General features: G+C 41.2%; 2 protein-coding genes, 1 long non-coding RNA gene and 4 other non-coding genes across 9 annotated transcripts; 3 read left to right on the plus strand and 4 right to left on the minus strand.

The window, feature by feature from the left end:
- The first annotated feature begins 14,682 nt into the window (after positions 1-14,682).
- Positions 14,683-14,764, plus strand: trnas-aga (transfer RNA serine (anticodon AGA)). Its single transcript has one exon. It is a non-coding gene; the product is annotated as a tRNA-Ser (tRNA).
- A 1,930-nt stretch (positions 14,765-16,694) lies between these two features.
- trnag-ucc (transfer RNA glycine (anticodon UCC)) lies at positions 16,695-16,766 on the minus strand. Its single transcript has one exon. It is a non-coding gene; the product is annotated as a tRNA-Gly (tRNA).
- Positions 16,767-18,136: 1,370 nt separating this feature from the next.
- trnag-ucc (transfer RNA glycine (anticodon UCC)) lies at positions 18,137-18,208 on the minus strand. Its single transcript has one exon. It is a non-coding gene; the product is annotated as a tRNA-Gly (tRNA).
- Positions 18,209-19,406: 1,198 nt separating this feature from the next.
- trnaa-ugc (transfer RNA alanine (anticodon UGC)) lies at positions 19,407-19,478 on the plus strand. The gene has a single exon. It is a non-coding gene; the product is annotated as a tRNA-Ala (tRNA).
- A 4,746-nt stretch (positions 19,479-24,224) lies between these two features.
- map3k8 (mitogen-activated protein kinase kinase kinase 8) lies at positions 24,225-31,442 on the minus strand. Of its 2 annotated transcripts, none has more exons than XM_085418125.1 (8): positions 31,260-31,442; positions 30,290-30,652; positions 29,998-30,168; positions 28,358-28,619; positions 27,510-27,616; positions 26,464-26,616; positions 25,083-25,329; positions 24,225-24,991 (listed from the first exon to the last, which is right to left on the minus strand). In XM_085418125.1, exons 2-8 carry the CDS (start codon positions 30,650-30,652, stop codon positions 24,867-24,869), a joined length of 1,428 nt encoding a protein of 475 aa, XP_085274251.1. In that variant the 5' UTR covers positions 31,260-31,442; the 3' UTR covers positions 24,225-24,866. The 2 variants fall into 2 exon arrangements, with proteins under 2 accessions (XP_085274251.1, XP_085274250.1); XM_085418124.1 differs by having other exon boundaries at positions 31,264-31,440.
- A 337-nt stretch (positions 31,443-31,779) lies between these two features.
- On the plus strand, positions 31,780-45,481 carry mtpap (mitochondrial poly(A) polymerase). 2 transcript variants are annotated; one of them, XR_014913237.1, is made up of 10 exons: positions 31,788-31,960; positions 32,641-32,807; positions 32,904-33,137; positions 33,234-33,458; positions 35,085-35,296; positions 36,397-36,623; positions 39,075-39,167; positions 39,265-39,338; positions 40,682-40,860; positions 42,464-42,601. XR_014913237.1 is itself a non-coding variant. In XM_085418126.1 (9 exons), the coding sequence occupies exons 1-9, from the start codon at positions 31,780-31,782 to the stop codon at positions 42,806-42,808; spliced, it is 1,758 nt and encodes a 585-aa protein (XP_085274252.1). In that variant the 3' UTR covers positions 42,809-45,481. The 2 variants fall into 2 exon arrangements, 1 of the variants encoding a protein (XP_085274252.1); XM_085418126.1 differs by lacking the exon at positions 40,682-40,860 and having other exon boundaries at positions 31,780-31,960; positions 42,464-45,481.
- LOC146661622 (uncharacterized) lies at positions 36,516-39,182 on the minus strand. Its single transcript, XR_014913238.1, has 3 exons — positions 39,047-39,182; positions 37,117-37,246; positions 36,516-36,652 (listed from the first exon to the last, which is right to left on the minus strand). It is a non-coding gene; the product is annotated as an uncharacterized LOC146661622 (long non-coding RNA).
- Positions 45,482-71,626: the final 26,145 nt, after the last annotated feature.

The raw sequence follows: 71,626 nt of genomic DNA on the forward strand, positions 1-71,626 counted from the left end.
GGGTCCATTTTTGTCTGTAAGAGGACCACCAACCATCACGGGAATTCTTTCTCCCCCTTCCCCAGCTCCCCAGGTTTACACCAGGGTTGAAGCTGTTTTCACAAAACATTATCACAGTACATCTAGGTTACAGTAATGCTTCCCCCCTTTTTCCCTTTTGCCATATTGCATTTCAAGCGAGCACCTTTGTGTGCATGTGTGTGCACTCTACCAGCACTGTTTCTTGGAAAAAGATGAAGGCCAGTAATACTAATTTTACCTTTTTTAATGGTGGGAAAGCATATCACGAGATCCATATTGTTGTTCTAACTGTAACCCTTTAGTCTGACAGAAATACAGAGTGTTATGGTCTATAAGCAAAACCAGGTTCTCCAGCACTTCAGGACTGGTTTGATGGCAATTCCATTTGGCACTCACTCCACAAGATCCACATGTGGCTCCAGCTGACCTTTGAGGCTGTCATGTTGCACACATGATTCTGACATCTGTTGAACAGCCTGAGTAACCTCGATGTTCTCAGCCTTTACATAAAACAGAGACATGCTGAGTAGAAGCCATCTGAAAAACATCATCATCTTGTACATCTTGTCAAAATCTTGTCAAAGCAAAAGAATTAAGAAACAATTTATGATTTAAAAAAAATTACCTCCAAAGAAGTTTTCTATGATTTTATAAAGATCAGACAAACCAAACGGACATGATGTTAGTTAAGTAAACTTAAGTAAAATTAAAAGTCAAAAGCACCTCTAGTGGTCCCTGCAGGCTGTTATTTCTTTACATCCTGAAATTTGTCATGCGTTGGATGAACGGATGCAGAGAACAATGATCTTTTTCTGTCCATTCTTAGAGTGTTACAAGCAACGGAGTTAAAAATACGTCTTTCCTGAGAGTGTCACTGAAGGAAATACCTTCAGTCGAAAAGATTGATATGCTTAAGAAGTTCACAAATTCACAGGAAACTTTCAGAGCTTTTCAAGTTGGACACAATATGGATTAATCCTGGAAAATGTAATCCTCTGAAAATACAACTGTGACCATTTCCCGGGAAATGCAATGTCAGGAAATGGTACAAAAATTTGCTTAGATGCAATATCATAAAAAAACGCTGTATAACTGCACTTGTACAGAAACATCTGATCTGTTGCAGGTGGCTTACACTGTCTCAGATGCTGCAGGTACCTCAAGGCTATTCTCGCTAACTCCAAGTTGCTAATGGAGGCTATAACCTATTTCTGTGTTATTACAGTAGGCAAGGCAGGGCCATAATGCTTTTATGGCATATACACTTTGTGCAAAATTATTAAGTGAGTATTTTGACCTCGTCTTTATTTCTATGCATATTTTTTCACTCCAAGCTACATAAACCGCAATACTTGTTGGATTTAAACATTCTCTGGTGATATTTATTTGTGTAATGTGGCCCAGAATGCTGAACATCTTATATCAAAGTGTGCACTGTTATTAGGCAGCTTCTTTACTTCAGGCAAAATGGGTCAAAAAGGGGACATAATGGACACAGATAGCTCAAAAATTGTAACAGTCTTTTGAAGTAGCTAATAGCTTCCAGAAGCAAAGATGCTCAGTACCCAGGGACATGGCCGAAGTAAGGAAGGCTGAAACACAAGCACCACTGAACAAGATGCAACACTTTTATTTTTGGATTTAAGGAAAAAATAGATTTTTTTGAACAACAGGGTATTTTCTTGCTTTTTGGGCAGAGGCAGGGTTCCACTAGCAGGCTTCTGCATCTTCATGGTTCAAAGCAGGCTTGGGTGCATGGTTGAAGCCCTCCAGACCATTGGTTCAAAGAAGTGAAAAAAGCAAAAACACAAAAACAGTTTTGCACCTAATGTAATACCAGAAAGGATAAGTCCAATTCAAAAAGGCCCACCATGGGCTACGATGGAAAAAATGATAAGACTGGGCTCTTGGAATGTATGTCAGGACATCCAACCAAACTGGGAAGGCTTCAAAGAGTAGAGTAATGCGAGGTTTTCAAATGTGACTCCAGAGACACAGTTAGGAGATCTCTTTCCCATCATGTTGATGATAACATGTGGTTACAGACTTAATGCACCAACACTGTGCATTTTTCCACCAGTAAAAACTCTGTGATGAGTTAAACAGCCACTTTATAGTTTGAAAGTTTATCTGAACAAGTCACCTGAAATACAAAGACTGTATTTGCTCTTATGTTCATAGCCTTGCATGTTATTCAGTAATGTTTCAGGCCCTTGCTGTATATAGTCATGTTTGGGAGGTTTCAGAGCAATGGTCGAGCTGGGTTTGCGTGGGTCTGTCTCATTGCTGCATTGTAAATGAGTATGCATTCTTGGGCATTTAACTGTGCCGCTATGCCCCTCATCAACCCCGTGACTAGTAAGCCCCCAGTAATGAGGTCAAAGTAGCAATGTACTCTGGCAGCTTCAGAAACACTAACAAGACCTCTTTTATTCCCTTTTGTTGTATCTTTGGATGGACTAGACTCAGTGTTGTTTACCTTATAGCCATGTTTTTTCAAAGGCCTTTACCCTTTATTGCTTTTAATTTCCACCGAAAATATCGATTGAGAGCAGAAGCTTTTGTGCCTATTGTGGAGAAAAATGCAGCATTTAGGACTCATAATGGTTATCACAGAGAAATTATATAAGGAATAGATTTCAAGAAAACTTTCTTCATCATCAGTATGCCTGATGATGGACCTCCATCGGCATGAGAGCAGGCAATGGCCTAACGAGAGAAAAAACCCCACCATTAGGTACAACATTTTGCCTTTTTCAAGCTAAACAAATTCACCCAGTGCAATCTATATTCTGCATTTAAATTATAGTGGATGCCTAAGTTGGCCTGAATGAGATGTTATTCAAGGCCGATGATGTACTCTAATGAGTGTCATCTTGGACTTTAGTGGAGCTTTGTTTGCACACCACATTGTGTAGCTCAGAACTTTGTCTTCCAGTTGACCTTCTTTATGTTTTAGAAGAAGAACAACACATTTTCACAGTTTAGTTTTGCGCAGCAATAATATATCAAGCTCTCAGCCACAGCCTGTATGCAGTATAGTGTAACTCTGAACAAACACACTGAGCAAGCTGAACTTAGCCTAACTTTGATACGTGCCTAAAAAATCATCAAAAGGTTTGAATCTGCCACAGTTAAGATGTTTATTGTGTTTTAAAACATAAAAATAAGCAAAAGGTTTTGTATGTAACTTGTTTGCCCTGAGCTTGCAAAAGGCACCACATTGCTTTGGAAGCTCTGCAAGTCACAAAATCAGTGGCAAAAGTTCTTATTGAGCTTATTTGGTTCATATACCAAAAAATCATTACATCTATGTGCCTTAAGACTTTAGCAGTACTATAAATCTTCCTATATATGAAATTCCTATGGTGAAAATGGAAGTCTTTTTTTTAATGGATGGACTTTTAGCTCCCAATGGCTAACCCACTAGCAAGTAACCTGGCTCTAACATTATAGCAAGTTTACATTCTAACTGGTTCACACAATTTATTCAAGTGATGTACTTATTTATATATTTATAACATACAGATAAGCTAACACACGGCCATCTAGGTTGCAGCTAGCTTGATAGCTTGGTTGCTAATATGACGATAAGTTCTCACATAAATGATGCGCTTGTTAAATGGACTCCAGCCAAAATGCTGTCAGCAAACCATTTCCATTTTTGGAGTTTAGACCTTCAAATGTACAACAGCAACAAAACTAACAATCTCTGGCCCTGTGATGAAGAGAGATTATTATTATTATTATTATTATTATTAATATTAATATTTTGGTCAGCAGTGTAAAGTTGTGTATGGCATAATGTTTAAATTTGTGTGAATTTATAATTTATTCATAAAGATACTTTATGTGTTTAGCAATTCCATGAGAACTTGCTTTAAAACTATGACCTTACAATGTCATGACCCTATCATGATGTTGACCCAGATCTTGTAAACAGTGATTATAGTGATTAGAGAACTCACTATGTTCTCTGAACTATGCAGAATAATTGGGACAGAAAGAGAGTTTAACATAAAGCTCTAATCTAATCTCATTAATCAAATCAAAGCCAATAACCTGCATATCTGACATTATTTAAGCCTGAAAATACTTACAGTTTTGGAATACATGCGGATGTTGTTAGATTCCTTAACTGTTTCCATGAAGGTTCTGAATGTACCCACTTTATATCACTGACTGGAGGATAAAGGCAGGGGGTGGAAGTGACCTATTGTAAGTCACTGGCTGTTAGGATTTAATTCCAGACTGACCCCATAAATTTGTTCCACTTATTAAGCCCTACAAATTACATCTGCATGCTTTCAATGGCCTTTGGTAACAGTACTGGTTCGAGGTGATGGTGCAGGAAAAAAAAATCCAATTCAACTTGTCACTTTCAGAATTGTTTTAATGGAAAATTAGGTAAATAATGTGGTACTGAAACATAAAAGTGCATCAAACTGACCCAATACTATAACATAAATGCTTTATTTCCCAACATGTTTTCATAACTGTTTAACATATATATTGAAAGAGATGGTTCAGTTGATCGGGTATTAATCTGACTGAGAGAGCATTCGTTACTTTGGTGTAAGCAGGAGGCCCTTACACCAAAGTAACTTTTACTAAATATTTTTAACATCTATCATTTTGATTTTCTGGGCCTTTAACTTTTAGTCTTTAAATGACTTTCCTGTAGAGAATTTTAATAGGAGCTCACAAACTTTCTTATATAGTATCTGTGCTTTTAATGTGAAGCTGGAGATATCACAGGGCTATATTAGCATAGCCTTGGGGAAAAAGGAGATAGCAACCAGCCGGCTGAAGAAAGAGTCATGCGTCTTTGACAGATTAAGGCAAAGTGTTTAACTTTGGGCAGCATGGCAGAGTGGTGGTTAGCACTAATGCCTCATATCAAGGTCTTGGGTTTGAATCCAGGTGGCTGTGGTGTTTCTGTGTGATGTTCTTCTTCCTGTGCCTGTGAAGGCTCTCTCAAGGCCTAAATCTGTCTAACTCTAAATCTATGCATGAAAACTTTTCTTTTTCTCAATTAGTCCTGTGATTGACTGGTAAAGATGCAGTGTCCAGGCTGTGCCCTTCATCTCAGCCTATGATATACTGGGTAGGCTCCAGACTATACATGACTCTGACTCGATATGCAGAAAAAGTTGTTGGATAGCTAAACCTGCTTGATCTTTAGGCTAGGTAGCCTAGTCTTTAATCAATCAGTTTGTCACTGTTACAGGCTGATGGTGAAAAAATAATGTATCAATCCTTGTTAGCTATTCCTGTAGCACATTTCTCCTTATTAAATTAGGCTCAGAAATTATGAAAGCATGTGACGCAATCAAGAGGCCAGTCAGCCAAGAGGATAAAGTACTATAGGCTAACTAGCTGCTAGCTGCATAAGTATGTGCAGTATCTGCTAAAAATGTTTTGTTTTCTCAGAAATACATGAAAAGACCACACTTCCATGCCTGCGCTGTGGAAATCAGTTCACTCACATGACCACACTTTAATGGTTCTGTTTCCCAAACCTCTACAAACCCAACAGTAAAAACTGCTTCCACCTAATTATTACGTCCCCAGAAGGGATTTTGACCCAGTTCTCCAAGGTGTGAGTCGTGCATTTGCATGCTGCACCTCTTACTGACAACTGTTTTTTATTATGTTGCATCACCACCAGGGAATTCATGCATCCACCACAACAATGCTGTGAACTGACTGCCTTTTATTCTGTGGTGTACCAACATAATTGTAAAACAATACATGCCACCAGCACATAACGCGTTTGAAAGAGGTTGCGGTCATTTCACGTTAATCTGTGAGATCAAAAGTTTGAGTGGCATTAAAATAGTCCTATTTGAACTAATTGTGTGTGGAATATTTGACTCAAACAGGAAAGAATTTGATACGATAGCATTTGTTGGATTACATTTTGTACGCATTACGTGAAGACCAAGACTTAAACAGAACGGATACATAACTGTGTTTTTTCATGTGTGCATTAATAATAAACTGATTCAGCTTTGAATGCTGCTCTAGTACTGTGATTTTCACAATTATTTAGTTGGCTAATAACAGACCCTGTACTATGTTAAACATGATTGTTAGCCCTTTGATGTATTGCGTCAGAGTTAGCATGACGAATCATAGTGCATATGTCATCCTTTAGTGTGGGTAGAAATGAAAAACAGGTGTAAAAACTGTGAGTCCTACGTGCTAGCGAATTAAGGAAACTGTATGTCATAGGGCTTTTCTTAAGGTTGTGTTTTTCTAAGATTACAACCCTGCGATGAGGCCAGGCCATGAGAATTTCACATCTGCAGCTGATTATTGTGAAGTAACAACAAACTATGTGAGATGGCTGGGATGTGGGCTGGAAGGAGCGGATGATATAATGTGCAGTCACTTTAAGTAAGGTCGTGGTTCACGGATAATCACAGACTTTTGAGAGGTGATTGCGGCAGAAGACCTTGTTTAACCAATACACGGTTAAAACTACTATATTAGGCCTATTCTCAAATAGAGCACAATCGATTTCATAAGCACAGAAGTTATGAGAAAGTGTGTTTGTTTTTACCTTTAAAGTAAATTTTTGGAGACTAACGAGTAGCAGCTGGATACACTCTCAGCCTGATCTATGCAAATGGGTGGATGGCATTAATTAGCTGTCCCGTTGCTACATTGTACACAACCTTTTCAGCCTTTGTAACTCTCCATGCCACAGTCAATCAGTATCTGTGTAACCACGCCTGGTATTCTTCTCTTGCCAGAGTCACATGGAAAAATGAACAATATTTGAGAAAAGCGTGTGCCTCTGGGGCTCAAAGGGAGAATAATGACAAACATATAAATAATGCAACAGCTCAGCGGGCTGTGCAGATTAAAGAGGGAACAGAAAACAATTTTCCTGTTGCTTACAAGTGAGACTTGTGTTGATGCAAATCTTTGCACGCAAGAGACAGAGGACAACAGAAAACATGACGGAATGGAGAGGATAACAAGATGAGAACAGGAAAACGGGGAGGAAACACAAGTGAAAGACAGCTGCATGAGCTGATTATCAAAACAACGTGTTTGCATGTGTGTAATCCAGTATTTCTATGGTTGTGAAGACCAAGCCTGTGAAATGAGAGGCTTTGTTTTCTCTTTTGCGGGCCTAAAGGTAAGGCAGGTGTTAAGTCAGAAAATGACCAGAAATTAAGAAGAAACATCAAATGTTCCTAGTAAATAAACTGTAACATCAGTCTTGCAGAATTCGCAGCAAACTCCAAGACAAGATAACATACAGTATCGCAACATGGAGCTAATAACATGAGTGCAGTTCCTCAAATGACCACTTGAGGCAGGCTTTTTGTTTGCTTTGTTGAAACCCATTTTATTATACTTCATTTTTTCATTCATGTGGATACTGTACATGTTTAGCATTCATTTCATTGTTTAGCATAATTCATTTAAATGTTTAGTAATAAATAATAAATGAAAAAGGTTTTTGATCACAAGTTTGTTTTTTTTCATAAATAAATATTCAGAAACACATTTTACTGTATGGTTTTGAAGTATCACTGTAACGCACATAAACTCATACAAATGAGAAAAGTATCCAAGGCCAGCATGTTCTTGTCAGTGTGAAAACTTATTGTCATTTTATTATTGTCATAAAGCGCTTTGAGGCGACTGTTGTTGTGATTTGGCGCTATATAAATAAAATTGAATTGAAATAGATTTTTAAATAGCTCTTTCTAGCATTATTAGTACTTTGACCTCCAATCTAGACCCTGAAGGAAAGGTCAGAGGTCAAGTGTGACATGATATTTAAATACTTATAGTATTTTAAATATGTTGACAATACACACCAACACTTTTAGAGTTTCAGAGTTCCCAAGTTATCACACTTTTCTTTTCAGTTTTTGAGGACCTTGGTGTATATAAGGCAAAATTGTTAATGTGACCCCGACTCTACACCCCCACAAAATTTTATCAGAATTTATTCATAACTTTATTGTGTTTACAGACAGAAAGAATAACACGCCTGCACACAAATGCTAGCAAAAACACAACCTCCTTGGCGGAGGTAATAGACATGTCAGCAGCCTGGCACAAAAATGCTTTTGGTTTCATGACTGATTTCCTTCTTCATGATTACTTCACTGAAAATTCCAAAATGCTTTAAATGTTTCTGTGTAATTTTAAACCCCAGGCAACATATCATCACTTCAATCTACACCTCTCCTCAAGTTAAAATAATTATGAAAAATCCTGAGTTCGTAATGTGTTTATAAAATACTTTTTAGAGCTTGTGATGTCTGAAATAGTCAAATATGGCACAAGTGTAAAGGATTGTACCCAAAATAAACAGTTACAAATCTGGCATAACTGATTAAACTGTACAAGTGCTGCATTATTCCTGAATGAGACAAACTAACAGACCAAATGTTTGGGAACATGCTACTAAAGGTGGAAGGTATGTAGACTGTTTAGCCTGTATCTAACTGAGAATTAAGAAGTACCATGTCTGTACTTGTGACACCTTGTGGAGAAACATAAATCTCAGTTACCTCCTTACAGTGAAATATCATCTGCTGCTTCCCAAGCCCCGATTGGCTCTTGTGTTTTTTCGTATAAATGAAAGAGTCATAGACATAGTGTATAGTTGCACTAATCTATTTGCCTGGAGCTATTTTGTGCCTTTGTTTGTGTCTTATTTTGCCTGTTTGTGTGACCTAGTTTATGTCTCCCCGGCTTCTATGCGCGTGAGTGTTTGTCTCAACAGAAACCCAACCTCTGTGGCACCACAGCTGCTCGGTCACTGTCAGATTCTGTCAGCGACACAGCAGTAGCCCGGCCTCTCGGTCACTGACTCTGTCTGTTGGGTTGCCAGATCCAGGGTGGTCTCTACAACCGCAGTCATCCAACTCATCCGCCCCTGTTGTCAGCGTGATTATGTTGATTTACTAGTACTACCTCACTCCTTCCCACCTCTCAGTACATCCATCCTCTCCTCTTCTCAACCCCACTGCTGCCATACATTTATAACAAAGCTTCTCTGGTCATGACACACAGCAGTGTCCACACTGTAAGAATAATAAGTCTTTAGAAACATTTTCATAGACTTGTAGTAGACTTTGAGTGGTGCAACTGATCACAACCTATTTATAGTCAATGTAAATATACCAGAGTACTTATTTTGCATGTGTATCAAAGCTAACAGACAGCCAAGTGTTCTTTGGAAGTGTTTTTTTTTTTCAAACCAAATGTGAATCATGAATTGATGCACACTGGGACATGTAAAAAGAGGCAAATAAACGTCTGCACAAGTGGAAAGGTTTTTAACTTAAGTGTAAAATCTGCCTGATGCTGGAAGCTGCTGAAGCCATAATTCATAGAGTTATTGTCTCCAATTTTTTTTGAAAGGAGACCAGATTGTTGAGTTGTTGGTAGCTTTATGTGTTCTTTTATAGTGCTTTTCTACTCTGAGTAGAAAAGCACTTTACTTAGCTTACCTCATTTTGCAATGCCTTAGTGGTTTCTATCTAACATTTACACACAGGTGGATGCATGCTTCTGATTAGCAGACAACATGCTCTACCTTCTGAGCTACAGCCACTCTCGAACTCTGAAAATCTTATTGTAACTTGATTCCAGGTATTGCTTTTACGCATTGTCCTAGTTCAGTGGTCAGCAACCTGCCATGGGTTAGAACTAGGGTAATACATACTATATGTCCCCTGTCACCTGCGTGTGCTGCTCTTTTTCTCCCGTTGTTTGGTAGGAGGAACTAAAGTGGCTCTTTTGATGTTGAAGGATGCAGACGCCTGTTGTTGCTGGACTGAATATTTATCTCCATCAACTGTAACACAAGGCAGGCTTTGCTTGGCATTTGGTTTTCAAGAAGTTTATCGTTTATCTTCTGTACAATTGGAATTTCTAATGCCGACGTGCTGTCGTGTGTCACAGTTGTCCTTGTTCAACAAATGGAAAATTTTTCCCTGATGTGAAAAAATGATGCGTAAAGCTACCCAGCGCGTTTACACGAGAAGCCAAGTCATTAGATTGGAGTGCGATAATCTGGTGAGTTATGGCACAGATGTCAAAACAGATACATGTAGATACAAATACATGCCTCAGAAACAGCAGAGATACAGCCAGAACAGCAGTATTTGACACCCTGGGAATGTGAGCTGGCTGGAATGGGAACACAAATTATTTTAAGTAAATGAAAGGTTTGGCTTTGGGGGAAAGATTACAAACTTGTGGTTTCTCTGTTCCCTGGGCAAAGAGGATACTGGGGGAGGTCGCAGTTGTCATGGCAACTTAATTAAACTAACTTTGTGGTCAGCACAGACAACCTTTCAGTCCTCTGCAGGCCGGCTAGAAAGCTTTCAGATAAATTCTTTGCCTGCTCTGATCTTCATGTCCCCATAAAAGTTCTTTTCTAAAGTCAGCATTTTCAGTTTCATACGCACGACCCTCGTAGATTCAGAGGAACAGGACTTCTGGAGTGCAGCAGGCAGACTCAGGACATGCGATGAACCTGCTGATGACTGTAATCGGCTAGTTATGTGGAAAAGAAGACCAGGTTTAATCACCACATGGCAACAACTTGAAGGATTTGCTTGTGGTCAGTCGAGCTCAGTTTCCAGTGCGTTCAGCCCACACGAACACATGATACACATCAACAGTAGCTTACTGTGCACACTGGACATACTGTACGTGCAAAAATGTGGACACTGTCAAGATGAATTCATTTGAATGAATTCAGTAGCCGCGCAGCAGGCCTGGATGAATTCTTTAACCTTTTACCTCAAAGCTTATTCATTAACAATAACTGAGGAATTGTCATGGTCCTGTGTCTTGGACTCAGGGTTTTGAGTTTTGTATTCTCAGTTTAGTTGTTTGGATTTTTAGCCTTTAGCTTTGGATCCTTTTCTTCTCTTGGTTCTGTTCACATTTGGAGTACTGGTTTGTATTTATTTCTCTTCCCCAGTGGTCTCTAGTATTTGCATCCTGTTTGTTGCTTCCTATTTATTTTTATATTCTGGTAGCAACAAAAGGCCTGGAGCCATAATCAGCCCTGCAAAGACTCCAGTCCAGCCCACTGGATGGCTTTGGAAAATGTAAGGGAGACATAAATTGTGGACTTTTAGCTGTATTTTCACGTTTTCCAGCTTTTCCTATAGATACAGCGCTCCCCTGTGGTCATCCACAACAATCAAAAAGTAATCTAATGATAGATTTCTGTCATTTTGCACATTTACATACAAGTTAAGCCCAGTCAGCTGTGCTGACAGCTTTCTTTCATTTACTACACTACCATTTCTTTATCATGCAGAAAAACTGAGACATACTATTGATGTTGCAATTCTTTGTCTTATATTAAAATTTTGCAGAGATTAAATGTGTATTTAAACTTTACCCTGACAGAAATTGGAGTCTGCCCCACATGTGGCCCACGATGTAAAATTAGTTTTACATCCCTTCTCTATTATTTTTTGTGCAAATTCCACTTTCCTCTTTGTCGCTGTGGCAGTCCAGCACCGAAGCCTCGTCTGAGCAGCAGTAACTCAGTACCAAACCTTGCAGCTGCCTGGCCTGACAGAAATGATGCTGCCTGGAAACAGGGCCAGCCCCAGAGGTCTTTGCCCTCCAGAGAGGTCTGTTTGCTATGCTCAGCCTGTGGGTTGCTGCCTGAAGGGTTTTTCAACCTAGCTCATCCTCTGGGTCAAACTTCTGAACTGGTCTTCAGTGCTCCCTGGCTCAGGCTGACCCACAGAAATGCTCCTGTGCATTGCCCCATGACCAGATCGACTCACTGAACACTCATCAGCTTTGTCTGGACTTGTTTGCTTTATACACCTGTGGCCACAGAAGTGACTGGAACACCTGAATTCAAAGATTCGGATGGATGAGTCAATACTTTTGGCAATATATTGTATGTGCCACTGTGGATTTTGCAACTTTTATTCATTCATTTTCAACCCTAATTACATGTTAGTTTTCATTTACTTTGTTTTTGTCTGTGAGTCCTGTGTTTGGGTCCTTTTTGCCACCTCTGTCACAGGAATAGACAAATCTTCCTCACTTCAAAGGTTACACTGAGTCGCTGCACCATCATGGTATATATCTGTATAACGACAAAAGTAAAACTCAGCCCAGTTAAACTTAGGCTGATATCTTTTCAACATAATACATGGGCCTTTACATGTATATATATATATAACAGGTTTATCTGTTGTTTTGACAGGATAAACCTTCAGCACTCCGTCTCCTCAAAGCAGCTCTGGTGCCACTCAGGTCTCTAACCTTCATCCATAATTGATGGTTAGGCCTTGTAATGTTTATGGCCAACTGTTATCCAGGCTGAATAATTAAAAGCAGTTTTCCTTTCCACTGCCATACAGTATATACTTTGGTAATTTACATAATTGGTCAGATGCAAAAGGAGGCTTCCTACTAAATAATGGCCTGTTATGCAGGACTTATGAATGCAGCAGCTGGTGATGGTACAAAGCACAAAGTCTCTCAGCTGGCCAAGCATTCATGATGCTCATCTGGGCGTACCTTCCCCAAAGTGAAGTCATGTTTTTCACTGTGTGCTCCCAAAACTCTCAAATAATTTTGCAATGTCATTTCAAGTGAGGCTGTTCTGGAAATTTTCATTCCAGAAAATCCACACAGAGCCTTTCTTCAGTTTCTTCGCTTGATCTGTGCCAGATGTTCCTCTCACTCTTGATTTTCTACTCTTTCAGTCCGGCAAATAAAAAAATACTGCTTGCCACAGCGACAGTCTTAGCGTTGCAATGCTTACTTTTTTTCTCTGATTTTTGGTCACAATGGAGAGACAGAGGGTGTAGAGGAGGAGGAGGATGTTAGTTAGAGCAGTGGATCTTTGAGCTTTCTTACTGAGACGCTGGAAACATTCAGTAAAATTCCTCTGTGGATAGACCGCAGCGGTTTAACAACAGCTGGATCTTTTTGGTTAAGTGACGCACACTGGAGCTGAAATGCTGTGCAGACAGACACATATTGTGTAAAAACCAAAGAGACACTTAGCTCATTAAAGCTGGATAAAAACTATCATCCTTTTGTCAACAGGAATACAGATTTCCTGTGGTAGCCTCCACATCACCGCTCCCCCCGGTAAAAACAGAGCTTGCAGCCAGCTGTTTGCTGTCCACGTGGTTTGGAGGAAAATGGTGTATCCTCACATCTCGCCATGGCTAATTTTCACAACCCTCCCAGGCGCTGTATTTACATCTGGAATAACATCCCCACAAATGTCAGTGTAGTTAGAAGGGTGGAGGCTATCATTCTACACCTATTGGAGACTGAATGAAGCTTGATTGCACTATTAGAGGGTAAGATCATTTCCACCTCAGTGTTTCGAGTTCTTAAAAGTGGATCATAAATTAAAATTATTGGGAAGAATTCTTGCTAAATTGTGGTAATTACTGAACCATGTGAAACAGCAATCCGAGCTCAGCTTTACCTGCAGGCTCACACATCTCTGTTCTGAAACCTTTTACTGAGGTTTAAGTTGGGGATACATTTTTGCAATCTATCCCCAACTGAAACAGCCCACATATGCCCTCTCATCTCGTAATCCTATGACATTTACTCAACACCGATATCCAGGACTAGGACTCAAATCTGACACTGCCAATCTCAGCTCTGAGCAGCCAGCCAGCATTATTATTAATCACTTTACCATCTACTCTACATATCTCAAGGTCTTACTCTTATCTAATGTGGAATTCAGTTGCGAGTGAGGGCACGAGGACAGAACAAACGACACCCTGTGGAAGACAGCCAGAAATGAATAAAAAGTAATGATTAAATGCAGAGTGTTGTATAAACACATAAGAACCGAATGAAAACCAGAATCCTGTCTGTGTACACATGCAAGGAACTGGGATTGTTCTCAGTGTACTTATTAAAACAGGCAACATAGACAAAAGCAACACGTAAGAAGAAGCGCAACCTGTGTAAAATAATCAGCATTATATAATGACGGTTTAGATACCAAAATCAAGGTTGTGAAGCCTTTGAACTTCTATATGTGACACTGGACTATACAAATTCTGCAAGTTCTTCCTGGAGAACTTGAAACATCCGTTTAAAGAACTAACAGGTAAGTGATCTCAGAGTTAACTGACACACTTTTGGACAGTGACTGTAGACTTGATGTGTAGTATTTATGAGAGAGATGTTCACACTGTAAAGCTCTCCGGTTTACATTTCTGGAAGACTTGTAAATACTTGATCTGACGTTCTGTGTGTACTTCAAAGGAACCTTTTAAGAAATGTGAATTACTGCCATCTTGTGGTATTGGAAGTCAAAGGAATCTGCGCTTTCTTTATTTCGTATTTATCTACATACATAGTCGACAATGTTGTCAAATAAATCGAAATATCGGCATTAAAAATACTTTTAACAAAATGTTAAAACCCCGCATCCATCAGGTTTTACCTTTGGAGCAAAAAGAAAACAAATATAGACTTTTGTTAGTAACTCTGGAGTTAATCTTCCATTATCATTTCATTATATGTTTGTTTATGATGTTCATCTAAAAAAGTATTAGACGTTCAATAAATATACAGAGGATATACGGAGGCTTAGCAACTAATGCTCGGTTGAGCTAACAAGCGATGCACGACGGTGACGTAGTATAAGTTGTCGTGGCCGAGTGGTTAAGGCGATGGACTAGAAATCCATTGGGGTCTCCCCGCGCAGGTTCGAATCCTGCCGACAACGTGACTCTGTTTTTGTCCGATCTTTATCGAGACTGAATCTACATAAACTACGTTATGGTGGCGGCCATGTCTGTTGCAAAAGGCTACATTCAGAACTTTCCCTGTGCTACTGTGCTAAATATCTTGAATGTTGCTGCACAGTATTATGCTTACATCAGGTATGTTCCTGAATGGCAGCCACAAGATTAGGTAGAGCTGCAAATCATTCCAGCTGGATTCATTTTGTGTAGATTCCCACATATCTAAAAACATTTATTGTCCACAGCCCTGAGGAGAAGGAGTCTTTTAGTGAAATTATTTTTCTTTGAAGGAGAACATTAGAAAACAGCAAGGGCATTAGGGCAGCACTGCTGAAACATTAAATGAACACTCATTCGTAAATTTGGGCTACATGGTGGCATGTGTCATCTATTTAGAAGGTCTAGGCTAGCTTTCTTCTTAATGGCACACCCTGTTCTTTAAATCATATTTCAGGTTGTTGTGTCAGTACATAGTAGGTGTAAAGTATTTATTTACTATTTGAAATCATGACACTAAAATTCCTATTTACAAAGGAGCAGAATTCTGAAATGTTAAATTATTTAGCAGATCTCAGGGACACATGGGTCATCCATGTGTCCCTGAGATCTGCTGAATACAGTCGAGGCTATCCTTTCTCAGAGGGATCTGCTGATAAAGTGCTCAAGTTTTCTCATGACAGCAGTGTGCTGGATTCAGAGTTTCTTCCTGTTATGAGAGCTAACACAATGCATTTCTTATGCCTCAAATGAGAAATGTAATCATGTCACTTGCTGTTTCCCTCTCATCTTTTATTGTATTGCACTAGATACTCTCCTTATGTTCATGGGTCAAAGGAACCCAACATATAAGCTGCCACATCATTTCTGCAGTTTAAGATGCACAACAAATAAGAGAGATGGGATCACTGACCTATGTGGATCCGACTTGTTTGTCCAGCACATCCCACAGATGCTCAATTGGATTTCAACTGTGGAGAATTTGGAGGCTAAGTCAACACCTCAAACTCATTGTGGTGCTCCTCAAACCACAGCCATCAGGGAATACTGTGTCCATGGCAAGGTGCTCTGCAACAATGGTTTGGTAGGTGTCAAAGTAAAATCCATATGGTTGACAGGACCCAAGGCTGGCCTCCTGATGGCTGGCCTCCTTTAGTGCATCTTGGTGCCAGGGGTTCCCCAGGTAAGCAATGCAACCATCCAGGTTGATGTAAAAAAGAAAGTGATTCTTTAGACCAGGCCACCTGGTCCATCATTTCTCTGTGGTCCAGTTCTCATATTCACGTGCCCATTTTTGGCGCTACTGTTGGTGGACATGAGTCACCATGGGAACCCTGACTGCTGTGCAGCTATGCAGCCCCATACTAACAAACTGTGATGCACTGTGTATTCTGACTCTTTTCTATCAGAATTACCATGACACTTTTCTGCAATTTGACCTTTAGCAGCTTGTTTGTTGGATCACAGCACAGAGGCCAGCCTTGGGTCCCCATGAGCATCAGTAAGCTTTGTCCACCCATGACCCTGTTGCTGGTTCACCACTGTTTCTTCCTTGGACCACTTTTCGTAGATTGTGACCACTGCAGACTGACATGTGACTTAATGTTTTGCATAAGAGTAACTGTTCTGCTCTCTCTGGCATTATATATATGCAGCTCTAAAGCTTCATACAGGTGAGTTACATTCAGACTGCCATAGCTTTAACTTGTTTGAGGGGCTGGGACATATAAGCATGCTTGAGTGATCAGAATAAAAGCATTTCTGAAGTAATAAAGGTCTGTAATGACGCACTGTAGTAATGATGGGAGAAGATTATGAAATTAGATCTAAGGAATATCCCCTTATTACACATATTGTCTTATCTTTGATATAAAATGACTTTCTTCCATTATTGTTCTGTGACAAAAAGAGAGCTGCGATGGCCGGGAATCGAACCCGGGTCAACTGCTTGGAAGGCAGCTATGCTTACCACTATACCACCATCGCCTGATACACATCTGGAATCAGGCTGCTGTTAAGGCAGCATTTCAGCCGGGGCTTTACACGGCTGAGAGAGGAGGGGAGTGGAAACAAGGAGGAACAAAGCAAGAGAAGAGAAGTGAAGTGTTGAGTGATGCTTGCTTCAGTTAGAAACCAAAATCTTCTCTCACATCCTACTAATCCTGAAGTGCTCACTCACCAAAGTAGCTGCCTAGGTGGAAAAAGTAGTCTTTCTTTACTTAGGAGAAGTAAAGTAACCTGTATTAAAACACTCTGCTAAAAGTTGAAGTATCTATTGAACTTCTTTACTCAAGTAAAAGTGAAAATGTACCACCTCTGAAATGTACTCAAAGTAAAAAGTAAAAATATGTCTTGACTGATTTCTGTTCTGCACACTGACAGTACACTGATTATGCTGTCTTTATACTTTGCTTGTGATGTCTGTGGACGTTCCAGATATTTAATTCCTAGTGGGGCGCTTTGCCCTTTGGAGATGGTCTTGAGTTGTTACATGAGCCAAGGTGTGAAAAAGAGAGCTGCGATGGCTGGGAATCGAACCCCGGTCAACTGCTTGGAAGGAAGCTATGCTTACCACTATACCACCATCGCCTGATGCGCATCTGGAATCAGGCTTCTCTTCAGCCAGCGTTTCAGCCAGGTCTTTAAACAGCTGAGACAGGAGGAGACTGGAAAATAGGAGGAGCAAAGTAGCCAACGAGGCAAGAGAAGAGAAGTGTTGAGTGATGTTTACATCATGGAAAAGAAAAGATGAAAACTAGTTGTATTAAAATCCACTAGATTGTGCATCTTACCACACACCCCCTTAATGATTTTGGTGTGCTCTCTCCAAAGCTCTCTCCTTGGCTGGGAAACAAACCCACATCACACACTGGGAAGGCAGCTATGCTCGCCACTATACAGGCACCGCTTTGAATACATCTAAAACTTGCCTGCTGACTCAGCAGTGTGGCCTCCACGTGTGACTACATCTGGGCAGAGAGGAGAGTTTAAAAGAAGGTAGGAGAAGGAGAAGAGTGCATCAGTTAATACGTGTTTCTTTCTCTCCGTTGTGATGACAACTGAGCCCCCTTTTCCAAACATTTAATCCACTATTAATATTATTATAATCTGAAAATACCTGCTTCCAAAGCTGTAGTCCACTCTTTCAACAGTCAATTTGCAGCGTGTTTAGTTTTGCCTACAGAAAGGGAGTTGTTTGTAAAGGGTAACTTTGAGTGCACATGTAAGCAAAAGAAACATAACATGAGAACTTTAGTAAGAGATCTAAGTAACAGCCACTTACTCCACACTATATATTGTCTTATCTCTGATATAAATTGCCTTTCCTCCATTATTGTTCTTTGGAAAAAGGAAACTGCGATGGCCGGGAATCGAACCCGGGTCAACTGCTTGGAAGGCAGCTATGCTTACCACTATACCACCATCGCTTGATGCACATCTGGAATCACATGATCCATGACCATGAACACCACAGCTGCTGTGCACCAGTTCAACACAGTGCTTTACTTTAAATCCATCACAGTACAGTAAGCTAACCTGTTTATCCTGCACTAACCCTCAGAGGATCTTCAGGCAACATTTCAACAACAAAGCATACCCCACTTTCCTTTGATCAAATCCCACTGAACATCCTTACCTTAAATCTAACCTCTCTTCTTCCTCTCCTGTCTTTCTTATCTTTCTCCATGCAGCACATTCATGGACAGAGCCTGGTCAGTCCTCTGTGTACGGCTTGTTTAGTGACTCCCAAATACACAACAGTGGCAGTATAGGTTAAAATTTTACAGTTTTATTGTTGTTTACTATTGCTGGGGGTTGCTGACAGCTTTCTGAGTGGGAAATCTGAGTTGAAGGGACATTCCAGAATCAAATTCTGACTGGGAACTCCTGACTTATTCAGGAACGCATCATAAAAGCCATTTAGAGCCACTAGAGGCTAAATGTTGTCAGCATTAACTGAAACAAGTAACATTACTGCTTAAGTTAAAAACAAAACAAACAAAACATGGACATGTTATCAAAAATATATGTGGACACTTTTGACAAATACAAAAAAATGAAATGTCATTTTAAATGATATATTTGATTGGGAATGGAGGCCGTACTGCTTTTTAAATCGTTTAAATGTCTTAGCCAATTACGGTAGAGCATGACAAACCTAAAGTGTTCTGACTGCCGTGGAGCCCCGTAACACTCGTTGCACTGCCTCATCTTACTAACAGATGTCACCGTCGAGTCATTTCAAGCAGTTATTCGATAATTTATTCTTAAAACTATTTTTTCTTTATAAATATATTTTCATATTTAAGTGCCCGTTACTGTGCTTATATTATTACGACCCCTCGTTGTCACTGGTAAAACTGACAAGGCAGCAGCCACTGATTGAGAGTGATTCACGTTCTGTGACTAAAATATGTAAAATATGTTTATGTTAGTATTCAAAAGAGCAAGGCACAAAACAGGACGTTGAAAAGAAGAGCGCTGTGGCAGATTACAGTCGGTTACAGCATATTACATGAAGTTAAATATCTGCTGGTGTAAAACACACTTTAAGTATACTTTAATGATTATTTCTTTAATACACAGGATGCGTTCAACAGCTGGCCTCACGGTCATTTTGCAATAGGGGATGTAGCTCAGTGGTAGAGCGCATGCTTTGCATGTATGAGGCCCCGGGTTCAATCCCCGGCATCTCCAGACTTTTGAAGTGCTGAATCAGCCTGGTGCCGCTTTGCAGCATGTCGGATTCTCAGTAAGGTAGTACACGTAGACGTGAAACGTGTGGTGTGTGGAGGTAAAAACAACGTATCCACAGTCAGTCGTGCTGCCGTCTTTGTACGCTGGTAGGTAAAATATTTGAAGACAAACATTAGATCTAATCACAGTCTTAACTACTTTTTAAAGTATTTTTGTTTTCATTTTCTCTAAAAACTTTGAAGAAGCCATAAAAGCTTCCATGCTTATGTGCAGATCAATAATATTTTTTGCCACTTCATGTCCTGACTAGTTTTCCTCCCTCGCTGAACTCTAATAAGTCTGCAAGCTTTGCAGTGTATATGAGGAACAGACGTGGAGAGGGCAGCAAATCAAGTCTATTCTTCTTTCTTGCAGCATTACACGTTCTCGAGACCAGGAGGCACACGAGGGCACCAGAGAGAAAGAAATCCTCAGTTTTTTAAGTGTTCAGTGAGCCTACAGCAGCACATGTCGAGATCTCGTTCTAGTACTTATGAAGGCTGCCGGCAGGTGGCAGTATCTGTCTGCAACGCTCAGTGGAAACCGTGACCGTGACAGTAAATACTGCAACTTTCATTTCGGCTTGACAGGCACGTCTCTGGGCTGAGTTCACCGCCCACTCACATGTGACGCTTATAGAAAGAGGAAGAGTGGGCCCGGGCTGCAGATAGGACACAACACTTCACACCACACGGGTTTCCCTGATGCAAATTCAGTAGCAGATACTGCCCATGACTAAATATGAACAAATAAAAGTTGTCTAGTGGCGAACTTTGCTACAGCTTGATTCACGTTTGATCTCTGTGATCTAGCTGCTAGATTGGGGAATTCAGGAAAACCCACATGAAGAGGCTTCCAATGAAAAAGCTAGTTTGGGTTTTTTTTAAACTTTTTTTTTTTTTTATCGCTGTTTACTGCTGAAATATTGTAGAAAATGCGGCATGAGCATTTCTAGTCATGCAGTTGTGATTCATGTAGAGTGATTAGTGCTGGGTAAATCTGATCAGATTTGCTGAAATGTGGGAAAACTGAGAGTTAGAAAGTCAACTGGGAATTCAAAAGAGTTGTTTCAGTGAGAGAAAGCTGATGTTTCATACTCTGTAATCACCTTTTAATTTTGGTCCAGACTGAAAGGTTTTGACAAGTTTTGCATGTTAGTGCTGTGGGATAGTGCAAATGTTGGTATCAAGCCGATAACCAGTAAATACTAGGTCAGTATTGCTGATACCAACACTGATACCCATACTGATGATCTACAGAGGTAGTGTTTATAAGGGAGAGCGTTGTGTCATGATTTATGGGATCACCAATTTGCTAATTCTGAACACATTTTAAAGAGCACTAAATCACTTTGGTTTTTATTTTCCACAATAATAAGGTAATAGAACAAAACACACCTTCCAGCTGAGTTTTGTTGTTCATGTATTTCAAACATGGGACTTCATAAAGACCTTCGGCTTCACTTCTGTTGTTTAAATGAGTCATGAGGGATAAATAAAATAGATATGACAGTCAACCAAAAAAGGTTCAGACATTTTTCATATTGCGTATTACATATTTCGTTTTTTCTTTTTTATAAAAGGATAATTTAGTGAACACACTTCAGAGGGCTACATACTGAACTTAGAGTACAGAAACGTTAGAAGTGTTGATATTTGGATTGATCCAGCCACCTCTATTGCATGGATTGTTGTGCATTTGGACATTCATAAAGTCCAGCAAGTTCATATTTGCACTCATGTCTGTAATTGCAGGTGGATTTTCTCTCTCCTCCTGGTTTGCAGTCCCCATCAATCACTACCCTTCTAATGTGTAAAAGCCATAATAATGATAATGATAGTGCAGAGTTGTAGTTAGAAACAAGGTGATTAAGGACCATCAAAGTAATTTTAAAAGATCTTAAAATCTGGTCTAAAACTTGCTGGAAGTTGGTACAAAATGCTGAAACAGGAATTGTTCTAGTTAAAGGCCTGGTCGGGGAGTTCTGTAGAGTCGGCAGTCTTTCAATGCCGTTCTGCTAAGGCAGGTGAAAAGGTAGTAATATCTCCACATAACCTTCAAAATAAAACAGGAAGTAAACCTAAAGGGGGACCAAGAGCAAACTCAAAATGAAAGAAGCAGATAGTGGGGAACAAAGGAGGCACATGAATAAAGACTAACACTCAGAAAAACAAGAACTGAGGATTTACAAGAATAATGTATGATTACCAATAAGAGGCACAGAAAAAGCAAAAGCTAAGGATAATAAACAGGAACCTCAACAAGAGCAGTATGAACTCTGACCTTTCATCTCACGTGAGCAGAGGGGGGTAGAGTAGCCAAAATTGTAATCAAGTAATATTGGCACTACTTCATGGTAGTTTTACTCAGGTAAAAGTAAAAAGCAGCCATCCAAGAAATTACTTAAGTAAGAGTAAAAACGTTTTTTGTAAAAAAGGCTACTTGAGTAACTGATCATAGCATCTGATTTAATGTTTAAAAATGAGATAATCAGACAGACAAAAATGTAGTTTTGTGCAAGTTTGGGTATTTTAAAAGCAAAAAAAATACTATTAAATACTATAAATAACATGATTACAAAATAATAAATCTAAGCAGAGGAAACACTTTTCCAAATCCTTATTAAACTAATATTTAGAGTAGGTATTACCTATGGTGCTACTTTACTTCTCCAAATGGCACAATAGGCTCAGCAGATAGAATAACATTAAAACAACAAACCTTATGTACGATTGTAGGTTTGTGTCTGTGTCTCATGCATTTTTGGTTAAAACGTGTTTATCATTCATTCCCTGGAGTTACTCACACTGAGTAGAGTCGTCAGAATTTTTTCTCAAGTAAGAATATTACTCAAGTAACAGTTAAAAGCACAGTGTAGTAAAATTACTCCTAAAAGTTATTTTTTTCTAAAACGTTACAAGTAAATGTAGCTACGTAAATGTAATCAGTTACTACCCTTCTCTGCACGTGGGTTATGTGTTCTTATGCTGATGTCATTATTCGAAACTTTGCTAACGTCATGAAGAATCTATGGCAGAAAAGAGGGAAGTGTTTGTTAGAGCCCATTTAAACTCTGTTGTATAATCAGAATCTAGGTTTCACTGGTAAATGGGTTGTCTTACCCCAAAAAGCCAAATAGAAAAGTTGCAACAGAATTACATTCATGATTTCAGTAGACCACCTTGATATCTGAACTAATTACAGTGATCTAAGGCTATATGTCATTGGATGTTAAATGTTTCATTGTATCATTTGTTGCATCTCTGATGGAATGCTTGTGTTTTTTCTGCACATTATTTGCATTTTTCCATTAGTACAGATGTAACATACAGGTAACATTCAGGTATCAAATGTTAGCGCTAACAGTCATGATTTTAATAAACCGATTCTCAGTAATGCCTCCCGTCTGTTGCTCATTCTAAAAAAAACTGTCAGCCCAGCACCAGGAGCTCCTGCAGACGTGGGAGTGGTGACGGTTAACGGTTGTAAGAAAAAGAAAGTAGAGGCAGTCAGCTGACTGAATGTGAAACATACTGACATACTCAAGTTTTGAATTTCATTCACCTTTCCAGGAATCTCCCTTAGTGAGTTCAAAAATGAATAGCAGCTAACGAGTTATGGCTGCAGTGACATATACACAGACAATTTGGGATTTTTGAGTTCATTGCATTTATTGCAGAATGACATTTTGAAAACTCTTGGTAATTTCTACACTTAATACTAAAGAAAACAGAAGTAAATTATTGTTGCTTTCAGCAGAAACACACACTCGCAAAGTGCCCAAAATGCTGAGTTTATCTTATTTAATTACATGTAAATTTTGTTTCATAATTACAATGTAAAATATTAAATTCAGTGGAATCTGGTCTGGTTTACTTGATATAAATTTGATTTGTACTGATCACATTTTCCTTTATGATGAATTATTAAATTAAATAAATCTTTGATTTGACAAATTTCAGTTGCTGCTTCATGTTCATTGACGGTGCATAATGTTTTTGTTTTAGCGAGGCATGAAATATGGGCTTTCTCTGAGAGTTGGGAACTCAAAAGAGAAGTGAAGCTGCATCCAAGCCTTATATCACCAAGCAATGCAAAGCAATACATTGGTGTAAAGCACGCTGCCACTCGAACAGCGGAGATGTGTTCTCTGGAGTGATGAATCGTACTTCTTCATACTTCATCGTACTTCTTCATCTGGCAATCCAACCTGGGTTTGGCCTGGATTTGGCAATTGCCAGGAGAACACCAAGTGTAGAGTTTGGTGGAGGGGAATAATGGTGTTGGGTTGTTTTTAAGGAGTTGGGCTCAGTCCCTTACTTCCAGTGAAAGGAACTATTAATACTTCAGCATACTGAGACATTTTGGAGAATTTCCCAACTTTGTGGGAACAGTTTGGGGATGGCTGCTTCCTGTTCCAACATGCTCCATAAAGACATGTATGAGAAGGGTTGGTGTGGAAGAACTTGGCTGGCCTGCACAGAGTCCTGACCTCAATTTTGGTCCAGACTGAAAAGGCTGGACTAGTATTGCACATATTGTTGAATGTTTAACTGTATAATTTATTGCATGTTTTTGAAACATAGTGATATACTCAAGTTTTCAGTTTCCTTTCCAGGAATCTCCCCAAGCAATTTCAAAAACGAATAGCTGCTAAAGCTAAGGCTGCAGTGACATACACACAGACCATAGGATTTTTGAGTTTATTGCATTTATTGCAGAATGACACTTTAAAAACTCTGGGTAACTTTTACACTTATTACAAAAGAAAACAGAAATAAATCACTTGCTTTTTTTCCCTTTCAGTATAAAGCAGCGCATGCTTCATCTCAGTGGATGTACAGAACATAAAACAAAATCACTCATCGCATTCATTCCACAGAAGCTTCATTTTGCAAAGCACAGTGTTGCCAAGAATATTCCACGGGAATTAACAGGAGGACGTTCGAAAAGAACTACACATCATACATGTTTACACACATACTTTAAGACACAGCTTACACTTTAAGTAACTCAAATGATACAATAACTTTTTTCAGAAGGTTTTAGGAGAAAAGAAAACAGCGTGCATTTATCACCATGAACCCAAACTGAAATAAAGTACAAACATCCCACAAAAGAAGTGTGGGAAATTATATGTAGAGTATAATGCTTATTTATTCACAATGCATCCAAACACTGTCCTGCAGCGTTTTCTATTTCAGGCCGAACTGGACCCATTCATTCCAAGTCACACTTAATGTTTTACATCATTACGAGTCATGTTGGCTATAGCTGTCCACGAGTCTCAGCCATTTATGTGGCTTTAAGAACAGTTCAGTCTTATAAATGGTGTTGTCTGGTCATTTGTTAGCCATACTCTGAGGAAGGCGGTCCCGTCACCAGTTTAGAGTAACCCGACAAGGCCCCTAGGTCAATGTACAGCGAGCCCTTCCTCCTGATGTGTCCAGAACCTTCAGAGTACAGAGAGGATTCTGCAGAGAAGACGAGGTAAATGTTAACGTTAAGTAGCCAGCTTATTATTAATAACAGAGAACAAACTGAGCTCGGCACTAAAGGCTTTACCCTGCGTGGTGTCGTGGTGCTGACTCTGCTGCCGTAGCAAGGTGTGGGTGGCCTCTTCCAGGGCCGAGTCAAGACTCCAGCAACGCGGCTGATCCTCTCTAGGAGGGTTGATGGCGTCATCCTTTAGTAGCTCAGATGCCGAGCTCCGCAGCGCAGGGTTCCTCTCTAGGGCTCGCTCCAGGAAGGACCGCATAACTGGGCTGCAGTCCTCCGCAATGTCCTCCAAAGGAGGGGCCTGCTTGTGGATCTGTTTGGAGACAGATAGACTGTCATTAAAGAAGAGAAAAACAAAGCTAGCACTTCCAAATAACTCAAGAAAAAAACAGCTATGCAGAACCGAAGCTGCCCTTTTTTTTCAGTGGCCATGTGAGCAGTGGTTTGTAAAAGCAGTATGGTTACAATAAACAGGAACAAGGAGCAGCTGCAAAGCTCAGCCCGTACAAGTGACTTGGCCCTGTAATGCCACTTCTCCATGACGGCAGTTTCAAGTGGAAGTGAGTAAACGGCCAGAGCAAAGAAGCTGATAATCATTTTAAAAACAGAAATGGGACTAGCTAAAATGGAAAGAGCCCATGTAATGGAACGCTTTTAGAGTGGTGAATGACTAAATAAGCCACAGGTCACCCACTGCAAACATCCTCTTTATCGCCTGGCAATCTTGACTGCGAAGGGCGTGAGCATGTTGTGTGCGGTAAGTGTGTCACTATTTGACTCGCAGGATACTAACAACACAGGACTGTCTCTGCTGAGGCATGTAACAGAGGCATATGTCTCCAATGGTAATTGGTAACCAAGGAGGATTTATACCTGCAGCTAGGAAAGAGCAACATTAACACTAAAGGACTTGTTTTTCCTAATTGTCTCTTTCCTTTTAGGTCTGTGTTGGCCCAACATACTCAGTGCTATTCAGTGTGCACCAGCCACTGAGGTGCAGGTAGCATACAGTGGGGTTGTTGTTGTTTTTTTAAGAGCAATTTTAGGAAAAAAGAAAAATCAAGAAATGAAAACAAACAAAAACAAAATTAAGTGATGTACTAATTTGCTGTGTAATAACTATTTCATGGGAAACCTTTCACAGTTTATCTACAAACTGATTTACTATCATGCAATCTAGCATTAAGCATAAAGGTCAGCTCATGCTGATGGGAAAGTACTTGGTCATAAATCAGAGCACTGAAACTTAAGAGATACCGACGTTTCCAAATAAGGCAAACATCAGCATCCAACTTTAGGGTCATCAGACGTCTCTGGTGCGCAAATTCAAACATGCCCTTTTCCTCCCAATATCACAAATTCATCCTGTGAGGACCACAAATATCTGCACCAACCATTCTGGTTGCGTTCATTTCCCTATGATGTGATTTTCATGTGCAGTACTTACAATGTACAGGTAGGATGGATATGCAGTGCGTGGGTATCTCCTGACCCAGGGAGGACTACCGGTCTGCATGTGAATGATGGTGGTGCCCAGGCTGTAGATGTCTGTCTTGGTGCTGTGTCCTCGACACAGAACCAACTCTGGACTCATATACATCTGAAAGAAAGACAGGGGATGTTTAGTGGGTGACTTTTAACATGGCTGCAGATCAGAATGGCAGAGAGAGAGAGAGAGAAACAAGTTCCCTTTTTATTCAGTGCGACAGTCAAATTCTCCGTGTCAGCGAGACACAACAAACAGGAAGTGACCTGTTGTTAGTGTAAAAGGGGTTTTCTGCCTGCAACCAAACAAGCAACCTGCAGACCCACGCTGCGCATGAAAAAAGGTAAGGGAAGTGCAGAAGTGTGTTGGCCTTTGGAGGGTGAAAGGTAAACACACCAGAGTTCATCTCTTTGTGTCTTTCTGCTGGAAATTCCAGCTTGCACTCCCATGTTCATGTAACCCTGAGCAGCCCAGCATATTTACAGGCTGTGCCTGTAAATACGCACAGGCTGTGCCTCTCTTATTATTACTCCTGGGTGTCTGCCCTGGGACTTTCCACAAGCACTTGAGAGGCCCGGGGGTGCATGTACACAGAACTATATAGACTGTCACACAAGCATGGGAAAGCAAGGACCAGTGGGTGAGAAGGTGTGTGCAAAATCTTCATCCTAAAAAAAAAAACAACTTAAAGAGCTGAAAGCCCTGAGCATCAGCAAGCTATTAATAGTGGCTGTGAGGCCAATGAGTGCACTGACTGCTCTAAATTAATGCTTGCCAGTCACTGACTCTGTAATCATTTTGGAAAAGCACACAAGTGCTGACAAGTCGTGGGACTAATTTGCTAAAATCCCTAGGGAAGTCTAGTGTGAGTCACGTGTCAACACACGCTCCAGATCAGCAAAAGAAAAGCAAGCATTGATCGGAGAGCAATTACTCAAAACAGAAGGCCCGCATTCATTACAGGGCTACACTTACATCTTTTAAGGAGGAGCGGCTTATTTCCTTACCTCTGTTCCTCTCAGATCTCTGGGAATGTATACATCATCTGTCATCTGCACTGTCAGCCCAAAGTCCACTAGGACTGCTTTGTCTGACATCAGGACAATGTTGCTGGCTGTGGAGAGATGAAAAGGAAGGAGGTGTGATTCAAGTTGGTGCTTGAACTGATAAGATTTCAGTTTCAGGTCCACTGAGTCTGTATTGATCTTAAGCATGAAAACGATAAGTAGGTCACAGGCTTTGACGAAGGAAATTGCCACGAAGAGACTCATCCTTGTCCCTAAAATGTCACCAAGGTTTAATTACATATTTTGACTGCAGGCAGGAAATGCTAAGAACCGCAGCTTGTCAGAGGGCCAGAATGGTCATTTTAATAAGTCACTTGCCTCTCTGGACCATAATTGTAACCCTGACTGAGCATGAGAAGCAGGCTGGAATTTCCAGACAGCCAGCGAGCCTTTAAGCAGTGAGGCTGACAGACAGCTCTGCAGAATGCTTTGATCCCAGCAGCACTGCTGTGGTTCCTCAGCTGAGCTCCACCTGCAGAAACTAGGGCGTATTTGTGTGATCTGTCATGATAGCTACCAGTCACTGTGACCAGGCTACCTTTGAAGAATTACTGAAAAAGCATTAGTCAATCTATCAGATTCCTATGATCTGCTTGGTTTGTGGCTGTTCACTGATTCATTCTTTTCAGCGAATTGAGTTATTTACAAGAGCAATATCCGTCTGTGGCTTGAATTTGACGCATAGAAGATACAAACTGTAATTGCATAATTTCCTGTAACCTATGTACTTGTTCAATACCATGGAGCACATCCATCAAGAGTAAGTGACACACATCTTTTATGCTTACGTTTGATGTCATGGTGAATGACGTTGTGTGAGTGCAGGTACTCCAAGCCCCGCAGGACTTGCTTGGTCACCCAGATGATTTCGAACTCTCTCATCGGTCCGCAGCTGTCCAGTTTCTCCAGCACAGAGCCGCCTTCGCCGGCCTCCATGAACAGGTGGATGCTCTGGTTCCAGAGCAGAACGCCGTACAGCTCGGCGATGTTCTCATGGTGAAAGCGGGCCTGAAACTCTACATCAGCGGCTTTGAAGTTCTCCATGGGGATCTAGCGAGGGAGATAAGACACATGATCACAAATAGCCCACCGTTTTGGGAAACATGTTCATCTTATTTCTTGGAGTGAGTTAAAAGGCTCGGTGACACCATTGCATTTGACTGTTAAATATGAAGCCAATGAGCTAAATGAGACATCCTGGGGACTGCTGGCCAAATGGATCCGTGTTTGCTTACAGTGACAACAAACTGACTTTTCACATTTTGCATTTTTATTGGCAAGGGTGGCTTTATTTGACAGTGCACAGAGGATTTATCAGTTATTGGTAGAGCTAGCTAGCTCGGTAAAATGCATACTTAGATCTGTCCATATATTTTCTTCCACTTCTGTATTGTGGTTTATCTGGAGCCCATCCCAACTCCACACAGAAAGGCCCCAGCCGGCCGGTGGATTTGAACCCAGGAATCCACAGTGCTAACCACCACACAGTGTGAGAGCAAAATGTGCTACTTACATATAAAATGCTGAAGTTTTGGACCCTGCCTCAAGTGGCGATTTAAGGAACTACAATTAATGGTTCATTTTTATTATAATTATTGTTTTTTTACCCTGACAGCCTAATCGGGTAGTTCAGCTCAGTTAGTTCTGCAAATAAAATATACATTTAATACATACTTCACAAGGACACTGACTCTTTCTGTATTTAACAGATTAGCTGACATAGTAACATACTGTTATCCTGTTTTTTGTGCTTTAAGAAATCTATTGTTATTAGTTTGTCAGTGATAATTTTAAAGTTGTTTCTTTAAAGGAATAATTTCTCAGTAATTATTATCTGATGATGGCATTGTTTTAAGCAGATAAGGACATCCTAACTCCAAGCCCTTATTGCAAACTATTTCCAGTAAATCCTTCACAGCAGCGTGAAAAAAACAACACTGTGTCAACATAGTATTCTGACGATAACACCTGACTAGAGAGGAAAGTACTCCTTCCTCATTTGTCAATATTTTCCATACAACAGCGTAAGCACGCTGCCTCCCTCCCTCCTCTTTCTCAAGCATAGGTCTGCCCAGATAGAAGCAGCATGTGTGGTTTTTACATGTGTCTTTAATGAATCTGACCCTGTCACAAACATCCAGAGGAGCTGTGGGAAGTTATTGTTGAAATTCCAGTCTTACATTAATCCCAGCCCATGTTGTAAGTTTGTTACAAGAACAAATAGTTCTTCATTCAGCAACCCTGTTCCTCTTTCACCCAGTAAACATAGCAAATGTCACGCTGGCACCAACAATCTTTGTACAAACAGAGGAGTAATTGGACTGTGAACAAGCAGTATTTGGCAGGTTAAATATTTGGCACGCAGGTCAAGAGCTGTCGAGAAGTCAAGCACAGGCGGGATTTCTAGTCACCGATCAGGAAGACTCACCAGTTTGCAGGCCATTCTCTTCCTGGTGGTGGTGTCCTGAGCCAAGTGGACTTTCCCAAATGAGCCCTTAGGCACGAGGCCAGACCCATGATTCTTGTAGGTCAATTTCCATGGAAACAGGAGAACGTCCATGTTAATCTGGTAGCGGCCTTTTTTCACAGCCATGTCCTTCTATTTGTTTTTAGGAAGGAAAAAAAAAGAAAATTATGCAAGTTTTTCTAGGCTGACCACATCAACTAAACATTCAGGTTATGTTGAAGATTAAAAAAAGAAAAAACAACAAGATTCTCACCTTATTTAGGAGGACTCCCATTTCCTCTGGCAGGTTTGGCAAGGCTGCCGTCTGCATGCTGGACAGGAGGTTGACAAAGGACAGGACCTCTGTCACAGTCCCATATCGAACTCCATTAGCGTAGTCCTTCTGCTCACTCCCCAAAACCACCACCTCCCCTGCCTCCTCATTCTCATCCATCTCCTCCTGGGAAAGTCCTTCTTCGTCTTCTAACGACAAGATTTCGTCTTCCTCCTCTTCCTCGAGCCGATATAGAGTCTCTGCAGCGTTAATAATGTCCTCTAAATTCATGTGAGTCAAGAGCAGTTCTATTCCCGAATCATATTTGTAATCCATGTTAATGCTCCGTTTGTCCAGCTCCATCTAAAATCAAACATCAGGAGGTCAGTGTGGGGACTGTTTCCGTGCTGACTTGAATTGTATAAGCAAGCGGATCGTTCATGACAGGGAAGGTTCACGTGGGGAGCAGGACGTGCAGTGAAACTACACTTAAGAAGTGAAGCTTTGATACAGCTGGCTGAACACACAACTGGGAGGGGCTTCACAGGGCTGTTTTCCAAGCAAAAGAAGGGAGTTTCGCAGTAAAGCTGGGAAGCCCCCCCAGGAAAGCTTGAACCTTATTATACATTTATAAAACAACAACTGCCCATTATTATAACTATTATTAGCATTATGATGCTGCGATAAAGAGTTCAGCTCACATTATTCGATGAAAATCATACACATGTGCATTAATGCAAACCCCATGCAACATTTGAAATAAATACATAAAAAATAAACCGTATTACGATCCAAACATGCAAATTTAGAATAGGTGCCTAGAAAAATAAAACAAACAAACAAACAAAAAACAGTAGCTGTAGAGCTATAACTAGCTATCTGCCAAATATTCAGCTGCTAAAGAAAAGAAAAATAGAGTTTCGCTGAATAACAGGAGTTACTTCTTTGAGTGACAGAAACCACGCGTTACCTGCCTTATGAAATTGAGTCGGAAGCTTAAGCGCACCGTCGTGTCTTCATTGTGGCGCCCCGCAGACTGTCTGATGTATGAAGCTTCGTGGATTGTGTTTAGAACGAAGTAAACACAGGAAGTGTGGCGTGTCTGTGGAGGTGGAGTACCTCTTTAGTGTCAGCTGCCAGCAGCTCTCTCTCGCTGTCTTTGTAGGTTTCGTTTTCCCCTTTCTTGTTTCCTCAAATGAAAAAACACAACAAAAAAAATAAAAAATAAAAAAAAAACGAAAAGCTTTCAGGACTGTTGGGTGCTTTCCTATCGGGAGACGTGTCTCGTTTAATGTAGGATGCATAATATATCACCAACACTGAAGCTCATTCGTAGTAAATAAAATAAAAACAAATTTCAAATCAATTTCAAATTTGATACCTTTAAAAGACGTTACAGCGTCAGCCCAAAGAAATCGGATGATAGTTTTTTAAACACTAGAAAGTGTCTTTTCTGGTATCTCTAGGTTGCCGTAGACAGGACCAGCCGCATGCGCATTTACGCTTCATTCCGAAAAACAATGGCGTCCTCCTTTGCTGTGTGCAGGTTACATATGAGAGGAAGGGCCAGCCTCGCGAAGTGCCTACAGAAAACCGACGCGTTTCTTCACAGAAGTATAGGAACAGACGTCGTTATTGCCCGAGCTGAGGCCACTCGAAGTGACGAAAGTGGTTAGTAATTAAGCCTAGAAGAGAAGCTGGCCTTTAGGCTAGCCCCAATACACCGCCGTGTGATGTCGAGTGAGCACCATTCCAAACTCCCCTGAGAAACGTTATATTTTTGTTGGTGAAGGCCGTAACTCTGAGTGCGTTGTGCGTTTTACACAATGTGTGACCTGTAAGAAATCACTGGGTCATACGTAAAATTCGGCAGTGTGACTGTTAACGATAACAACGCGATAACTCTTTTTGGGCTAAAATGTTATTATATAGAACGTTTTGAGCTTGTACCTGTCATTTGCGGGACGTGTATATTTACATAGAAAGCCCCACTGTAAAACTGACAGTTTTTTAAATGAGGTTTGTTGACATGTTCTGGGACAATTGAACAATGAAAACTAGAACTTAACCGACGATACATCACACTTTTTGCATTTTATTATCAATTTGGTGCATCCCAGTCTTTGAACGTTTATCAGTGCAAAACTGACGTGACACACCACAGAATTATTGCCTGCTGTCACCGGTAAATGTCATATTATTTCCCAGTAAGCTGATATCAGTCACCCAAGTTGAAACTAATGTTAGGCCTGTCTGTCTGTTAACAACGGTGTGCTTATTACACAGTTTTAAATGTCTTACTCTCAGAGAAAAAAACTTGACTTGTTGGATGGCTTCTTCTCTGTTGTCAGATGAAAAGAATGGAAGGAAGTCTCTGCACACTCTCCACATGGAGAGACAAGAACAAGCAGAGAGGTCCGTTCTCATCAGCTGTCAGTCCAGTACCAATGAGAAAAAGTTCCTCAAGTATTTATCAAAACATGGAGAAATCAATAAATACTTCTTTTATGAAAGCTATGTGAGTAAAAGACCAACCTCTTCTGATAAGCAAGTACTGCTACCTCACCACCCTGTTGGAATTATGTTACAATTATGATATTGTGTAATTCTCCAGGGAGTGTATGCTGTAGTGGAGTTTGCCAACCAGGAAAGTGTTACGTCTTTACTTGAAGGGGTGGCAATTCCTGGTGGCAGCCACGAATCCGCAGTGCCTTTCAAATCCAGACTGTTGTCACTCAGAAACCTCGGCTCAGTGGACTCATCAAACCAACTGTCAGGCCGGCAGTGCCAACCTCAGACCACTATTCCCATCAATGAGCTAATAAAGAGACTTTCCAGAGAAGAGAGTGTATGTTGACTTATCACATCAAAAGTTATACTTACATTTTAAGTCTTGTTTGAAGTTGATTGATTTGGATGTTTCCCATTTCCTGGTTTCCCTCAGATAGACAAGCAGATAAGCTCCTTGACTGAAGCCTATCAACTCACAGAGGAGAACAGCAGGCTGCGTTTCCTCGTCTGTTCCCTACTCAAGGATATTGCTACCGCTTATTTTCCAGAATGCACCATCAAACCCTTTGGCTCATCAGTGAATGGCTTTGGAAAGCTTGGCTGTGACCTGGATATGTTGCTGGATCTGGACAGCATCACTGGACGCAATGTGAAACTGGTAATGAGGCTTTCTAGGTTTCTTTAGAAAATATTAGATTTATTGGCAAACAGTTTGCAGTGATTTCCTTGTGAGTTGTGAGGTAGCTTTCCTTTTAAGCATTTTATCTGCATCTAAACTAACTACTCCTTTGGTTTGTTTTGTTGTCTCTGACACCAAAAAAAGGCATATGAAAGAACCACGTTCTTCTTTTGCTTCTTTCGGCTCCCTTTGGGGGTCGACACAGCAGATCATCCGCTTCTATGTGACCTTAACGTCCTCCTCTGTCATCCATGAATCCTGTCTGTGGTCTTTCTCTTTTTCTGTTGACTTTGTCTCTAAAATGCTTAATCATAGCTGTCTCTCTGATGTACTCATTTCTAATATATTGAAAATCTTAGCATCACCATCTCCACCACCTGTAAGCTCTGCCTTCTGTGTTTATTGTCAGTGCTACTGTCTTCAAGCCACACATCATAGATGGTTTCACGACCCGCTCATAAACCTTCCCTTTCAGTCTTGCTTTCTTACTGTCATAAGTCGCCCCTGACACTCATTTCCACCCACTCACCCTGCCTGTACTCTGCTCTTCACCTCTCTTGTTCACTTTCCATTGCTTTGAATGCTTGGCTGCAGGCATTTGCACTTGTCTACCTTCACCGTTATAGGAAATTAGGTTAGTATTTTTAGACTTTTTTTAAGTACCTCTGCCAGCAATTGCGGATTTGACACCACAATCACACATGAACCAATTTCATTTTATTATCCAGTGGCACTGAGGGAGCAATAAAACATGTGACAGAGTTATCAAACTTATTTAAGTTAATGGGCAACATGCTGTCCAAGTTGATCTCAAATGAGCTAGACCAGTAAACCCATTAAATAGCGGCATATAAAAAAATTCCCATGAAGCACTTTTTGAAGTATATTCATATAATGAAACATCACAGATGGCTCATAAAAAGTAGGAGGAATTTGAAAAATATGCCGCAGGTTGTTTCTGGTTGTTTTTATTCCAAAAGAATGCTTCTGTGCAGCAGGGGTTCTTGTTGTGTAGGTCTTACTTAAAAATGCATCCAGTGGCCTGCATTGAACCCTTTTGCAGGGTATGTTTGGCTCATGGCACATATGTTTGAAACCACCTATACATGTATATAAAAATTGCCCTCACATATTGATTTATCTCCTGATATCACCCCACAGCGACGCACTACCCAGAAATCCTTTGCATAAAACCAAACAAAGTGGTGCAAAAGTGGTTGCTTCTTTCTTTTTGCCACCTGCTAGATCCCCACTATCGCCAAACTAAAAATGCTGATGTGTTGGTCTGACTTTCAGACAGCTGATGTGCATGTGTCTGTCTTTAGTTTGTTTGAAAGCTATGAATGCACTTGCAGTAATGTAACGGTTAACTGGCAGCTCAACTAGAATGACCACAGACATCAACTTGACATAGAAGAGAGTCACCCTGAAACATGCATTAGGTGAATACTTTATTTACATGTCATAAGACAGAAAGGTGTGGAGATACTATAGGATCAAATGAAAATAACCACTGTATGCCTCATGGTTTCTTAGGACAAAACAATTGAAAAATTAAAGTGTAAACATATCTGTTATTCTGTATATTCCTCCCTGTGTGTGCAGCCTAAGTCAGGCCTCTCCCTGGAGTACCAGATGAAGCGGGCCAATTCAGAGCGAGCCGTTACTCAGAGCATCCTGTCTGTGATCGGGGAGTGCGTCGACCAGTTTGGGCCCGGCTGCGTGGGGGTACAGAAAATTCTCAACGCACGGTGCCCTCTGGTCCGTTTCGCCCACCAGCCGTCTGGCTTTCAGTGTGACCTCACAGCCAACAACAGGTACTCAGTCAGCGCAGATGTTCTGACGTCAGTGGAATGAGTAAAATGTCAGATTTGACTTGGTCACAGTTCTCTTGCTTCACAGTAAATGCTCTTTTTACGTTACCCATAATACCATTTTTGACCACGCTTGCGTTATAAAAGCTCCCAGACAGAAACCAGACTCTGGCAGGAAGTGCTACGATGGGTCAGTCTTGCATTTTTCCGCTGTGAAACTGAACACGAAGTGTGGGCTTGTTTGTGTTTCACTTCTTTTCCTTCCAACGTTATTGACTTGTGGTCTCTGCTGGTGTGTGACACAAGTACACACACACACACACACACACACACACACACACACACACACACACACACACACCTGCTAACGTACAGAAAACCACTCTGCAGTTTCTAAGGAAATGGAGTTGAACCAGCATCTGTGGGTGGCTGTGAGAGGGGGGACTTTTCTTAAATCGTGCTCACACATCATTGAAGCATAGCACCTTCCTGCCTGAGGTGTGAATGTGTGCATTCAAGAAAAACAGACGAACAGCAGCCGAGTCAGCTGAATGCTGCTCTCCAGCGGTACATTTAGTTTCTCTGACCTGTAATGGTCGGCCCTTGCACCATTTCTCTGAACTGTTAATGCTGTTAACACATCTCCAAGTTCTATATTTAAGGCAAAATGCAGGCATTTTATAATTGAACATAGTGTCATTTATTTTCAAAAGCCATTCCATATTACTAAATTTCCATTTGAAATCTCTAAAATCAGACAGTGAGAAGTACATAACAGCCCGCCTGGAGTTTGCCAGAAATCAGCTAGAGGACTCTCAGATCTCTGACTCTCTGGCCTGAATACCGAGCGTCATGTCTGGAGTAAACAAAAGTAGTCAAAATCACCCCTACAGTGAAGCACGATGGTGGCTGCATCATTGTGGGGATGTTTCCCAGCATCAGGAACTGGGATACTCATCTGGGTCAAAGGAGGGATGAATGCAGAAATACACAGACACATCCTTGATGATAACCTACTCTAGCGCTCCGAACCTCAGATTGTGAAACCTGCATCTATCTGGATGCACCGTATGCTCAGATGTCACTCTTTGTGTTCTCCACAGGGTGGCGATGAAGAGCACAGAGTTGCTCTACCTGTATGGAGAGCTGGACCCTCGGGTGCGCAGCCTGGTGTTCACTGTACGCTGCTGGGCCCGAGCTCACGGAGTCACCAGTAGCATCCCCGGGGCCTGGATCACCAACTTCTCCCTCACTGTCATGGTGCTGTTCTTCCTGCAGAAGAGGACTCCTCCCATCATCCCCACACTGGACCACCTGTGGGACCTCGCAGGTACCATCCAGCACTCACACAGCGGACCTCTGAGAATTTGTTAATAAGGTTCAAAGTTTCAGTAGTGTTTTAGTTAATAACATTAAGAGTTTTGCTTTTTTCTATTCTTAACAATCACTCTAAGCGTAGCATTTCACAGCCCAACACAACAGTCTCGTTCTTCATGCTTCAAAAACAGTGTACTTTCCAATCTTAAGCAAACACGCGTTCACTAGAAAACATCTTTCTTATTTAAGTGTCAGGCAAAAAACAAGAAGTTCATAAATTAATAATGCCTTTTTTTTCCTTCACACGTTGCTTACTAACTGTTCCCTAAAATATAAATGCAACCACTGAGTACACTAGCGGCAGTGTGGGGTGGGGGTTTTCTCTGTACAGCTGTCACACTCACAAATATACCTTGGTCAATTAGTTACTTAGAAATGAAAAATGTCATAAATGATTCAACAAAAACTTTTGGTGTTAAGGAAGTTAGATTTTCAGTGTAAGATACCTGCTTTGAGGACAGTCCCAGTGCACGTGTGAAAAGGTTCCAATTAACTGAGTCAGAGTAAAATTCACGCAGCAGGGAGGAGGTGAACAAAGTAAGAGCAGCAGTCCCCACTCCATGAATATTGTGTTTCCTGGCAAATAAAGGCAAGAAAAGCACCAAATTGTAAAATTTTGCTGAATTCAGGAAGAAAATAACACATTTTGGAAGTAACAAGAATTCTCATTTACAGCTGGTTGGGGTGATTTTCTCTGGGAAAGCAAGGGGAAAGTCTTTTCTGTCTGTAACCATGTTTAAGCACCTCTGGACACTTTGAGCTTTATTTGTTTATAGAAATACATACATGGAATCTCCAGTTAAATTGGATTAAAACAGCTTGAAAAATTCACTGACTTCATTCACGGACGTTGCACTTCTAGCACCATTTTTGCTGTCATGGAATTCCGGATCCTTCTCTCATAACATCTCCAGTGACTATTTGTTCACCTCTAATGAACCATCTATTTACAAAAGAAGTGATGAACAACACGAGATGTTGTTGAAACAACTGCAGTTTAAACAGTGTCTTTTAAATGACATCAAACAATTCAAACGATTTTTTCTTTCCACACGTTTTTATGCCTTTGTAGTAATCCGGGCATCCACTCACCACTGAGGGTCCTAATATCTTTATTGCAGCTTTCACACTCGTGAAGCCACCCGGTGGTCTAGATTGGACCTTTTGAACTTGTGGAGGGATAATTAATGGTGTCCTGTTACTGCTGCTTTCAGTGACTGAGGTGTGTGTTGGATTCTGCAGCATGCAGACCCATTGCTTTCCGGGCCTCTTCTCCCATGGCAGAGGCCCCCTCGGCCTGGCAGGGACCAGCAGCTGCCTTTGCAAGACGTGCTAAAACACTTGCGTTTTCCAGGTCATAGACAAAGCCCAGTTATCTGCTAATGTATGTATTCTTTAGCAGACAGGGCACAACCATATCACAATCAAGTTGATCTGGTAAACCAAGCTTGATGACTTGTTAAGTGTTGGTCCACCTGCTGTGCCCACTTCAGATAAAGAGAGGCGTTGTCCTTGTGGGGTCCTCAGCCTGAGCATAGGTGCCATTGCCATGCAGCATAATTGTGTTCAATGCACCTTTGCTGTGTCCATGACTTTCAAATTTAACTGTAGCCAAGAGCAGCATTTCAATGTCAGGTGTGACCCTGCAACACTGAGTACAACACACATCCTTCATCTACAGCCCTGGAGACTGTTCACTTGTTTTATTTAATACTCAGCATCCTGGGAAAGCCTTCCAGCCATCCATCTTATTACCATGTATATATGTGTTAGGAATGTTTAACCCAGTGTCCTTTTCTAATAGAACTGCCGTCACACCAATCTGCCCGCAAGTCCACTCGCCTCCCTCTGCCCCTCTTTCTGTCACCTTGGCTGCCTGATAATTGCCTTCCAAAAGCAATCTAACCTCACCTCCTCCCCTCCTCTCCTTCCTCTTCCTCCTCGGCACACCATTTAGCGCAGACTCTATCACACAGAGTGCTTACAGGACAATAAAAGGCCCATCACTCTGGGAAGGTCAATGACCCACCTCCTCTAGACACACACACACACATGTGTGCTTCCAGGCAGTTATTTAAACAGCAGTATAACACACACACACACACACACACACACACACACACACACACACACACACACACACACACACACACACACACACCAGCCTCATGGTGGTGAAGGAGACTCGACAAGGGCACGGTTAAAGATGTAAACCAGCCAAGGAAGGACATGATACATGCTGTCTTTGTTCTTTTTTTGTTTATCACGTGCGCCTGCTCTCCCCTTGCTTTCTTGTTTTCTGGCCACGAGCGCGTGACTCCATCCATCTGTGTGTTGTTTATGGCCGTCGCAGGCGTGTAAAGGCAGACGTTTTACCTTGTATCCCTGCTCTCGTCTCCACAAGGCCCCGGGGACAAGACCGTGATCGAGGGGAACGACTGCACATTTGTCAGCGACTTCAACAAGATCCAGCTTCAGAGCAACACAGAGACGCTAGGTGAGCACAAGAGACCGCCCCCCCACAGTTTGATATGTCGGTGACATTTGTGTTAGCGGGCTTTTATGCTAATTCCAGTTTTCTATCTTTGGTTTAGAGCAACTGCTGGGTGAGTTCTTCGAGTTCTACGCCACCTTCCCATTCAGCCGGATGTCCATAAATATCAGAAAGGTGAGCATGATTATCCAGAACTGCCTCAGGTCATAGTTTGGTGCCAGTTGAAGGGAGATTCAACTGGCACCACAGATTTTCTGCTGTGTGATCTGTGTGGTCTTATAGAGAGTGGATATGACATGGTCATCTGGGAGAACAAGCCCCGCCTCCTGATGTTTAAACCTCTTGTCTGGGAGGGGCAGACAAAGATCCATCTTTGTCTGCCCCAATGGCCAGTGATTAGCAGGCATAACAGATCCATGTATATGTCCACTTCTGAGAGCTGGAAAAAAAACCCCCATATTCTACAAAGAGAAAAGTATCATAAGCATCATTTTGGAAATGCTGCAAACAAGCTGATTTTTGAGTTGCTTAGGAAGTTCTACTCATGTTGTATCAGTCAGTACAAAGGATTTCTCCCTCTGCTAATGAAATAATAATGAGACCAACAATCGCTTCCTGTGCTTTTTTTTCTCTCCATGCCAACTGCATGCATAAATAAATAGATATCCCAAAAATTCCTCACATTCAAAAGGGAGCAAATGTGAATTAAGTGGGAGCTCCAGTTTAAAATCTAAAATCGGCAAAGAGCGGTCAAAGCTACAGCAAAACTTTTAGACTGACAAATGCTTGTAAAACATTTCGGACAAGGCAAATAGCCCTCTACTTCAAAGCTGCCATTTAGACTTCAAATCAAGTTTTCTAAACACACTGAGGCTCCTGTCTAAAGGAACGTTTGAACGGAGCTGGACTGTTAAGCTGAAAAACAGCCGCGATGGCTCCGAGTGTTCTGATATACTGTCAGCATTGCTGCATATGTCGTAAAAAGGCTCAACTGGGGTCCTTCAGTGTGGGCTTGGATTTATTAGTGGATCTGACCTCTGCAGTACTGCACAGTCGTTGCAGAGTTATGGTGGGGCACACACATACATACACATTTGGCATAACTGTATGCAGGTAGTTTTAACATCGTTTAATTGAGCTGTGCATCCTCGCAGTCATTTATTCCAGTGTTACAGTTTCCGTGATTATCTCAGTTTCTGATTGTGATGTAAATTCTGTAGCATCTGCCGTTTTTTGTTTTTTTTGTTTTGTTTTAGCAACTGATGCACTACGCATGCATCCATCAGACAGACGGCTATGCTTCTTCAGCAGTCCTCATCTCTACTACTATGCTACAGAGTCCTTCTTTATCTTCTTTCTCAACACAAAAGCATAAAAACCATGTCAGTAGGTAGTTATTACCACAGTAGGAGTGCATTCTCCAAGCAGAGTATCTTAGTGGATAAAATAGATAGTGACAAAGTTTAGCTTTAAGGGCATTGCACAATCTGATATCGTCTTGTTGGTGTTGTTCCCAGATCATCATACTAAATGTTGTTCCAGGATCAACATTGCAAGTGACCAATCAGAATGTTGTGACGTCATACTTTTGCGACTTCGGGAGAAACCGCCGTAAAACAAAAAACTGTACTTAAGCTGCGAGAAACCGACTCTGTCCGCCGATCAGCGGACCCTGACCCTAACCCTTTGATAAACGGTAAGCAGAATTGATATTGTCCTTGCAATATTGGAATTTCATAAATGGACGAATGGCTTGGCGCGCAAAAGACTGACGTCAGAACAATGTGATTGGTCACTTGCAATGTTGAACCTGGAACAACATTTTCATGATATCTGGGAACAACACCAACACGAGGATATCAGAACACCCTAAGGGCATCATTTGTAGTTATTGCAATACAATAATATTGTATTGTGTGTGAAGTATTTTGACAATATCATATCATATGATGTCGGGGGATTCCCACATCTACATGCTAATGTGACAAAAAATTAATATGGTTTTAAAGTCAGTCCAGTGTCTGTGTTAGTCCAAATCCTCACACCTAAGGAACTGGAATAAAACTTAAAACGCACACAGAGAGAAGTTCAGTCTTCTTTCAACTCTTGCACCCAGCTGAGCTCCGGCAGGGAAATCTGTTGGTAATAAAGACCGTGTTTGCTGGATGGCGTCTTCCCACACACACAGATGACAGCTGTCCTCGTCTCATGTGATTGATGCCGGCCCCACAGGAGCCTGGCGCCCTTGAGCTTTAGATCCCAATTAGGAGGTCTGTCACATTAACTGCAAACAAATGCATATTTGTTCTTTTTATACCCACATTTATCCTGATGTGGCTGTTTATGCCTGCGTAATACTTTCTACTGGCAACCAGGGAACATCCTCGATGGAAGTCACAGTGTTTCATCGTTGGGAGTTTTTGGGGCTAATTTTTCCTCTCTGTCTATACGCGATAGTTAATTAACCTACTGCTTAAAATGTTCAGTGCTGAATAATATGCCTCTTACTCCCTATTACTCTTCCCAGTAGAAATTTTGTTGATAAAGTAGCTCTTCATGCTTTGATGGCACAGTATATGAGATGCAGGGATTTTGCTAGAGCTTAGAGTTTAATGAATCGATACCCGTGGGAAAGAGAGACCCCAGCTTAATAAATGAGACTAATGTGAAGTTTGACATAGCCTCCCTACAGCACAGGAAGCTTTCAGGTAGACTGTGGTTGTGACCCTTGCCTATCGGCTTTCAACAGTGGAGCAACCACCATAAATCTGCTTTACTGTGCTACAATTCACCGCTTCACTCCCCTTTTCTGACTGATGGCTTTATGTTGCCATCTTTAATCCTTCCTGCCCATCCTTTATCCCCCTGTGCCTTTACTGTCAGGCATTATGCAGGATACAGCATGCAAAGTACCACGGAAGCTTCTTGACTTCCCTCTGACCCACATTTTGATACTTTATTTGATGGCCACGGCATTTGGACAGATACAGACCATGTATGTTTTTTTTTTTATTTCAGGCTAAGCTAATTTTTTTCCTTCTTTTTTTGGGTAAATTCAAAAAACTCTGCTCATTTCCCCAAGTCAAAAAAGACATGTCCATTTCCCTTCTTCATCTGCTACCCTGCAGAGAGGTGTTCTACTCAGCTATGTGTGCCCCAGATAAAGCAGCAAAAGGCTGAGTCCATGACCAACGAAATTGATGGACCATGACGCACAGGACACGAAGGTCTACACTTACAGCTGCTGCTGCTCACGAATGTGTTTTCAACCTGCCTTGTCCCCTTCCCTCTCCCTCCAGGGCAAGGAGCAGAACAAACCAGAGGTGGCCCCGCTGCACATCCAGAACCCGTTTGAAACCTCTTTAAACGTCAGCAAGAACGTCAACGCCAGCCAACTCGACCGATTCGTGGCTTTGTGTCAGGAGAGCGCCTGGCTGCTCCAGCAGAGTGAAACCAGCACACCAAGAGGTGGTGGTGCGGGAGGCGAAGGTGCACCCACACCTTGGGGACTCGCTACCCTCCTTCTGCCTTCGCAGGTCGCAGGGATCAAAAGTCGCAAGAAAAGGAGGAGGGAGCCGGCCAGTGAAAGGATCAAGGGCTTGCTAGAATCATTAAAAAATAAAAATCAACTAAAGAAGAGCTAGAAGGACTCTTCCATGTCTCCACTCTCTTGTCAGGACTTCAACCTCCTCAGTGTTGCTGTGTGATGCTTCACTGTGAAGGTGAGAGAAGAGGCTCCAGGAACTGGACTGTAGTTCCAAACATGGACACTGGAGGGTGTTAGTGAGACCTATAAGTGCATATGTTTTGGGACCTGAAATAAGGGAGTCTTGGCCATGTAGGCTGTAGACTTTCCCACTCTGTTGTGATTAAAGACAATACTGTGTAATTCAGTCTGGCCTGGTGCTCGTTTCGTAGCTCAGTGTTTAACAGGTTAATTTGATTCATTATCATGTGCATCACTGTTAACAGCATCAGCACAGACACCATCTGTTTACACTTCAGGCTAAATCATTACGCATACAGTTACAATATGGATGGAATAGTTAAGGTTTTACTGAAAACTGTATACACTTGTTACACTTATGGAGCCCCAACACGAGTAAAGGCAGCAGAAGTGTAGCAAAATACATCAGAATCATAAATACTAAATAACCATGGAAAGACATTTCATACTTTTTAAAATTATCCTTGTCTGATAAAATAAATTCTAAAATTTCAGTTTTTCCAGGCAGTATGATCTTTTTTTTTCTTTTTTTTTTGAGACATGAGAAGAGGTGTGTGTTTGTGTGTGTGTGTGTGTGTGTATGTTTTTATCTGAAAATATATAATTTCAAGTGTAATTAAAGCAGCAAAGTGGGACAAACACTTGACTGTTAGAACTGTTACAGAAGTAGTACCATTGGTAGTTGGAGAAAGAATAAACTTTATATAAACAGCTTTTATATCTGATTTTTACAGGTTTAGTGGTAAAAACTATCCGATTTATCTGATACAGATTTATAACAGTAAAATTTGATCTACTTTGTGTGCTTTTACTGCAAATATTGTATTACAGCTAATAACCCTTGAGTAATAATAGCTCTTCTTCCTATTTACTTTGTAACTGCAGGTAATGCTAAAAAAAAGTTCATGCTATTCTTTCTCTAACACTACATAACCAGTAAACACAATTTTGGAACACTTCAACTTTGAGTTGTTACTGAAGTGTACTTTATGTCATTCTGACAGCAACATAAAGCACAACTTTTCGGACAGTATTGTCGTAAGACACCCAGCTTAAATATAAAGGAACCCTTAATTATCACAGTATAACACAAAATCACTTAAACTTAAGGGATATCAATCTGTTCTGTTAGGAAGCATAACCCACTGTGAATCAGTTTCATCTGCTTTGGTGCAAGTGAAAGTGACAACAGGTGCACTCGAGAGGCAACAACAAGGCAATCCCCCAAAAGGGAATGGTTCTGCAAGTGGTGACTACAGACCATTGCTGTCTTCTTATCCCTCCTGACTAATTTTTCTGTTTCTGTTTGGTAATAAGGGCCGTGTTTGCCGGATGGCATCTTCCCACACACACAGATGACAGCTGTCCTTGTCTCATGTGATTGATGAAGTTCTATTAGCAGGACCCGATACCTGTAGTCCATTCAGGTGGAACAGGTATTTTAGTGTGTGAGTGTGAAGAACATACCAAGAGATGGACTGTTGCATAAGGCAAGATGGATTCAAGGTCAACTTGGCAGAACCAGTATCTTCTGCTTTTTGTGAGAAAGAACAGGAAGAGCATCGCCAGATAACTTTGGCCTTTGTTCAATACTGTGATTATCTACGGTTCCCTTCATCTTTTGGAGTGGTTTATACAAGAAGTTCAGGGACAGTTTGATCTCACTTTCATACAGAGAATTTCATAATCAGCAAAAGTTGGGGAACCTGAATCTACTTCCACTTCAGGAAAGCTGTAAGTTAACCAGTTCTTAACCTATAAAAACATAATCCTCTATAAAACTTTTATGTCTTTCTTTCACTTATTTTTTGATTTTACACAACTTGATTTGAAGTGCTAAAAACTGAATTGTAAAACAACTACAAAAATGGGATGCATTTTCCATATGTATAACAGACTACGATGGAACTCTAATATGATATCTTTGCAATTTTGTAGTGATGTGCATTTAGTTGAGTTTTTTCTTGACTTGGGCATTTTCTCAATAGCTATCTACAGTTTTGTGGAAGCTAGCTGGATAAAACATAGTATCTACTGCTGTGAGAGATCACACAGGGAAGCTAAGTAGTATAGTTTATGTATTGATTACAATAACCTGCATTATTTAATGGCTTTAATCAATGACTGTACAGTGATTGCCTTTATTGCTGGTTAGCTTGAATGCTATCAATGGCTGCCATTGATAGCATCAAGCTAGTCAGCTGCAGTAAGCTAAAGTTATGCTAAAACCAAAACATCTGGGAAGTAAAATAATTTGGAGAACATTGAGTGGTTGATCTTTTTTTTTATCCATCTTGCTAGCAGTTAATGTAATAGATATTTTTAACCAACTAAACAGAGATTGAAGGATAATAGGTGGCTATATATATTTATTTTTACACTTCGTTTTATCCCACAGAGATCTGATTAAATTGAACAAGTTGTACTTTTTTGTGTTTGGGATGAAATATATAGAGACATGTAATAAAATTTTCAGTTCCTGTGTTTCACATGTTGAATTTTTTTTATTTTGCTATCTTAAGGCAATGAACCTACACAGCTTTTTATGATTTGGTCATCTGTGTTAAGAAGATTGAGTTTATATATAACAAAGTGTGCTATATAAATAAAATCACCATTGTCATTACCACTGGCTTGATTTGGTCAGAGTAATTTCTTTTATTCTATCTGTATCTTCTTCTGTGTGGGAAGAAATTAGCCTTGTTCTTGGGGGTTAGGCTAAAATCCCATCACCCAATGATTAGTGAGGTCCCAGTTTCAAAGTCTGCGGTTGGCTTTGACTGATACCATAGGCTCATATTGTGACTTATTAATGACAAGTTTGGCCCACCCTGAAACATCCCCTGCTTTCTTGTGCATTTTAACTCGAATAGGGGCTATACTTTATTTAAAAAAACATGGAAGTGACACTGAGTGTTCACTCAGGTCATAGATCACAGGAACTGAATGGTTGTTTTTCCCATGGGCATCTATATAATCAGACTTCTGCACACAATGAAGCTGGCCCTTGCTGGTCATTGGAAAGAAGTAGCTTTGAGCCACTTTAACATTGTCTTCACTTTTGAGATGTGGAATCAGCATTCATACATAGTTAATGGGAAGCACAAAGGTAATAAATTAATGCTAGAAACTAATTTTCTAAAATGAAAAACTATTGGAAAATGTATTTAGAATCTAAATAAATGTAAAGATAAACTGAAAGACAATACATACCGCTGAAGAATTGCATACATACTTTTAGGCTTTGATTTTAGTTAAGACAGCCAGTGGCAATTTGGGAGTATTTTTTTTTTTCATACTCGCAGAAAATTCCAAGTTTCACTTTAGTTCTCTCTATATAGCTGTTTATTTAGATAGAAATTATGGTTGCGATTGAACAAAGAATACCACATTTTTCTTAAAACGTTTGTCAAAATTAAAGATTTTAGATGAAAACGGTGGCATAGTGGTGCTAGCGTGGGATGTCCAAGACAGCCCACCAGCTTGGTTCCCCAGTTTACTGGAGCTAAACTCAGCCAGCTCTGTGGTGAGGTCTGCTGAATAGATTGACCTTGATTAAAACCCCACTGACTGATTTGTCATACTAAATATCCAAAAAGAGACATAAAACTTAAACATTTCCTTTGGTTTTCCATTTACAGTGCCACGTCTGCCAATCACATCCCTTGAAATGTTTTCTAAGCTTGAATTGGTAAATGTTATTCACAATTTATATATTTCTTTCTTATTATATAACCTGAGTGTGTGTAAGTGAGTTTGAGGAAAGAGAAAACGCTGTAGGGTGCATGTGTTAGGAGTGCATCTACAGGTTCACATCCTATGAGAGTGCCTGACTGTGTTTGTATATGTGTGTCTCGGGCCCATGGGACAAGGTTGGAGGAGTGGGGAGTGAGTGGCCCACAGCTGTTTTTCTGCTCATTGCCGTCTGAGGTCGGAGGGGTGAGCGGATGGACTTTTAACTACCTCCCCCTCCCCTTCTGCCACCAGTCCACACTTTTACCATTGGGGGGCACGGGATGGACAGGAGGAAAGGAGCAAAGCTGCTTTGAACTCCACTCATTGTCCCTGCCTCCTCTTTCAAATTCAGCACGCCCCCCTCTCTCTATCTCGGTCATCTGTTTTCCTCTCCTCACAGACTAGCAGAGTTCTTTGAGGTTTGAGGAGTTTGTTTATTTCCATGAGTGAGTTTCTGACTGATGGATGTGCTCTAGTGGAGCAACAGAGTGGTTATGAAATGTGGTAGTCAGAAAAGCATGGGGTGGGGAAATCAACAGCTTGGGGGAATCTGATGAAATGTGACTGCTGGGTGTTGTGGGGTTCATTTTAAAGGAGTGTGATGTCAGTGCCATGGATATTCTGATTTGCAGATGGTGGTATAAAACCCACAGTACTGTTTTTTCAAATTTATAGATCTCTCTTTGATGGCACTCCCTCCATTTATTGAACACTTTATGAGGTAATTACACGGATAGATAGAAGGTGTGGGTACTAGCCAAAAGGTTGTAACGGGCCATTGTCAAGGTTAATCATATTTTTTTCTCATCCCAACCAGCAAAAAAATACAGGTTTTATGTGACCATCTCCCTGTAATAGACTGCTTTGGCTTGTAAAGGACTGAGACTGTGTTTGGGTAACCTGCCCAGCAGTGACCTTCCTCTGAGGCTTTTGCAAGTGGCACATGGTGGGCTTTGCTTTAATAGGATAACTTGTGAAAAATCAAAGATGGATTGGCCCCGTCACAAGAAGTCCTGAGGTACTCGGGGCACTGGCCAGGGTTTATGTTGCTGCCTTTTTCTTGGCTCCTAATGCACCTTCAGGGCCTGAAAGAATGTAAAACAGTGTCTTGAGGGTTTAAAAAATACAAGTGTAAGTAAGTATGTTGTGTACATGCTTGTGTGAGGAGGAGGGTTAATATATACCCCTCAAACATCTCGAGCAGCCCCTTCCAGTGAGTTCTGGAAGAGGAAAAGGCCCAAAACACACAGTGCTACTGCAAGCTGTTTGATGTGGAAGTCTTATCGCTCGGAGCACTTTCAGAAGTTATTTTATCAAGCCATCAGAGTCACTGCACCACTCCTTCCCCTTACCTCCACGGTCTGCACAAAGGGCCTTTGGAGACTCGTGGAGAAAGTACTCTCCAGACCACTTCCCCTCGCAGTTCCATGAATTGTCCCTGCAACATTGTGAGAAGCCATTACACCCGTTTCCGTGTTCGAGGAACGAGTGTTCTAGCAGCCCCCTTTTACTCCCAGCTTTTGCACTCAGCACCCCTACGAATGGCTTTGCATATGGGACACGGTGAGAGCGAGCAAGGAGCGCTGGAATGCACTTTGCTACTTTGTCTGTACACTCTAGCTATCACCCACACTGATAATATGAGTTAAAATACTGGCCACCAACTGAGTAACGTACGTTTGGTCTTTACGGTGTATGGGAATGGCTGGGACTTACTGTACCCACCAACACAACCATTGTTTGAGTGCAGGACACAGGGCTGCCTAATTGGAGCCTGGCACAGAGTTTCTGGCAGCCGAAGCCTCTGAGTGTCAGAGACCGTGGTTGTTTGCACATTCTTTCTCTCACTGGACAGTAGAGTGGCTACATCCATTCAGCAGTGGTCGGATCAGTGGCTACATGCTATGACCAAAAATGAATTGTTGCGCGGGTACACAAAACACACAATGCACGCATGGCAACAGGACATAGGCGGGCATCCATGGAAACACAACCCACTAGGCTCTCCTGGGTGCCTTTGCCCCATGACTGGAGAATGCGTGTGAGATGCCACATAAAATACATGTGATCAGTGAAGTTCCCAGAGCTTATCACATGATGTTTGCTGTTGTGTCAGGAAAAAGCTCGAGCAGAAGTTACTAAATGCAGAATTGTATTTAGAGGTATATACTTTAGTTATTCCTGCAGCATTCATAATACTGAGCTGCAGTATTTTATACTCAGAAGCATGGAGGTGGGTTGCAAAGTGGCTTGCAGATATGCCTCAACTGTAGACGAGCACATGAGGTCAGTGACTTGGATGTGATGGGAATACTTGGCTGTCATATTTCCTTAGGTTTTTCATCTTCAGTTGAGCTGCTGCATACAGAATAAAACACCTGGGTGGTGTTGCTCTGGCGTGTAGCTCTTAGATTTACCAAGAGTGGCAACAATGTGTAATAGCTGTTTCTGTCCCCTATATTATTGTAGTTATAAAGAAAACAGGGAATTCCAAATGCTAGTTTAACAATTTAAATATTTTTTTGTGATTATGTCTTTATTATCAACATCATCAGTCTAGCTTTAACATCCTTTACACCCATATTGAAGTCTCTTCAATCACTAGCCTACAGCTTGTAAGAAATAATTATTAGTGGTTTGAATAAAAACAAACAAATTCAAAGTGAAATAAATTGTCAGTTTTAATTTAAATATATTAATATGCTGGATCTTCACATCAGCAGGGCCTGGTGTGGGATATTTCCTCTGAACTGAACATTGGGACTCTGTCCAGATAGTTTGGCCAGCTATGGGTGGCCCCCAGAGGAGGGTATAGACACAGCTATTCCAAAGATAGTGGGTGTGGAGATGGGACTGAGAGTACAGTGGTGGGGTTGTGGAGATAATAATGTTGGACCGCTGCTGTGATCACAGAGCCCCCCCCCCCGTTTTGTCCTCATGAGCCACATTTCTCCTCCTTTCCTATAAGAGCTTAATCTACAGTCTGTACCACAGCCAGCGAGGGCCTTATCAGAGGGCCGGCATGTTCGCTTCGGCCTTGGCTCCGTTTCACTGGTCAAACCTGGCTGAATAGATACACACTCCATACAGATACAGTCACAAGTTCAAGCTCATGGTTTACTCTGAGAGCAATAGCAGTATCTAAATAGCAGTCTATAAAGCTTACGAGTATGAGGCTGTAGAACAAAACTATATCAGTTTCACTTTAACGATTTGCAGCATCAGTTCAAGAAACATGATCAGTTTAAGGCTTGTGATTCTTTATAGCCTAATAATCACACGTCTTTTTAATAGCTTTGTTTTTGGGCATTTAAAAAATATGGAAGCAGCTTAGCTATGCTCAGCATCAACAATAAAGGGGAATGCAACGTATTTTACACATCAAAGTCTGTTTACAGGTGCTGGGAGGACTGTTGCATATGTGTGAACAAAGTTATATAAAGACTCGTGGCTCCAAAGGGAGCTGCACAAAATCATATAAAAGCACAAGATTGATACTGCTTATTACTTGAGGCTAACTGTTTGGTGCAACATTAGATGTAAGTAACAGATTGTGTGACAGATTTGGAGACAAATTGGTTGGGCTTAACTTCCGGGCAGCAGTATTGTTCTTGGAATATTTCCTTTCAGCTTTGGAACAAAGCTGCTGCTACCTTTTAGGGAGGTGAGGGGAAAAAAATCTGGAAGCAAATGGGTGTATTCACAAAAGTACAATTTAATAATCTGAACACAAAGAAATCTGTATGTACAATCCTAAATAGACAGTATATTATAACCCTTAAAAAAGCTTTTCATGTCAAACTCTCAACCTTTTTTGGTTCCTCTGGATTCTAGACCTTCAGACATAATGGCATTCATTCCAGGAAATCATAAAGATACAATTCAGCAGCTCTGTTTTTATAATCTCAAACTGGGGGCTCCTCTTTCTTCGATTGTTTTTCCAATCAAAGGCTCTGTATTTCATTCATTCTTACTGTAAAAAGATTGTTTTCCTTAAGCGGTATTACTCTGGCAGTGCAGACCACGAGGCTTCTGCGTGTCTCACTTCTATGGAAAACATTTTAAAATTCTACTCCTTCATGCACAATTAACTTCAGATGTCCCTGGTAGGTGGCTAGTAAATTCTTGAAATACTGGAGTGTTTTTTTTTTCTTTCTGCCTCACTGTATTTCAGTAAGAACAAATTGGAGATCTGTGCTTAAGAAAAAGCAACGGAAATGAAATGAGACAGACTAAAAACAAGGCTTGTCCCAGCACCCCACAGAGAAAGGCTTGTTCAAACTCACCATCAGGCTGCTGGTAGGAGCTGTGAGTAGGGAAGGGCCCCGGTATTAGAGGAAGGATAACCATGCGGATGCCACACGGAACCTAATGACTATTTAAGGCTACATTTGACGTTTTAAGGTTGCTTTCCCATTCATGATTGGAGGTCCATGCAATCTTATCTTCAGAAAGCTTGAAAACTTACATTTAACTTGGCACATATCTTTATTTATGCTAAGAAAAATCCCCGTTTGTGGTTTATAAAGCTACAAAATGTACTGAAAAATTTGGATTTTGTGGTCTCTTTGAAAAACACTTAAAGATTTCAAGTACAGAAAATAGGGGATTAAACAGGAAAGCAAGCGCACTGTTTTTTAACTTAAAACCTGAGCAAAAACAAAATTCCAACTCTAACCTTTCACCTTGCTTTTTGGATTCTGAATCTTTACGCTTCAATGTTATTGTTCTGGCCATCAATTTGGGATGTTGGCAGAAGATACCATATTTGGACAAGCGGGTGGAGTGTTATGTTAAGTTGGAGTATCAGCTAATACTAGGAAGCAATAGTTGGACAAACTGAAACAGATATCTGCTAATTTTTGCAAACTAGCAGTAGTAGTTATGAATAGTTATTATTTATTTATATAGCGCCAAATCACAACAACAGTCACCTCAAAGGTGTCAGTATTGTAAGGTAAAGACCCTACAATAATACAGAGAAACCCCAACAATCAGACGACCCCCTATGAGCAAGCACTTTGGTGACAGTGGGTGACAGTGGGAAGGAAAAACTCCCTTTTCACAGGAAGAAACCTCTGGCAGAACTTGCTTTGGGGAGAGGCATCCATGTGCCGTGACCAGTGGGAGGAGAGGGGAGAGAGACAGAACAAAAGCCACACTGTGGAAGAGCCAGAGATTTGTACTCACCAAAACTGAAGCACAAACTTGTTGAACACACAACAAGTCTTAATATTTGTCAGATAATTCCATCCAAAATGCTCTCTTACGTTAGCTTCACTGTATTTTGCTGATTTGTAATTTCATTGAAATTGTATATTTAGACAGCATGCCAAATCAGTTTCTGTTCTTAATCACATTTTGACTAATTGCTACATTGTGACTTTGTAAATCAGAGTATTTTCCCTGGAAGGTGGAGAAGCTCCGAGAAAAAGACGGAAACAAGCACTTAACTCGGTGGGCTCAGTTCAGGACAATATGTGAGGGCGAAAGCCACAAAGACAGCTTTGTATTTCAGCTTTAGCTCCGAGTGGCTCTGCTGGCAGCTACACATAGACCAGTATTGTGTCTATGGATTGTCCATGGGACCCAGAATTAAGTCACACCCCCACAGTGTCACATGAACCTATCCAGATGTGTTGAGTGTGCATCAAGAGACAGAAATCAATCTTTTATTCTGAGAGAGTACAAAACTAGGACAATAATACTGTATCTTTGTCATCGCAGCATCAATGCTACCATCTGGATACAGAGCCGTCACCTCACATTTATCTCTGCTGCTAAAATTAGAACTGCAGATCTTGTATCACCTCTTGCACTCTGAGGTGATGAAAAGTCTACTCCAAGAGGTTGGATAAATATAGGCCCTGACTAACTTTGGAGGTATCCATACTTAGAATCAACCCAAATTCCTAAAACATCTGAAAAGTATCACAGGAGCCCGCTTGTGTCACACATCAAGTCTTTTTGCCTGAAACAGCTCGTGATGTCTGCCATCGGCACAGCAAGATTGAGGTTTGCTGTGCAGGAATGAGAGAAACGGAACAAACAGAAAGTCATCCTCGGGAGTATTATCCTATTTTTGAGGCATATTTTTATTCATCTCTCCATTCGCCTCCACCTCTGATTTCCTCAAAATCAGGAGCAACAGCGGAAAAAGACAGAGATGAAACACGGACTGCTGCCTCTCCTCTCCCCCTCCTCCCACTTTCCTCGTTGGCTCCAATTAAACTGGCCCTAGTTCCTATTGCGTAATAAAATCCAAATAAAACCCCCCATCGGCTTCCTGTGCAGGTTCATGGTGTGGTTAATAAAGCCGCTATCAGCTCTCAAAGCAGGACGAGGTCTTATTAGAGCTAGTGGAATGCAGTAAGGCCCACTGGATCACAGACTCCCAGCTCATTAGTGAGCATCTGTAACAGCCCACTGACATGGGAGACTGGCTGGCTGATTGGGTGATAGTCTGGCTGGCTGACCAGAATGATTGACCTATGCTTTGTTTAATCCGTCCACTTTGTTTTGACGTATTTTGTTTAATTTTGATTCCTTTAGTGGACTGTGACCAGGGATGGATGGAGGGATGGATCCTAATAATAGTTTTGTCAGGCAGAAGGTCAACAACCAGATAACGCTGATGTTAATGCATTAAAGAACCATTACGATAAACATTTTGCAGACCACACAATCTTTATAATCAGTTAATAATCAGAAATGTAATTTCCTAATGTCCCTGTTTGGATCAGTGGACTGATCTAGAGGTGTTGATCCTACTGCTATTTAGCAAAATTAGACTCAAATCCTACACAAAGTATCTCATGTATTATAGTTTTGAACAAGCTGGAAGGAGATGTCCTTTTGGCTAAGCCAAGTTCTTCAGAGGCCTTTTACAGGCACACTTTAATTTTTTGACACATTTTAAGGTTTTTTGATTTCCTGAGCTGGACAAAGCATCATGTACCACGCTGGTGATTTGTATGCCAACATAAAGCTGACACTGTAGCACAGGTTATTAAGACTTTTGTCCAAGCGTTGACTCATGTTTGGGTATCTGAATAAAAAGATCTAAAATTTGGACTCAATAAGCCAAAACTGTACAATACACAGCATTTAATATGAGAAAGATAAGCCAGATAAATGGAGGAAATATGTATTTTACCCACTGGTCATCTGACCAACAGGGAGTATGAATAAAGAATAAAATAGTACCAAGAAGTGAATCCTGGAGAACGCCACATGGAGGGAATTTGAGGATGAGATGAAGTCTTGTTTTTTTTTTTGTTAAAAACAAAACAAAAAAAGCAAACAGTTCTCATTTTTCTAATTTGTTTTCACAGAACGGTGTGAAGTTATTAAGCTCTCTGTTATTCAGCAAGTTTAGAGAAGTACAATAAGATGATCCGGCCTATCATGTTTGATTAGAATTATCCTATTTGATCAACGGTATTTTGGTAGCTAAGAACTTCCTCTGTGACATGAAATTAAGGGCCTGATATGGAAAATCAAAGGTTCTTGATCCGAGACAATAAATTAAAACATTTAAACATTATTAAGAATCCAGAGGACAGGACCAGATAAGAACTCACACTTAGTTGGAAATAAATTAAAGAAGACTCTGAGGGGAAAAAAGTGTCGGTGTGATGGCCAAACCCGTGGCCACACTCTAAAGTCGGTAACTTTTGTATTTTCATTCTTCATTTGAACATAGTAATACATTTTAGTTGCCAATAACTTCATTGATTGGTTTGGATACATTTGTTCTATTTGTAAGCGCGCACATTTAGTTTACTTATGTATTCATACTACTTCATTTCTTTGCTTTCTGACTAACCTTTGTCTTTTTATTTCTTACCTACCATCATCACTGGGAGTTGCTGGACAAAAGATGGTAGCCAGGGTTTGAAACCATTAAATACAAAGGAAGATAATTGGACCACACCACCACTTCCTGCTGAAGGGGGAATGTGTGTTTTCTTTACTTTAAAAACAAAGTATTTGTATTTAATTAAATATTTGAGTTTAGGGTTTAATGGGGTTTTTGATTTTCTTCTTTAGTGTTTAGTTTATTAACAAACTAGATTGTACTGCATCGTTTGTGGTTTATGATTGTGTTTTGTTTGTTACCCCTCATGTGTCACAATGGTCTGATCAGCCATTATATATACCCTTGTATGTCATTTCATGTTTAGGTCAATTATGTACGTTTGGGCAGTCAGTTGGTTTGTTAAGGTTGCAGTCTTTGCCTGAGTTCAGTTTTGTTTCTTTGACCTCTTTTATGAGCTCAACATTTATTAGTCTTGTAAATATAATTTTTGGGGGTTAAATAAATGGAAACTATATTTTCTAATAATTCCTGGGACTCCTCCTGTTTTTCAACTCGGTCCATCACATGTGGTGTCAGGAGTGGGATCCTTCAGTTGAGGAGACAGGATTTTTTTTTTTTGCATTTTTCTGCCCTTTTTCCTCCCCTGACAAACTTTTTGAGCCATGCAGAATGCTGTGCGCCCAAAGAGAGGAAATAAAATGGAGGCCAGAGAGGCCTTGCAGCAGCCAGAGAGGGAGAAGGAGATGGAAGAAGGAATTTCAGTTGTGGCTGGAGACACTGAAGGAGAGGATACCAGGGAGCCAACTCTCCTTGATATTGCTGGGATTCTTCAGGCTTTCATGGGACAACAGGAAGTTCGAGATAAAAAGCAGAGAGAGGATGCTATACTGCAAGAACAGCGTTTTAAGAGTTTGCAACACCAGTTTCGGCTTTTGCAAATGGAAGTGCAGGCCAGAACCACCCCACTTCCAGAGCCCACATCAACTGATCCAGAGTCTGTTGAAACTCCAGCTGATTATCAGACACAAGCAACATCTCAGCATGAGGGTTCTGGCTCAGCCTCCATATTAACAGGTCAGTCTGTGCATATTCATCATCCTAAACTGGAGAAACTAGCTGTTGAAGATGATGTTGAACATTTTCTGACCACTTTTGAGAGAATTGCAGCTGCTTGTCGTTGGCCAGAGTCAGACTGGATTTTTCACCTCATTCCTCTTCTCACTGGTAAGGCTCGAAGTGCCTATGTTAATATGGATGTGGACGATTCACTGCAATATGAGAAGGTAAAAGCTGCCATTTTGCAAAAATACGATATAAACCCAGAAACATACAGGCAAAGATTTCGCTGTCTTGAAGTTTTTGATGAGAGTCCCAAGGAACTGTATGCGAGACTGAAAGAACTTTATGAAAAATGGATTCAGCCGAAAAACAGAACTGTAAAAGAAGTTGGTGAAATTATTATCTTGGAGCAGTTTTTAAGAATGCTGTGTCCTGAGCTTCAGGTGTGGATTAAGGAGCATAATCCAAAATCTGCTGTAGAGGCCGCCATCCTGGCTGATGTGTTTCTAGCTGCCCGAAGTAAGAGTCAGCCATGGAGCAACAGTGCATGGAAGGCTGCCAGAGATTCACGTCGGTCGCAACCCCCTCAGCATCCTCAGAGGTCAGCGACGGGTGTGGGTAAGCCCTTTACAAGGGAAACGCAGCCTCTGAATACCTCAAAGCCAGGTAAAAGGCCACCAGTGTGCTACCTTTGTGGACAGGAAGGTCACACTAAGCCCATGTGTCCTAATAATCAAAGAAAATTATCTCAGATGTGTTTTGTGCCTCACCAGAATGTGGATATTAAATCTGAGAGAAAGCAGTCAAATAAAATCACCACAGTTAAGATTAATGGACAAGAAATTAATGCTTTAATAGACACTGGCAGCACACAGACTCTGGTACACAGGAAATATGTGTCAAAAGACTACACATGCCCCTCTGAAACCATATCAGTTTGCTGTATACATGGTGATGAAAGACCATACCCTACTGCTGATCTGTTTATTGAAGTGCAGGGGACACCCTATCTGTTAAAGGTTGGTGTAGCTGATAATCTGCCCTATCCTGTAGTTCTTGGGGAGGATCTGCCAGTCATCTATGATTTGTTGAGAGAAGTGCAAGAGTGCAATGTTGCTATAACAAGGGCTCAAACTAAAAATCAGGATGAGCATTATGCAACCCTCAGTGCTTTACCTTTCTTTGAGGCTGAACTAGAGACAGATCCCGGGAAGTCTCGGAAGCCACGCAGTCAAAGAAGACGTGAGAAATTTCAACACACTGTTGGAAAGACATCAGTTCAGGCTGCTCCAGATATGCCTTTAGGTTTTTCAGTACCTACGAACATCAGACAAATGCAGCAGGCTGATCCAACTTTGTCTGCCATGTTGCTGAGGGCTAAGGAAAAGGACTCTGTTGAATCTGACACAAATAAAGAGCTGTACATTCTGCAAGATGGCATTTTATACCACCAGCACGGCCAGGTTAAACAGTTAGTGGTCCCTAAAGTAGCCCGTGAAACAGTGCTTACTTTGGGGCACTCCATTCCCTGGGCTGGCCACCTGGGGAAGCATAAGACCACCGCTCGCATCAAGCGATACTTTTTCTGGCCTGGTTTACGCTCAGATGTTGCTATGTTTTGCAGGAGTTGTCCTCAATGTCAGAAGACTTCAATTAGAGTCCCCACCAAAGCACCACTCCAACCTCTCCCAATCATTGGTATACCATTTCAGCGTCTTGGCATGGACGTAGTTGGTCCTGTAGAAAAAAGTAAATCTGGAAATCGCTTTATGCTAGTCATTACAGACTATGCTACGAGGTATCCTGAAGTCTTTCCATTAAAAACTGTTAAAGCAAAAACTGTAGCTTCCTCATTGATTCAACTGTTCTCAAGGGTTGGATTCCCACAGGAGATTTTAACTGACCAGGGCACTAATTTTATGTCCACACTGTTGAAAGAGGTCTATAAGCTGTTAGGCATCAGGAGTATGCGGACAACCCCTTATCACCCACAGACAGATGGACTGACGGAGCGCTTCAACCAAACTCTCAAACAAATGCTCCGAAAGTTTGTCAATGATACAGGGTCTGATTGGGACCAGTGGCTGCCATACCTCCTTTTTGCCTACAGGGAAGTTCCTCAAGCCTCCACTGGCTTCTCCCCGTTTGAGCTTCTTTATGGCCATGAGGTGAGAGGCCCATTGACCCTGCTAAAGGACTCATGGGAGGGAGAGCAAGGTAAAGAGGAATCGGTCAATGTTATTTCATATGTCATTCATATGAGAGAAAAGCTTCAGCAGATGAGTGAACTGGCTCAGAGTCATATGGAAGCTGCTCAGAGGCAACAAAAGACTTTGTTTGATAAAAAAGCTCGCCACAGGAGTTTTGTCCCTGGCCAGAAGGTTTTGGTAATGTTGCCAACTTCTGACAGCAAGTTGCTGGCAAAGTGGCAGGGACCCTTTGAAGTACAGAAGAAACTTGGACCTACTACCTACAAAGTTTCTACACCAGGTCTCCAGCGAGGGAGTAGAGTGCTCCATGTTAACCTTCTTAAGGAATGGATTCCACGCACTGAGAATAAAACAGAGGGTTTGCTTATTCACAGCGTGGATGAGGAAGAAGTTAATGACTACTTGCCTTCAGTAACAGTCTCTGTCCTGGACCTGAGCCATCTCACCAGTGAGCAACAGTCTCAGGTAACACCTCTGATTAATTCAGACATATTTCAAAAGTACCCAGGTCGCACGAGTCTGGTGGAGCATGACATTGTTTTAAAACCTGATGCAGCTGTGAAGCGTATGAGTTACAGGATACCGGAACGCTTCCTGGTGGAGTTAAAGGAGGAGGTGGACCTCATGCTGTCTCTTGGAATCATCCAACCTTCAACAAGTGAGTGGTGCAACCCTGTTGTGTTGGCTCCGAAAAAGGATAGCTCGATACGTTTTTGCATCGACTTCAGGTATCTCAATTCCATATCAAAATTTGACTCTTACCCGATGCCACGCATTGATGATCTCATTGAGCGTTTGGGGAAGGCAAAATATCTAACGACCATTGATCTCTCCAAGGGATACTGGCAAGTACCTCTCACTAAACTGTCTCAAGAGTTGACAGCATTCCGTACTCCGTGGGGATTGTTCGAGTTCAGTCTTACCATTTGGTCTGCATGGGGCCCCAGCAACATTTCAAAGGCTAATGGATAAGGTACTCTGTGGGCTCTCAGCATTCACCTGTGCGTACCTTGATGATGTTGTTGTTTTCAGTGGAACTTGGGAAGAGCATGTGGATCACCTAAGGATCGTGCTGGATCGGCTGTGTTCCGCAGGCCTTACCATCAATCCAGCAAAGTGTGCTCTTGCTAGGACTGAAGTCCAGTACCTCGGGTTTACTGTTGGAGGTGGGACAATTAAACCACAGGTTGACAAAATTAATGCAATTGCATCATGTCCTCTTCCACAAACCAGGAAACAGCTGCGATCCTTCCTCGGCATGGCTGCGTTCTACAACAGATTCATTCCCAACTTCTCAGCTAGAGCAGCCCCACTGATGGACAGGATTGGCTCAAGATGTCCCAATAAGATTCGGTGGACAGCTGAAGCTGTTGCAGCTTTCAAAGACCTTCGCCAGTCCCTGAGTAAGGACCCCGTTCTGCACTCACCAGATTTCACAAAAGACTTTACATTGCAGACTGATGCTTCTGAAAGGGGTTTGGGAGCAGTGCTTCTGCAGGGACCACCAGAGGATCGACATCCTGTCGCCTACATCAGCCATAAGCTGCTACCAAGGGAGAGCCGCTACGCAACGGTTGAGAAGGAAACCTTGGCCATTAAATGGGCACTTGACTCTTTCAAGTATTATTTGCTGGGAAGAGAATTCATCCTTCAAACTGACCACAAAGCCCTGCAGTGGCTGGAGAGAATGAAAGACACTAATGGGAGAATCACCAGGTGGTATCTGGCTATGCAGCCATACTGGTTTAAGGTTCACTATATCCCTGGTAAAGACAACACCATTGCTGATTACCTCTCCCGCTGCCTGATGGAAGATCCAGAAGTGGGGGGGGTGTGTGATGGCCAAACCCGTGGCCACACTCTAAAGTCGGTAACTTTTGTATTTTCATTCTTCATTTGAACATAGTAATACATTTTAGTTGCCAATAACTTCATTGATTGGTTTGGATACATTTGTTCTATTTGTAAGCGCGCACATTTAGTTTACTTATGTATTCATACTACTTCATTTCTTTGCTTTCTGACTAACCTTTGTCTTTTTATTTCTTACCTGCCATCATCACTGGGAGTTGCTGGACAAAAGATGGTAGCCAGGGTTTGAAACCATTAAATACAAAGGAAGATAATTGGACCACACCACCACTTCCTGCTGAAGGGGGAATGTGTGTTTTCTTTACTTTAAAAACAAAGTATTTGTATTTAATTAAATATTTGAGTTTAGGGTTTAATGGGGTTTTTGATTTTCTTCTTTAGTGTTTAGTTTATTAACAAACTAGATTGTACTGCATCGTTTGTGGTTTATGATTGTGTTTTGTTTGTTACCCCTCATGTGTCACAATGGTCTGATCAGCCATTATATATACCCTTGTATGTCATTTCATGTTTAGGTCAATTATGTATGTTTGGGCAGTCATTTGGTTTGTTAAGGTTGCAGTCTTTGCCTGAGTTCAGTTTTGTTTCTTTGACCTCTTTTATGAGCTCAACATTTATTAGTCTTGTAAATATAATTTTTGGGGGTTAAATAAATGGAAACTATATTTTCTAATAATTCCTGGGACTCCTCCTGTTTTTCAACTCGGTCCGTCACAGTCGGCCTCAGGCAGCTTATGAACTTGTATCTTGAATTATTTTTTGGACAGAATGAAAAGCCTTGATGATAGCAGGGTTAAACAGGGTCTTTCTTGAAATATGTTACATATTAAAACTTAGTCAACACTTATTTCCAGATATCTCAAGCCTTCTCTGCCATCTGGATAATAAAATAGTCTGCAGGCTTTGTGATGAAAAGGATTTTTAACCCATTTCTCAAAGCCGTATCTGTTCCTAATCTAAAGTTCTGCTTAATTTCGCCTACAATCGATTGCTTTGCAATATATTCAAAAGTACAGAAATGGGCTGAAAATCCTTTATATCACAGAGCAGATGGAATATTGTTTTTTTTCCACAGGGTCAAACTTCTTAAAGTCTTAAAGTATTCTAGGAAACAGACTGAGAACAGAGCTAAATGTTGAACACTGCTCAAAATCACATTTAGGAGTGCCTACCCATCATAAGCCTACGTATGAGGTAGAGAAAACTTTACAAATAACAGAAAAAATATTTTGAACAGTTAACAGTATATATCAACGATGATATTAACTCATGCAGGATGGGCCTTTGGCATTCTATCTTTCTTTTAAGTTATACATTCCTGTTGCATTTCTAATGGTTCCAAATATTTGGTAAATAAATCTTTACTAAATTCTCAGCTGCAAATGTTCCAAGTTTGATGACGGCCTGGCTTTCTGAGGTTTTATTTTACATTTCAATTCAATTCAGTTTTATTTATACAGTGCCAAATCACAACAACGGTCACCTTGAGGCTCTTTATATTGTAAGGTAGACCCTACAATAATGCAGACATACATTTGACATGTTAATTCGCAGTCTACTTTTCTAATTTTATTGGTATTTCATGTTTTTAAAAATGACAGTAAATTCTGTCAAATTTGATAGAAAAAAAGTTCAGTTACAGATATTTTGTGTGCAGGAGGAGGGGCGCACATTAACACACAGATTTGGTGATATTTCTGTGCACATTTATTGATATCCATTCCAATCAGAACTAAGTATCAGAAACTACCTATAAGCTACACTTTAAACAGTCCCATGCAGAAGCGTGAACGCAAACTTTCATCAGTCTTGTCATTATTGTCAGAGGGCCCGGTGGCGCCAGTGTCCGGCAGCCTCGCCTCTGTCAGTGCGCCCCAGGGTGGCTGTGGCTACAATGTAGCTTACCATCACCAGTGTGTGAATGTGTGCGTGAATGGGTGGATGACTGGATATGTAAAGCGCTTTGGGGTCCTTAGGGACTAGAAAAGCGCTATATAAATACAGGCCATTTACCATTTATATTGTCTTTGGCTTTCTGTGACAAAATACTGATGAGCATCCCTTGAGAAACTACAACCTACAGTGCGGCCCTGCAGTGTAACACTCTGCAGCCTAACTGCATTTCTTTTCTTTCTTTCTATTTCTTTTTTTTTTTTTTTTTTTTTTTTTTTTTTTTACAATTTTGAACATTTTAAGTGTCTTTAGGGAAAGATGCCACGCAATAATGAGCAGTTTTAAAATGTGTTGCGTAGGCTCATTGCTGTTTAATGATTATGTCGTAGTAATGAATCACTCCATGTTTTAGGTGCCTCAGTGCAATAACACTGAGGCACCTAAAACATGGAGTGATTCATTACTACGACATAGTCATTGACTTTATTGCAATAAGAGTAATAACTCTAAATGCTTAAAAATTGCAATAAAGTCAATATACTTTCATGTCTCGGTTTATTAGCAGTGATCAAGCTTATGCATGATTTGCTCTTGTATCCTGCCCTATAGCAATGTCAATAGGCTGCAACAAAGGGTCAAGCTCCTATAATTTGTCATTTCAGTCTTAAGCGTAATGATGTTTACGCTTTGCATATCTAATATTATACTTTCTGACCCAGTAGTCTTTTAAATGAAGACACATCTTCCCATTTGTATGAAGAAGGTTAATTATGAGTTTACTGTGGCTGGAAAAAAAAAAAAGGAGAGACAGGCTTGGAAAAGAAGTAAGAGGAGGGACTTGAGCTTGACTAGGGGCCCGCAAGAGACAGACCCTTCCTCTAAGGGGATTCATTTGGTAAAATGATAGCCCTGTCTGGGATAATGCAAAGTAGAAGAAGAAGCCATATGGGCAGAGAGCAGCACGATGTTAATGCTTTTTTCCTCGATGGAGGCTGTTCTCCACAAAAATTTAGCCCCAAAAACTCTGGATCAAGAGGCACACTGTGGTTCAAAGAATGCCCCAGAAGTCATTGTTGCCAGAGATGGAGGGTTTGTACAAATGTAGCAGTCAGGAATCTTTGGAAAATCAGTTTGTGCTGGGAAGCTGAAGTGTGCTGAGAAACATTTAGCATATTTTAGGCAGCCAAAACAGATGATTTTTTAAAATCACATTTCAATATCTAATGCATAAATGCGAAACAAACATTATGTAACACAATCGAAATTTTAAATGATAAAAATTCGATTCGAGGGAGATATTTACTTTTGGTTCCATTTTTCTCAAAGTTGAAGTCGGAGCAGGGCGTGCCTTCCTCTGCTGTGTTTAGGTAGCAGACGTAAGGGTAAAGAGACACGAGCCAGAAACCTCCACACGCCAACAGCAGGTTTTAATTTTTCGACCGGCGAGGCAGGTTAACTTATGCAGACACCAGTGTGTGCGTTTGGCCGCGTTTATTTTCTTTTGATTAAATAGGCATTTGGGGCATGTGCAGTTGGGTTTGAGACTCTATAATGCCTTTATTCTCCAGGAACTTGCCGGGGGATTGAAAGCGGTGGAAGGCGAGGTGAGAGAGGAGTCAGGGAGGGAAAGCAGGAGCACAGGGACAAGTGGCGGTGAACTGCTTCTTTTTGTCACTCCTTCTCCTTTATTCGCTGTGACATCTTCACCCTCTGCTTCCATCATCTACTTCTTTCCCAGGGCTCTGGCACGAAATTCCACACATGCCTTTAATTTGGAATGACGCAGCTCAGGAGTGAAGTTATCTTACCGCTGTGGAATTTTCCACTCTTGCCTCTGACATGAGCCCAGAAGCAATTAAGCAAAAGGAGGAGTAGGGTTTATTATCGGATTGGAGAAGGGGGCGATGGCTGTCCGTGAGAGAAATCGAAGGTAACACTTGCTTCTGTTTGCTCGGGCCTGTGTTTACCGGGCAGTGCCAGCGAGAGAGGCAGGATGGAGAGATAACGATTAGGGGGTGGGAGGTGACAGGGGGATAAACGCTGCTGTCCTTGGCACTAAAAGTCCACGTGCTCTGAGAATGAATTGGGAGAAGATGGGAGGAAGAACATTTATCTTGGCCCCGTTGACCCCAGCTCGCTATCTCACTTTCTCAACTCACTCGTTCAGAAAATGTTACCCTTCACATGATGGACTGAATCTGAACTGAGTCATGGCTTTCAATACGCTTCCCAACCCTCCCCGACAGAGTAGTGACCGCCGTTACATAAAAGACGGAAAAGACAACATTTTTAAATCGTCTCCTCTTCCGTCTCACTTGGCCTCCTCGGGGGGAATTTGTGGGGTCTGAGTAACCCAATCAGGGCCCGTGTGATGGATCTTACAGATATGTTAGATCCGTGGCTCGGCAATTGACCGCCTGGCCTGTTTTTGTACTCACATCCTTGGTTTGGTGTCTGCTCCTTTTGTCTAACTGGCAAAGGAAAAACTGGGTTATAAAAAGAATACTGACGAAAGGCCTTTGAAGTTTTCCACGAGAAATTGTGGAGAGGAGTGGGGGAAACAGTTGGGTCTCTTCTACTTGAAATAGTAATTATGCTAACGCTTTGATACTTTGAAAACTGGGAGCACACATTCAAGTCTCCTATTCTCAGTGCTGCAATAGGGAGGAGAGGAAGAAAAATCCCCATTCTCCTGAATAATAACCACACTGATGTTCAGAAAAGGCTTTATTCCAAAGTGACTTCAGAGCTTCTTTTTCTCTCGCACACAAAATCTGAAAACCTCCTTTTCAAACACTAATTGATATTGAATGTAATGACCAGCTTCTTCTTCTTGTCTCTCTCAGTTAATGGCACAAAGCCAGCTGCACCGCTAAAAAGAGCATTCACTCTGTGCAAATCAGTATCATATGAAGTAGAGGCTATGCTGAGGCCTTGGTCTAGTTTCCATTTGTCCAGGTTATAATCTTGGAAAAGCTCTAAAATATTTCAGATCTATAAAAAACACTTTTATGGCTTTTATATATATATTACAAACAGGAATGGGATCCTCAGGGTCCAGCAAAACTTTGGAAGTCAGTCATATTTTTCTGTCATCTGTATCAGGGAAAATGCATGACTACGCTGCAATGAGCTATTAGCAGAACTGAAACGAGTGCAACTCTGAGCCCTTTGCACCAGTTTCAGTTACATGAAACCCACCCATAAAGTCTAGCCAACTCCTGCTCTCCACCCTGTGCTTCAAATGAAAGCAAAGGGTGTGCGCTGGAGTAGGAGGAAAACAGAGGAAGAACTGGCCATCTCTTTTCTGTCAATTGAGGATATCTACAAAAAGAAAAGAAAAAACTGTGAAAGAGTTAGTGAGAAAGGAAGGGAAATGGGAAAATAGTTACAAACTCGATGAGTCAAGAAATAGACTTCTGATATACTGTTTGCAGGAAGAAGAGGTGAGCAGCGGTACAGCGGGTTGTCTGGGTCAGCTAGCAGCTCATTGAGAGTCTGTGTCCTCTCCCTGAACTCAGAAACATGTAGGTGACACTGCCATCTCCCTCTTCAACAGTCAATATCAATAACCGCTTTAGACGTCACTGGAGGAGAAGTGGATGGGGGATGTTTGTGTGATGGTAGTGGGTGTGAAACCTGCTCTTTTTCTGTTCTTGATGAGGAGAAAGTTTAATTGTGTACTTAAATTTTATAGGTAGAACAAGAACATCCAAACAATGCTAATAGCTCATTTGCACTGAACTGCACCCGTTCGGTATATTATCCCTGTCAGTTTCAGTCAGTTTAATTTAGTGCCAAATCGAAACAACTTTCAGTTCAAGGCACCTGAGGCAACAGTTATAGTAGGGTTTTCAAACTACGGTAAATTGCAGTTGGAAGACCTTACAACATTACAGAGAAAACCCCCAACAATCAGGAGCAACCATTTGGTGACAGTAGGAAGGAAAAAAAAATCCCTTTTAACAGGAAGAAACCTCCTATTGAACCAGGCTCAGGGAAGGGACAGTCATTTACCACAACCAGTTGGTGGTAAAGGGACAAAGACAGGATAAAAGACACACTGTGGAAAAGAAGAAACCCTCATTGCACCTTTGGAAGCCCCCAGGAGGCCTATTGGAGCATAACTAAGGGATGGTTCTAACTATAAGTTTTATCAAACAGAAAAGTTTTAAACCTAGTCTTAAAAGTAGAGACTGTGTCTTCTCTCTCAAAACCAAACTGTGTGAGCTGGTTCCACGTAAGGGGGCCTAAAAGCTGAAGGTTCTGTCTCCCATTCTAGCAAAGCTAATGTGGGAGAAATCTGCTCTCTCATTCTAGTCCCTAACAGTACTCTCACTGTGGCATTTTGGACTAATTGAAGTCTTTTAAAGGAACTTTTGGAACAACTTGGGAATAATGAATTATAATAATTCAAAAGAGCCACAGTGATTTAAGCAGTGGATGGCCCAATTTACATTTTAAGAGAACTCAATTGAGTTTACTCACATACTATAATGATCATGGCATATGTAAGTATATTTCTGTGTTTCCTATCACTCATGCTATGGGCAGGGGTTTGCTAGTAAATAAAATGCAATGTCAGTGGTGTTGGTTTCAACATCTACATGCATACATACAAAATGCAGTACTGCTGTAAGAGTCAATTCCAATTGATTACAGGGTTGAGCTGGTTCCAAAGTGGGACCATCAGTTAATACAGATGCCTGAAAACTATGTAGGTATACATTAGTGTAAGATTAGTTTAACATTAGTTTAAGACTGCATTAAAAGCAAGTCAAGCAAGTCAAGCTATATCAATTATGGCCTACTTTTAGACTGAAATAGCTTTATTGGATGGGAAGGGAGCGGAGTGGGGCACCTTGCTGACGTACATTTTTTAAGACTTTATAAAGCTTCATCTTGAGCATAAGTTTTTAATGTGATCTGCTCCTAGCATTAAAAATGCATGTTATGTAGGATTGTCATTTAGTGGCTGCAGTGTGCGTACTTTCGACTTCCCTCCACTCCTCATCTTATTCTAGTTGTAGGACCCTGTGTCTACTCCTGAATGCCTAATGTTCTGTCACACACATCTTATGCAATAGTATTGCGTTATATTTTCTGATAAATTCAGTGCTCATTCTTTATTTTTCATAATCTATTGAATCTGTCTTGATTGTGACCAACTCTTGAGGGAAACATCTGGATTTTAAGATGCTGAATGTTTCACTAAGTTGATGTGCTAGTTTTTAATTAATTAATTTTTTTTTACTATTGTTTGGTCTTTGGCAGCTTGTGACACTTTTAGAACATGCTGCAGCTGGAAATTGAATTGATGCCATCAATTGTACTGAGAGGAACTAGGAAACAAGGTCATATTTACCTTACATTGGGCCTCCTCTTAAATGAAGAATTAAATTTAAAATCCTTCTTCTCACATACAAATTCCTAAATAATCATCCTCATCATACAGTATTTTAAATATCTTGCAGCATATTACTCTAATAGAGCACTTTGCTTTCAGGCTGTGGGTTTTTTGTGGTCCTTAGAGTTCCTTTAGAATTTCCCAGAGGAACCCACCCGAGGGATTAATAAAGTTTTATCTTATTTTATCTTATCTTATCTAAAAGTAGAATGGGAGGCAGAGGCCTCTGCTGTGGAACCAGCTCCCAGTTTGGATTTGGGACTGATATGGTAAATGGTAAATGGCCTGTATTTATATAGCGCTTTACTAGTCCCTAAGGACCCCAAAGCAGAGAGAGACGATTAGGCTCGGGCTTTTCTTTTTGCTTTTTTTGATAAAGCTTTCAGTTGAAGCTCAATCAGGTGGCCCCGAGGCATTCCTTACTTTTTCTGCTGTAGGCTCAGCCTGCTGACAGACCTCCTATGATGCACTATTAGTATTTCTTCTGCACTCACATCTTTTCACTCCCCATGTGTTTATACACCACTGCCACACATCATTAAATTTTGTCTTGTCTCTCCCACAGTGTGTGTCCTGTCCTGTATTCCTATGGTTTCCTTTTTTGCTTCTCTTTCCTCTCACCCCTAAATGCGTTGAGGCAGATGGCCGCCCCTCCCTGAGTCTGGTTCTGCCAGAGGTTTCTTCCCATTAAAAGGCCGTGCTCATTGATAGGGGATCATATCTGAGGGGTTCTCGGACTGTGTTAGGACTCCTCACTTTACAGCGTGAAGTGCCTTGAAACAATTGTTGTTGTGAACTTTTTTTTATCATTGCATTCTGTTTTATTTATATTTAAGATGTGTCCCAACTTGTTTGTTATTGTATTTTTCTTACTTTCCTTCAACAGTTTAATGCTCAGATACCATAAGTAAACCTGACTTGGTCCGAATTGCAAATCCTTGTAAGCCTATTCTGCCTTAAAAGAAGAATTGTTAGTTTGCTCAGGTTTAAAACTGAAGGCTTCATTTGTATGTTACTGAATGAACAAATTGATAGATTGCATGGGTCAAGCAGACAGAGGAGAAGTAACTGGATTTAGTGGAACCATGGGGTTTGGGGAATAAGGGACTCTTAAACACTCAAATATTTCCATCCACTTCTAAAACTAACATTCCCCAAATCTGAACTTTTGTCTTCGTGCACTCCGCCTCACTGGACCCTACAATTCATCTTGTTATGTGGCAACTGTTCACAGTCTGGCCCAGAAGCTTCTGTGACTGATGCAGTGCGAAACATTGTTGTTTTTTGGAGGCCAGGGTTACTTCCCTGGTTTTGTCCAGACTGGCTCTGCTGATCCGTGCTCTCTGACTGCCTCGGCAGGCACTCGCCAGGCTTCTCCTCTGGCCTGCCTGCTGGGCTTCCTGTGCTAGGGAAAGAGAGAGAAGCGAGTGGCGGGCTGCCAGGAACCAGAAGCATGTGTGAGCAATGTGTAGATTCAGACCAATGGTGGAGGCTGTGTGTGTGTGTGTGTGGAGGCTGGGGTTGCTGTGTGTTTGCAGGGGCGGTGTGGGGTTGCCATACCTTCTCTGTGTAATCACATCTTAATGATATCCTTCCATGTCACTCTCTGCATTTAGTTTCCTACATGTAACTCTCTGATGGCAGGTTTCATTTGGAGGTATAGTCTGCTGCCATTTAAGCTTTTTTCTCTTATCTGCACTGGGGAGGATTCTGCCTAAAATCTGTAGTGCACAAAATGCATTGAAAAAGTATTTCTCTCTTGAGCTCTTGTTTGTTTTTGTTTTTTTAATGCCCAGATTAAAGTGCAGCATTGCACAAGCATGCAAACCATTGACCCTGATCCCTCTGAGTCCTTCCTCACCACCACCACCACCCCTGAGGCCTGGAGAGACTCTGAGCCTTGACCCGTAAAAGTGACCACCTGGCCCTAGGAGATTAACCCCCAACCTCTACCTTCACTTATATCTGACTTTCATTCAACCCCCAGAGAAGCGAGACAGAGCCCCATTCAGATGACAGACTCCCTGACTGCTTGTTAGACAGACACACACTCAAGCTCGCGCTACAGCTAGACCAAACACTGCACCTCAGATTGCTACCCTGAGATGCACTTTACTGTTTACTCCAGCATGCTGCATTTGAGGCATGACTCGGCTCTGTTTGTCCCAGAGCAGTTTATTAGTGCAATTTCCTCTCCACCTCTGGGACAACAAACTCCCTTCATTTCATAATTTAGTGGCGCTGCGGATGATCCAGCCCCCACCCACCCATTGGCTTTTTGGGGACTGGTAAGCTGTTTACGGAAATACTTTTTTTTCCTTACCAAATTGTTGCCAACTTGGCCTCGGCACTTATCGTGAACTCCTGAAGTCAGTCTGCGTATGAGTAATGTTTGGAAGTGTATTCCAAGAAAGGCGATTACTGCATCAGCCAAAAAACAACACGCTGCCTCCTCCGACCTACATGCTAGCCTATTAAACCGACATGACAAATGGAATGCCTTTGCTCTATAAACAATCAGCACGTGGGTGTAAACTTAAAAGCTTGCGCTGTAATTATGATGGATGCCTGGGTTACTGTACCTCTTCAGAGAGGCTGTCAGTGTACAAAAAACTGCATGTTGATGGAATCAAGCTGTCTTGAAGTCTCGTATTTACACTATGTTATCAGACTTGTTTTGGAGTTGTATCACAAAGACCTGCTATCGGTTTTCCCATGAAGTTATCTCCTGGAATGCGGATCGCCACTTGCTGGGTTCCCACAGAGACAGGATGGGGCTTGACTCCCACCAGAGACACTGTCCAGAGGCAGCAGAGATGCAGCAGAAATCACAGTTTGCCTAGAAATCAAGAAATGACACTGACATCTGGATGTGAGATAAAGATGGGGAGGGGAAAGAAGAGTCATGGGAGAAAGGGACAGCTTTAGTGTGAGTTTAGGAAGATCCCTGAAAAAAGTACCTAGGAGTACACTGATGTCCTAAGCAGCAATCTCCTGACTTATCAGTAACAATTTCTTTTGGATTGTTTTAATTTACGTTTTTTACTGCTTGAAATTAATTTTATTGAATTTGAAAAATAATGAATTTTTTCTTTTTTGACACAACATTAGTACAACTGCTTTAGCCTCTATAAAATTGCTTCGCTTCTGCAAGCCACTTTGCAGTCCACCTTCACCCCAACTCAATGCTCTGTATCTGACTTAATCAATTACTCATGTTACTGATGTGTACTGTGTTATATATTCAGGTCTTACTGTTGCTCTCACAGCCTTATTCTTTTCATATATGCTTGTTTCAGGGCAGGGAGGTCCTCGAGCAGAGCCATGCTATCAAAAGAAAACAATTACTGTAGATGGAAATATTAGTCTCCAATTGACTAGAGTGGTCCTGGCTAAATGTATATTGACTTAAAAGTAGTGGTTCTGTTATTTCACCACCCAAGATATGCACTGAGTTCCAGATTCGTGTCGCCACTGTACCTCAGTATTTCACTTTGTTTACCAGCTATAGATCAACTAGCCATGCCCCTCTGCTGCTTAGTGGTGCATAGTGAGGGTACAGTGGATTTATCAGAGGCTTGTTAGTAGAAAGATAAGAAGTGAAACAATGAGCTGAAAGAGCATAAAATGCTCTTTACGTAGCTGATGGTACTTACAGTTCATCACTATAGGCTGCTGTGAGGAAAGTCAGCGAGCCAATTCAAGCTGTTTTACAGGGGTGATCAATCAAATCACAATGGTGTTGTCGTGGTCACTGACAACTTCAGAGACAGTGTTGTGAACACTTTAAGTCAATGGGGCAATAACTACCAATAAACAAGCCATGAAGAACAGAGTGATAGAGTTCAAATATCCTGGATTCATCATTTCCAGTGATGGTGACACCATCCGCAGTGTGGACATCCTTTGTCCACAATGCGTTTGTCCACAACTGAAGCTTTGAAAGAAAATCATGTTCCCAGCAGCCCTCCATGGCATCCTGGACAGCTAGAATGAAGCACAAACATGCTTTCCACTGAATGTGGAAAATGTGCACGCTTCTATGGATAATAGGCCTCCTATGGGACTGCACCATGAATGGAGATGAGAAAATGAATGGGACTTGTACCGGTTGCAGATAAGGCGTGAGAATTGCGATGTATGGGTAGAACTACTGAAGACTTGGTGGCCGAAACCACTCACAGTCCCCAAAGACAATGACCCTGAATGACACGTCTAAAAGGAGGACATGCAGTATGGAAAAGTCACACCAGAAGACATCTTGTCATTTGCTTCAGGGTCAAATGGTGGTCTCTATCTAATGTTTTAGTTTTAGCCAGCAAGACAAAAAACAAAACATGAATGTCACATCACCAGCGGATGTTTGTAAGAACCTTAAAGTTTTTGGTGGTGTTTTTTTCTTCTTTGATTTAATTATTACTTTTCGGATATCCAAGCATGTGTCAGTGTCTGACATAAAAAAACAGCTACAATACTGTCCAGGAAGAAGCAGTATCACAAAATCTACCTCAGTGTTGACCTCTACACCAAACCACTGGGATCAATGTTTCCATAGTTGTGCTTTACTTTGTCTCATTTCCCCAGACATCAACAAGGTTAATGTGGCCGGACTGTAAAACTCTGCAATATCCACTAACTGTGGGAGGTTGGGGGTAAAAAACTACCAGCGACCCAGCCCTCTAAAGGGTTTCACTATGTTGGTGGTCCTCCTCGCTTCACATTTTATGGCGCAGTCTA

This window comes from Rhamphochromis longiceps, linkage group LG9 (assembly GCF_057381845.1).
Source record: "Rhamphochromis longiceps isolate RC_006_pf linkage group LG9, R_longiceps_female_GT1.1, whole genome shotgun sequence".
NCBI classification, from domain to species: domain Eukaryota; kingdom Metazoa; phylum Chordata; class Actinopteri; order Cichliformes; family Cichlidae; genus Rhamphochromis; species Rhamphochromis longiceps.

Excerpts from the sequence above, each read along its gene's own strand:
- map3k8 (XM_085418125.1), bottom strand. The coding sequence starts at position 30,652 with ATGGAGCTGGACAAACGGAGCATTAACATGGATTACAAATATGATTCG. Across the intron at positions 30,169-30,289 it reads TGGGAGTCCTCCTAAATAAG|AAGGACATGGCTGTGAAAAA; the intron begins GTGAGAATCTTG and ends AAAAACAAATAG. Across the intron at positions 26,617-27,509 it reads GAGATCTGAGAGGAACAGAG|ATGTATATGAGTCCAGAGTT; the intron begins GTAAGGAAATAA and ends TCTTTCTTTCAG.
- mtpap (XM_085418126.1), top strand. The coding sequence starts at position 31,780 with ATGCGCATTTACGCTTCATTCCGAAAAACAATGGCGTCCTCCTTTGCT. Across the intron at positions 32,808-32,903 it reads ACTTCTTTTATGAAAGCTAT|GGAGTGTATGCTGTAGTGGA; the intron begins GTGAGTAAAAGA and ends GTAATTCTCCAG. Across the intron at positions 39,168-39,264 it reads GAGCAACACAGAGACGCTAG|AGCAACTGCTGGGTGAGTTC; the intron begins GTGAGCACAAGA and ends TCTTTGGTTTAG.